Source organism: Medicago sativa, chromosome 8 (assembly GCF_051527215.1).
Source record: "Medicago sativa cultivar Bolivia chromosome 8, Bolivia_mono, whole genome shotgun sequence".
Lineage (NCBI taxonomy): Eukaryota > Viridiplantae > Streptophyta > Magnoliopsida > Fabales > Fabaceae > Medicago > Medicago sativa.
In genome coordinates, this window is record NC_140756.1 from 30,957,522 (window position 1) to 31,029,109 (window position 71,588).

The window sequence follows — 71,588 nt, forward strand, 5'->3', positions numbered from 1 at the left end:
TACTGAATACATCACACGCAACATCTTTACTCTTTATGAATTTCACCCAAGTCCATCTGCTGTAATCATCAACAATGACTAATCCATATTTACTTCCATATAAGGATGCAGTACTCACTGGTCCAAATAAATCAATATGGAGTAATTCTAAAGGTCTTGAGGTTGAAACAATGTCTTTGGTTTTAAAAGATGATTTCACAATTTTCCCTCTCTGACATGCACCACAGAGTGCATCTGAATGATAGTCAATGTCTGGTAGCCCTTTCACAAGTTGTAACTTACTAAGCTTAGAGATTAACCTCCAGTTAGCATGTCCCAACCTTCTGTGCCACATCCATTTCTTATCATTCACTAATAATAGGCAAATCACATTCTGATCAGCCAATTCAGAAAAATTGATTTTATAGACATTGTCAACTCTCTTTCCCTTGAACACAATGGATTTGTCTTCCTTGTTGATTACTGTACAGTTGGGTTTTTCAAAAAGCACATCATAACCATTATCACAAAATTGACTAATGCTCAAAAGATTATGTTCAAGACCATCTACCAACCATACATTATTAATTGAGGTAGAGGAATTACCAATAGTTCCTGTACCTATGATCTTGCCTGTCTGGTTTCCTCCAAACTTCACATTTCCTCCCTCTTTCATTGTTAGGCTGAGGAACATGGACTTGTCTCCTGTCATGTGTCTTGAGCAACCGCTGTCTAGGTACCATGATCTTTGCTTTGGAACTGCTCTTAGACATACCTGCATCATTGACATTTTTAGATTTAGGTACCCATTGTCCTATGGGTCCTGGAAGGTTAGTACTTAAGGCTTTACTCTTCACTTCTTGTACCTTGTGCTGTAAGTTGGGTTGCTTCTGATTAACCATCACCGTAGGTTTTGGTACTTCAGAAGCAGTAACTGACTTCTTCTGAAACTTAGACTTCAGAACCCCAGATTTTGGTTTCACCAGACTCTGAGGAATAGGTTCTGATCTTTTCAGGATCCTAACCTTTGAAATCTTGGAATCAGATTTGATCATAGCCTTTGACTTAGAGTTCTTTGGCTTTGAAGTAATCTTAGCCTTAGAACTAGAAGCTTCAGGTTCTGATTGAACAACAGTTTCCAACACAGCCCCTTCTGGTACAAAGAATGTTTTCAGACCTTCCTTGATGCATTCACAACAAGATTTTAGATTGGTTTTCTCAAGTTTCACTTCTGGAAAACCAATTCCTCTGCCATTGTTCTTGTAAATGCTATAAATCATAGAGGCTACTCTGCTTCTGTCAATGCCAGATATAATAAAATCTTCAAGAGCAATTTCATGGTTACTTAAAGGTTTTTCATTACACTTTTCTTGTAGCTTCTGACATAAGAACCTGAGCTGGTTTTCATATGTTTTACACATGAAGTCGAAGCCCCTAAGTCCTTGTTCAGAAGCTTTCAGATCCAATAGAGTTGATTTTTGCTATTGTACCAAATCAGCATATTTTTCTTTTAAATCCTTCAACTCATTGGTTCTTACTTCAAAATGTGTAAGAAGTTCTTTAAGTGACTCAACAAGTTCATCTCTGGGAATTTTGGAATATACCTCGTTTTCATCTTCTGAGTCTGAATCTGATCCAGCTTCTGAAGTTGCTGTTGCTACCAACCCAACAGCTACCTTTGCATCTTCATCAGCTTCCTCTTTATCAGATCCAGATTCACTACCCAAATCATCCCAGGTTGCCATTAAACTCTGCTTAATCTGCTTCTTGAATTTGCTTGGTTTGAATGTAGACCTCTTTGACTTGTCCTTTGACTTTTCTCTTTGAAGATCAGGGCATTCAACAATGAAGTGTCCCGGCTTCTTACAGTTGAAGCATCCCTTCTGATCTTCTTTCCTTGAGCTTCTGGAGTTACCCCTTTTGGCGAGAAACTTTCTGTTCTTCTTGGCCAGATATTGAAGTCTGTTTGAGAGCATGGCCATTTCAGCAGCATCTGGTTCAGAATCTGAACTTGACTGTTCTTCCTCTTCAAATTCAACCACTTTGAGAGCTTTTGATGACTTGCCTTTGGATGGAAGAGCTATTGATTTACTCTTCTTAGTAGACTCATGTTCATTAAGACTTAACTCATGAACTTTGAGAGAACTAACAAGATCTTCGACACTTAAAGTGTTTAAATCTTTAGCTTCCTCAATGGCAGTCACTTTTGGTCTCCATCTGGCAGGTAAGCTTCTGAGTATCTTGCTTACATGATCAGAAGCAACATAGCTCTTCTTTAGAATCTGTAGCCCAGAAACTAAGGTTTGAAACCTTGAGTACATCTCCTCAATAGTTTCATCATCCTTCATCTTGAATAACTCATACTGATGTACAAGCAGGAGAGCCTTTGCTTCTTTGACCTTCTTGCTCCCTTCATAATTTGAACAGAGAGAAGCAAACATAGCTTTAGCAGTGGATTTGTCACTCATCTTCATGTATTCTGCTTTGGGTATGGCAGTGACAAGGGCTCCTCTGATAATATGATGCTTCTTGTAGAGTTTCCTCAGTTCTGGAGTATGTTTCTTTCTATCCACAGCAGCTCCTTCTTCATCAAGGACTAAATCACCAACACCATCTTCCAGAATATCCCATAATTCTTCATCTAGGCTCATGATGTAACTGTAAAAGTTGGTCTTCCACCAAGAGAACTCTTCAGCATCTCCATTGAACTTTGGAACTTTTCCAACACTGGATTTCTTACTATCACTATAATCATGTGAGACATTTTTATAGCTAGTATCACCAGAACCAGTAGGAGGAGGAATAGACATGTTTTTCTCAGATCTTTGACTGTTGCACGGTTAAGTGTTACACAACAGACCAAGGCTCTAGATACCAATTGAAGGTGAGAAAAACACAAGAAGGGGGGTTGAATTGTGTTTTGAAAAATTCTTCGTTTCTCCTAAAAATTGAACATACTGATCAGAAGCTAAGTGAGACAGCTTCTGAAGTGATGATCAGAATCTAAATGCAGCGGAATAAAACAGAGAGGGAGAAGAAGAACAACACAAAGCAATTATACTGGTTCCTTCCACAATCCGGAAGTAGTCCAGTCCCCCTTGCACTTCCAAGGAGATTTCACTAAGAGTAATATCTGATTACAATTGCTCAAGCACACAAGCAAGAGACTTCCTTTGCTCAAGCACACAAGCTAGAGACTTCCTTTGCTCAAGAACACAATCAAGAGACTTCCTGCTCAAGCACAACTGCAAGAGACTTCCTAACTAAACAAAATTACACAGAAAATTGTTCAAGGTTGAACACTTGATATACAATCAGAGGTTCTCACAATATAAATCAGATACAGACTCAATGGACTTAAGAATTTCTAAGATATGACTTTGAAACACAGAAATTCTAAGTGAATGCAGAACAGTTTCAGCAGAGGTTTGGCACTTGTAAAAATGTTGTGAGTCTTTCGTTCAGCGTTCTTGCATTACCAAAACTCTAAGTCTTCACTCCTTTATATAGAGGTGTGAAAGAGACGTTGTGAAATTGCCAGCACACCAAAGAGTCGTTGTTGAAGCTTGATCTTTCACCAATGATATTTTGCCTGATTTGGTTGTTGTCCTATGAAGAACAAATTTGAAATCCATTCCTTATCCAAAGGAACATCTTTGCAGGCGAAGCCGTATTCTGAAGCTGTTTTCTTGTCTTGTAGCGTGGACACAAAACAGAGTAGTGGAGAACGTGGTTGTATAATTTGTACAAAGTACAATGTCAACGCTTTCATCCAAATTGCAAGCACATGCCTTCAAACACCTTTGAAATGACCGTTGCAAAGTTCCACTAATTTTCTGCTGTGTTTTCGAAACCAATAGACAGCTTTTGCAATGTAGATTCTTCAATCTTTGAATCTTCTGCAAATCCAGTTGATCTTCAGCTTCTGGTGAAATGACTTCTGATGAGGCAGCTTCTGATGATGCAGCTTCTGCAGCTTCTGATGGTGCAGCTTCTGCAGCTTCTGATGGTGCAGCTTCTGATGATGTGGCTTCTGGACCTCTTGTCTTCAGAAGCACTATTCTTCAGGAGCACTACTTCTTCAGGAGCACTATTCTTCAGGAGCAGCTTTACTTCAGGAGCGCTATTTCTTCAGGAGCAGCTTGACTTCAGGAGCGCTTTTACTTTCAGGAGCGTATTGCCTTCAGAATCATCTAAGCTTCATTTTCTTTTGCTCTTTATTTGCTCATTCAGAACCAATCAATGATGTAACTTTTTTTAACTGTGGTCCTGTACACTTGAACAAATATTAGCTAGTCCAATTTACAATTTTTAATACCTTGTTATCATCAAAACTTTTTAAGGTTCATTGTTAAACACATTTTGTTCCAACAGATAACACATACGTGTCATCAAATCTAGATTCTAATGAGTCTAGCTCGCTCTACGAGTGTCGTAGCAAACCGGTTCCTAGAAAATCTCGTGAATTTTCAAAATGTCAACTTCAATCACCCATACGCGTAAATCTTTCTAAAATTATTTAAACTTTATGATTCAACATCATATCGAGCCTTAGCAAGTCTATTAAGCAAAACATAGGTTTGAGAGATACGTCATAATTCCACATAATCCGTGAACCTTGTGATTTCTTATAACTTTGCACCACTTTAACTTCTTACTTCATACCTCATCCATAAACATCTGTGACTTTCCTTCTAAATGCCGGAACTTCTATACTCTTGATTTTGGCTCGTTCTTGACTCTTAACACATTAATTTCCAAAGCTACCTTAAACCATATCGATTTCGTTGATGGTTGACCATGCCTTTTTCCTTGGAAATCTTAGAGTATGATATGCATTCATTACTTGATGTCATAAAAGATTTTCATCACATAAAAGATTATTGTGAAGACATCTCCCCAATATTCATTGCAGACCATAGGAACGAACTGGTAGGTTTCATAAAAATGGAAAGTTTCGTCCCAGGTTCGCTATTGGTGAGCTTCTCCAACTCTATTTTTCAGAAAACATTCTTTGCATGAATTTTTTTTTTATTCTCAAGTATACAATGCACATCATTCATTCCTAGCATCATGAAATATTCTATAACATATGCACGGCAACATCAACCTTTTTCGTTAAAATTCTTGGCACGTCAGAAATCAATGCCTTGATCCTGATAACATAAAACTTCCTCTACTACGAATAGCTTACCTCTTTACGTTGCCACTTACATAAATTTCCGAACATATATGTCCTTAACTCCATTCATATAATGTTATTCCTGAGAGCCTGCTGACTCCGTCAACATATGTCGACTTCTCAATATCTTGTAGCATTGTTCTGGCATCCCAGAATATCATAAACTCGTTCCAACAACAACTCTTACCGAAACTTTCGGTCATGCTTATATATATCCATCTTCTGCACTTACGGGTACACGAAGTATCACTAACATCTTACCCGACATTGTCGGAACGTCCCTTCTTAACATGCCTTACATTCCTGGAGGATTCACACTTCTACTTGCTTAGTTCACCGGCCACCTTTTGGCACGATCAAACTTCTGAACTCGCACTTTCAGTGTTTCTTCATCACATACTTCGTTCCTCCTGGGTCCTATTCAGTTCTCAGGCATCTGTTCTAATCGTTGAATCTTAAATTGAGTTGATCAGGCTCAACTAACATCAACAAATAGAACATTTACCAGGAACCCAATGGTCCCACTACCTTTGTTGTAACTTAATGACCCAAGGCAGGGTCTGAATCGACCTGCTCTGATACCAAATGTAACACCCATACTAGACGTATCTAGAAAGTCTAGCACGTGCGTTAAGTTTAGTACTGGATACATTAAAATATACAACAATAAAACTTCGAATGAATATTATTTACAACAACATGCGTTCGTACAAAGATAAGCTACTCATCTTTTCTAAAGCATAATAAATACGTCCTTGAAATCCATAACATCCTCATGCGGGAACGAACGATCACTTGTTGAAACATCCATTTGGCTACTAGCTTGCCGTCCAACCCGTTTATCTGAAACAAATAAGGATTGGGATAAGACATAATGTCTCAGTGAGTTCCCCTAAATCCTAGGCTATAGGTAACCTCAGGGGAAACCTACGGTTACCACGTGTCTACAATTCAACCTGGCGGTTGATTATACGTGTGTGGTCATGTTTCCTAGACGGTAGTGCATGCTAGACCCGTCATAGGCTTATCTTACATGTTATAGGCTTCACTTCCTATACGTGTCATGGCGACCGAGGGGGAATCTAGGACCGCATTGCCAAGAATACGCTCTACGTATCGAGGCCTAAACATAACATGTCATGACACGAATCTAAACTGGGCGATTAGGGGAAACCTAAGATCGTCATCAGTATCATGTTCTTTACTTGTTCTATTCATGACTTGTACTTGTCTAATAGCATCTAGTGCTCTTGTTCTTAACATGATCATACATGAAAACATTCTTGAATAATCATAATCATAACATGCATGGTCGTACATAAGTTCATTTATTAGGTTAGCGTTGAACAAACAATCATTATCTTGATTCATTTTACGGAGAGCCCCGGGTGGAGTAACCCCGAGAACAATCCCATACATGACCGATGTACGTACATCGGACTTCCTCGATCGTCGTCCGGGTCCCTTACGACTTGAACCATTCCCCTTGAGTCAAGAACCTCCCGTATCCCCCTGATGTGGATAACAAGAGACAAGAGCACCTACGTCTTGTTTACTCGGTGACATGCGGGTCCCTTACGGCTTGAATCGTTCTCATTACAAGAACCGCTTGTATCCCCCTGGCGTGGATAGCAAGAGACATGCCACCTACATTACATTAATCATGGTCTTGTCGTTCGAGTAGGTTAAACCTATTCATGCTTACATATTTACCTCGGAACCTTGATCGATCCGATTAGCGGTAAATTCATACTTGTCATGCTAATACTTGATCATGGTGGAGAGATTAACTAATCAATCCATGGCTTAACATACTTGCTATCTTATTCTTGTTCATGTGCGAAGATAACATGCTTCGCGTCTTATCATTCTAGGGATTCTTGCTATCTTGCTAGTTCTCGACTACTATGTCGAGGCTCTAGTTTTTCCCTTGCTTAATGAGTTACTTGCCTACCCGATTCATGACATGATTCGCTCGTATGCCATGCCTTACTAACAAGCTTAATACTTGCCTCTTTATCATAAAAATTTTTCTTTCCTTGATTACCATTTAGGACCTTGGTTTGAGGGGTTTACTTTTATAAAAGACTACACAAAAGAATCCGGTACGAAAACACCGAATCTGCCTGAAACGAGCAAGCAGTACCAGAAGGCACCACTTGCTCGCCTAGGCGAGTAACTTCATGTGGGAGGCAAGCAGCTGCTCGCCATGGCGAGTAGGAGGCGAGCAAAACCTTTGGCTCTGCCCTTTCTGCTCGCTGTGGCAAGTAATAGCTCGCCCCGACGAGTTATGACAGTCCAGAACACTTAAGAATGGTATTTTTGACCCAAAAACCTCAATCCAAGTGTCTCTAAGCATGTCATGACTCTTAGAGGTCATAGGAAACTTGTAAAACATTTACATGGTAAGTATTAACATGTGTAGTATGCATGGCAAGAGAAGGGGCAACTATCATCTTACATAAACCCTAGAATTTCATAGTTTTCATATTAATCTAACATGGCATAATCATGGTCCCAAAGGGTGGGAAAACTATCTATGGAACTCACCTAAACAAGTTCTTGTAACAATTCCAAGCTCCAAGCTCAACCATGACAAAACCCTAGTTTGTGATCACTTGCTTCCTTTGCTCAAACCAAAACCATCTTGATATTTCTTGCAATATAAGACATCATTATCCTTGCTTGATCATTTTTATTCCAACCCAAAGATTTCTTCACCATAACCCTAATTCTTGATCACAAGATGTTCTCAAAGCTTCTATCCAAAACCAAGGTTGATTCTTGCTCACTAGTTGCTAGCAATCCATACTTAACTCACCACTTCCACAAACTTGGAGAAATTGCTACCTCAAAGAGAAAGAGATGAGATAAGTTTCTAGAGAGAAAAGGAGAGATTCAAGCAAAACCCCAAGCTTCTCAAACTTAGGACAACATGGGAGATCAAAGCATAAAATCTTGTTAGGGAAGAAGAAGATTTGAGAAGGTTTGATGGAGAGGAAGAGAGAAAGAGACGTGAGAGAGAAGAGAGAAGGGAGAGTGAAATGTTCTTCAACTTAGAGAGAGAAGATAAGGGAGAAAATGAGATATTTTTGGGATAAAACCAATTAAATATCCTTTCCATGTGAAATTACCATTTTGCCCTTGCCTCAAGCGTGTTTAAAACGACTTTGATACTTTTCCCGTAAAAACTGACATCTGATAAAATATTAACCATTAACTTACTTTTCATGAATTATTTCCTCTGGCACGATTAACGGATAATATACCGATACTGACAGGCGGGATATTACAATTTCAAATATATATTAGTGATGGATAATTTTCTAATTTAAAATTCCATATTTTTTATTAGACATTTTGTTGTATTCATGTCTGTCTCTCGGTTTTTTTTTTGCACTTGGTAATTCTGGTATTTCTTCATCTAATCTCTATGTAATACATGTGCAACCCTCGTTAATCTAGTTTTTATCTTTCAATTCCTAATATTGTAGGCACATTATGTTTTCTGAAATAATTAAGGTTTCGTGTTTTCTTGATATGACAAAGATATAGTTTCTCTTCCTCAGCAATTTTCGCAAGTGTTTGAAATCATGAAAGTAGTATAATTGAAATGGTAAAACTAAAAGTGAACTCCCGGATTGCGTTATACTGTCGAATAATAATTATATTTTAATTGAATAAAAAGTTATTGGATATGTTAGATATATAGAAATTATGAAAGGCAAATTAAGATTGGTTTGAATTTTATAATAATAAATGGTCAGAGATGAGAGTCAATAGATGACTGTCTTAAGTTATTAACTTTACTATGACTATCTCTCAAAAAAAAAAAAAAAACTTGGCTATGACAATTGAATCCATTTATCTAATTAATAACGAATTCTCTAAAATATTCTTGCTCTAATTCATTAGTGACATAGTCGTTAATTCTAAATTAGGGTCAAGGGTTTGCCTCTATTCCTATACTACAAATGTAATAATTGTTTATCTCAAAGTTTTAATAAACTCAATTTCCATTTTACAATATGAACTGTAAATCAATTTAAACAAGCCCAAGCGTTAAAATCTTTATGAATGGAGATAAGAAAAATAATTTCAATATTTTTCATCAATAATCAAAGATCAAATCACATAACAAAAAATTTCATAAAACATAGAGGCTATAGAGGAAACTTAGGCATAATTAAACTCCAAGTTAGAACATAAAACATTTCTGGTCCATGGTTCCTTTTCTAGGACTGTTTTCACAACATTTTGTACTAAATAGAGTATCATGGACAATATATCAATATGTCCAAACCCCCCGCTGCGACCATAGCTACTATTTAACAATTGGTTTTATGTTCAAAAAAGGTCAAATACCTCCCGCGATCCTTCAAGTTATTTTATAATGAATGGATCATTTAAGTTTCTTTTTGTTATAAATTGGTCTTTAAGTTGTAGAATATTTACACTGTCACCCATTTTTCAGGAAACTTAGTTAAAATGTGTTTATGAACCATTTATCATTGAGGAGCTAGGTCCAAAAGTTCTTAATAACGTCAAACATGATTACTTACACACATTTTCTTCTTGTTTTTTGAATTCAATCTTAATTTTACAAATAAACATTTCATCAACAATATTATAAATCAATTAATCGATCAATTCTATTTTAAATCAAAAAATAGAATAACACACCTATGTACCCTAGCTTTTGAGAGCGGTGAATTTTGACATACTAATTTAACATTAAATGTCCTTATAAACACTTTCTAAATGAGTTTGACGAAATAGGATAATATATATTATGAATTAAATGACTAATTTGTAACAAAATAACTTGTTCATTAGGTACTTAAATGACTATCTTGTTATAATCATATAAAAAAGGATTGCGGGTGGAATTTGGCCTTTAAAAAATTTCAAAATGGCAATTTTTTTTGTCCGGCCACACTATTCCTAATTCATTAGGTACTTTCCACTTAAACAAGAGGCAATCATACTTTTCAGCATTTAATTTGCGGACATGACATTTTCTAGCCAATTTCAAAAGCAAAACAAAATCAAGAGCATAATTGAATTCATAAAATGAAATAAACTGAACCATAAACTATTTAATTTTTTTTTTTTTAAGATGTCAAATTAGCCTCCGAAATTGACACCAATGAGAAACAAATCTGAGGCCATAAAAGAAGCACCCTCCAAGGTCCCAAGTCACCAATATCAAATAACAACAAAGGTAAAATCGATAACTTATGATAATGAGGTAAAGCTACCAAATCATCACACAATTCAAATAACAACAAAGGTAAAATCGATAACAATAAACAAGTCTGATTCCATAGTAACCACATTAAACCAATCATACTTTCAAGTAATCCAAACTGAAATTGAAATTAAAGCATCATATGAAACAATGTAAACAGCGTCGAAAGACCTTACAAAATCATTCATCTTATAAGTCAAATAACATGAAAAATCAAGCTTTGTTTAAGTCATCATCATCCAATTTGAGCTGATTGAAACATAAACCAAATCTTCTATCTGCTCAAAGAATACTATTCCGTTAAAATACATCACTGAATTTTACACTCATTTTTCTGTTATTTGACTAAATAAATTTGCTCAAATCTATCTATCTATTTGACTAATTTGCTCAAATTAGTTGATATCGCTACAAAATTAGTTAAATAAACTAAAATGAAATGTAACCAGATTAAGAATGTATTTTAGCTTGATATCATACATGCAAATTTATGTCTTAGCAGATAAGAAAATAGAGACAACGCAGGATCCTCTGTCATGGCCCTAATACTTGGCTACTAAAGTAATTGACCCCACAATAGTTAAAACAAGCAGACCAAATGAGTAATTGATTCTTATAGAACTCAACATATAGCAGGTTCAACACGGGTACGAAAATAGAACTCAATCAATGATGGATCTACACTTTTTTCCTTTTTCTGTAAATTATAAAAGAAGGTTTAGTACCACAATGCAAACAATGAGTAATTGATCAGCCGGAGTGAAGGAATCCATTGAACATAGAATTGTGATTTATTTTATTTGTTTCAGATGTTTTTCTTAAACTAGAGAACTCCCAATATACTGTCAATTGTTCCCACACGAAGTCTCCCATCCAACTGCGACATCTTAGTTGTATATGTGGCTGGAAGTTAAAGAAATGCAGAACCTGCAAAGTATAGGATAGTAATTTATTCTTGAACTTCAGTAGTTTTGTACAAAAAAGATACTCCCTTCTCTTATGTAGATGACTTTACACCTGTGGCAAACATGAATTTTTTCAATGCTTGGTAAAAATGTGTTGTAGCTCAGTCTGTCCAAAACTCCATATTCAAATATTTTATTAAAGTTTTATTTTTATTTATTGATGTAGTTAGGGAGACAACTACAAGTTTTCGCAGGAATAAATCACAACTGCGTTCAAACTTGATACGTCAGTATTTTATTTCATACAACAATTTGACTATCATTAAAGTAATATCGTAAATGAAATCCCTAAAACCTGAACTTTTGCCCACATACATAAAGAGGCACATTTACCCGAGTGCTCGGAGTTGGAGGTGTGACTTTTGCAACATTTTTCTACATATCACTAACCCTTTTAGTACTCTCTCTTAAGGCATCCTTTGCAGCGTTATAAGTCTCTACAGCTACTGCCCCTTCTTCTGCAAGCTTAATGGCTTCTCGACATAAATTATTAAAACGTGAAGTGATATTTTCAATGCCGAGTGGATCTGGTATTTCTTCATCTGTTCCAACACTGGATTTTACATTCTTTGTCCAGCGTTTCAAAATGTAGTGTGATGGAAGAGTAAGAATATTTGTAACAGTGAAGACAGTCAGTATATGTCGACATAGAATGCCCGAGTATTCAAACATTCGACAGCTACAATTTGCCTTTGCTCCAGAAATATCTAACGGAACACTGACCATGTATGCCTCGCGATTATCTTGAAAGTTTGCAACCCTGTATTTACGGACCACACCATCATCTTCAATTTTATTTGCAGTATAAGCAAAAGTTTTCACGAGTTCTTCCTGAAACTTTGCAAAAATATTCTTAGTGTACGAATTTGCAGCTTGTTTTTCCATTGGTGCCGGAGTCTTCGATAATTGTTCGGTACAAATGGTCTCGTAATCCTCTTCTATTTCTTTTTCCAATGAATGTTCGAGACATTTTTCATACTGCTTAAAGAATAAAGGAACGGTTGTCTGTTGGTTTATATAGCCATCGAAAAAGGAGCTTGCTCCATGTTTTGAAGTTAAAGCAGCAAAGAATGTGTCACGAAAGTAAGCATTGTTTGCGAGCATTATACACTGCTTCAAGCCAATCATTTCCTTCAAGACCATATTTATCTAGAAGAGACTTCCATGGTTAAGCATTCACAAAACATCTTAACCATTCAATGAGAAAGCATCAGCACACTCTTCATCACATTCTTTGTTTCTGTTTTTCTATGTTTTATGTGCTTCACTGCTTCATCTAAAGTTTGGCGAAAAGGACCATACGAGAAGCCATTGTTGTGTAACGCTCGTGGATTGCAATTCAAGTCTAAAGGAACCCTTGAAAACTATCTCCCGAAGATAGCCTAGCAAAATCTGTCAATGGTTGCAAAATCTACCTGCCAAAGAAATTAAAATCAAAGCATCTTAGTACTCCAAAAATAAAAAAATCAATGTGACACCTAGGTGATTGTATAAGTAATGCATAATATCAAGAGACTTTAATGTGATTGTATCAGTATCTATTGTTATGGATTAGGTATTTTTAATTGAGACGAGATGATTAGATTTTACAACATTTAATTAGCAGCAATGACATGCACCACTCAATTCGAAAAGCAAAACAAGATCAGCAGTTCAACACAATCCGAATTAAAAAAATGAAATAAAACTACTCATAACCATGTAAACGATAATTATATACTTGATCAGAATCAATAAATATCGAAATATTGAACGTCTGCACTACAATTAGATGAATTAACAATTCGAAACAAAAAATCTATAGTAAATTAAATTTATGAGTACCATTTTGATCGATCCGTCCTTCTGTCCTTCGGACTTGAATCCCATCCTGTCTTCTTTTTTAATCAGAGAAATTACACTCGTTGATGAAATAGAAAAATTGAACCATGTCACCAATAAACCACCAAAGAAAGGACATAGCAGGTGAAGACAAGAAATTAAAATCATATCAAGGAATAGCATCAGGTCACAATGAACCTGCAACAAGTTGTTCCAGTAAAAAATTAAAATAAGAACACGGAAGTAATAAAATGTTTTGTCAGAAATGACAATGAATAGATGCAATCAGATCCAAGCCGCATACCTGTGTGTATTTGGTTGAAATGATTGACTGCAGATAATAATGTGAAGAGCGGCCAATGGATGGGACAAAGTGGGTAGCAGCGGCTAGGGTCCCTATCCAAACCCTAACTATCTAATATATATATATATATATATATATATATATATATATATATATATATATATATATATATATATATATATATATATATAGCATTGAGAAACTTTTTGCTTTGGACCAAAAACACCTCCTTTTCTTTTAAAAAGATGGGAAGTTATGTAATTTAGAATTTAATATTTTTTATTAAATAATTTGTGTATTCATGTATGAGTCCTTTTTTCCTTCAAAAAAAAATGTACGAGTTCTTTTTTTTCTTTCTCAAAATAAATGTTTGTGTTCTTTTTTGCCTTCAAATGATGTGCAACTCTCATTTATGGCCTAAAAATATTACTACAAAATAAACATCTCTTTATAGCACAAGTAGTGTCGCAAAGGGACGAAAAATAGCATTAAAATCAAGACAAGCCAAAGGGTTGGACCAACACAACCCCCACCAAGAATGAAGTTTGATGCGGTCCAGTAACAAATCCAACGTTAACTCTTTGATTAAAAAAAATTCTTGCATTGCGCTCCTTCCAAACAATCTAATTAGTATCAAACCAAACAACTTAAACTCCTAGACGATTGTCTTTATTGAAACCATTTGAAACTCCAAATTGAACCGCGTGTTCCAAAACATCAGCTAGATTAATAGTTGAAATACCCAACCAATGAAGAACGAAATCTTAATTACCGCCAAAAGATTTACTCCCTTCAAACAAATGTATAATTGATTCTTCTTTCCCGTAACCTCTAGCGTAGGTCATTCAAACATGAATCACCATTCCACGACAAGATAAATTGTCTCTTCCAAATCCCCACATAGTAGACTGATTTATGTTTTTCTGCAATAAGGTTTCGAGTTTTATGCTTACTTTTATTCTATACGTACACTAGTAGTTTGCTATGCGTAATTCTATTTTATGCTTTCTGTAGTTGTGTGATTTGTCTTCTCACCAGGGACGAAGCTAGAAGGGGGACTTGCAATGGCCACGGTCCCCCAAACTTTTGAAAGAAAGAAACCATAGTAGTATGTTATTATATTTTTCGATCTCAATATTTATTTTGTGGACTTTTATACAATAATGTATAATGATATTCTTTCGATTCAATATGTTTGTCATTATACAAAAATCTTTAACACCGATAAAGAGAAGAGTTTTTTCTCTAAATTATAGAAGAATCTTAATATTTAACTAGAATTCCAATTTATGATACTTCATTGCAATTTCCCTTATAAATATAGAATTATTGTCTATAAATTTGTTTGTAAATTTGTTTTCACACTCTCAACCACTACCAAAGATTTCAAATATTTTCTTTGTTTCATATTTTCTTTCAATGCTATTCGTTGTTTTATATTTTCTTTCAATGTTATTCAAATACCATTTCAGTCTCGTCATTTTCTGACAAACCTTAAGATATTCAACTTTCTTATATCTTTAAATTTTCTTATAATTTTGGATATCTATTAATTTTGAATATACCTTATAATGCATTTGAAAATTTATTTTTTCTTCACTAAATTATACTTTCAACTCGGTCCCCCTTAAGCTAAATTTCTGGCACTTTCCTTGCTTCTCACTAAATTATGGTGACCCCCACATCTACTAGAGTGTGCATAAGCTAGGTAATAATCAATATTATATTATATAAGAAAATGAAGTTAGTGTTGAGTGAAATTTTTACGTTTCTAAACCATCTCTTTTGTTAACAACACAAATATTGAAACAGAAAGTCTCCTCCATACTATGTTAGCAAGATTTATGCAGAAGGAAATTGGTTGTTCATAGGAAAAAATAATAAATCTTGAAATCTAACAAGAGTCGAGAAACCACCATAAATGATCAAATATTCAAATTAGAAGCGTGTTCGAAATGAAAGCTATATTAATGCACATGCAATAACATTAATATCACATATATCTTGACAAAAAATTACAGTAACATTAATGTAGCATATGTATCTTGAAGCTTAATACATTTTGAAAAAACTCAAATCAAGTGTTGAAAATGAGAAGCCATTTAAGGCTTAAATAAGGCCTAACACATGGTGAAAAAGAAAAGGACAAAGCCATGAAATGTGAAAAAGAAAAACACATAAATATGAAATGGCGTTGATACATGACAGAAAGTACTTCATTGACATTTTCCTTCGAACAATTTCCATTTAAGATTGATCAAAATTTTCCTTGCAAATTGAAGCGAGTTTGTTGGGTTTGTTGTTGATGGATGGTTTGTCAAAAGTCTTGAAATTCGATTTTGATCCAATTGGTGTTAAGTTTCCATTTGGTAGTAACAACACGGTACTTTGGATTTCGGATGGTTTCAAGTATACATACTTTTTTATACATACAAGATTAATCGAATAAATCACATTCGGTAAAATGAAAAGAATATAATTGATGATGAAAGACCAAACAAAGAAAACAATAGTAGATGATGAAGAAATAAAGGCCATCTTCAACCAAGACTGCATCTTTGGTGTTCTGTAAAAGTGGAGATTGATTTAGCCAATATCAGGAAAAACAGAAAGAAATGAAATTAAATGGAATGAAATCTAGCGTTGAAGAATGGAAGATGCATACATACACCCATGGTTAAACAAAACTATTCATGGCAGCAGTGGCAGCTAGGGTTTTAGCATAAACGTTTCGGTCACTCACAAAGCTTCTCTAAGTAAAAAAGAAAAAAACCTATGTACACATAAAATTTATTATCTTTTAATTGTTACGATAGACTCTTTTTTTATGTCATATATATTTTGATAGGCTCTCTCGACGTTTTGTGTAATCATAAAAATTAGGAAAAATTACACTGACCTCCCCTAAGGTCTCTTCAAACGACACAAACATCCCCTCTAGTTTTAAACTTGACACTAACCTCCCCCAAGATATCTTAAAATGGATAGATAGACCCCTTACAACTTAACACCGTGATTATTCTGTCAAAACTAAAAACATCTTTATGCATCAATATGAATTTGGCTTCATATGATCATTTGATTCAATGACCGAACTCTAGCTTCTCTCTTTGCAACCATTTTCAGACTATCTTGCTCTACATGCGATGGAATGATACAAAATTTATAGAATTGATTGTAAAATGGTAATATAGAGAAGCCCTCGATCAATTTCTGGTAAACAATGTCAGTGAGATGAACTTGAAACAGAAACAAGGGTTGACAAGCTCATATACAAATATTTTTGAGTAAGGAATTCACACATATTTTTGTAATAATTTACTCCAATTATTTGTGGGTTATTTTTCCCATACAAATCAAGTGTAGCCCATGATTGTGTATAGAATTATCCAATTCATTTGTGAGAAACTTTAGATCCAATAAAACACGTACAGGTAAATCTAAGAGGTAACCAATTTGTTTGAGACATAAAAAATGCAACTAAATATAAATTATGATCCCTGGACTTGTTGTGGCCTCTTCCATGCCTCTATGATTTTCTGGGCTTTTAATTTACTAATTTTTTTTGTAGGAGCTGTGTATTATTGATGTTAAAAAGAGAAAACATGTAATTTTAACAGAAGGTGGATGGGAGTTTAACAGCAAGGGGTGTTGTTGTTAAGTGAACAAATAGAGGGGAGGTGGGGTATATTAACATAAACCTCAGGGGAGGTTAATGTAATTTCCTCTAAAAATTATGATGCACAAGTAAGATAAGTCTTGTATGCCGTAGTTAATTTTCACCATTTGATCAATAAATTTAACAATTAAATCAAATTAAATATTATCGAATTTATTATCAAATGTAATTTTGATTGTTTTATTTAGAATCTGTTGGTGACCAAAGAACCAAGTTTGGTTCCATTACTTGTTATAGATGTTTGGGAACAAGTATAACCCCACAATAGTTAAAAACAAGCAAACCAAATAACAACTGGATGATGCGTTTTTTTCTTTATTAAAGATGAACGATTAGAGGGAACATGTAGCCGTTATATTTCATAATAATAAAAACTTTAATGTCAGCATGATTTAACATGGCAATAGAAATGGTCAATTTTCAATTTCAGTTGAAATGGCATCCTCAAGTTTTGTGAGTGATAATGTTAGATACTGGTTTTTTGTATTTTAGATTTCTATCCCTAAAATAAGTTCAGGGATGCTGAGACACCATCTCTTCACCCTTAATAAGGATAGTGAGGAACAATAGAATTCAATTAAACAAAACCATAGCATAAGGACTTATAAAAGAAGGTTATTAATTTCAAATGCAAAATTATGAAATATAATAAAAACTTATAATATCATTCTATTCCAATGCAAACAATGAGTAATTGATCAGCCGGTGTGAAGGGATGCCTTGAACATAGATTTGTGATTTATTTTATTTGTTTCAGATGTTATTTTCTGAAACTAGATAACTCCCAATATACCGTCAACTGTTCCCACACATCGTCTCCCATCAAACTGCAACATCTTAGTTGTATATGTGGCTGGAAGTTAAAGAAATGCAGAACCTGCAAAGTATAGGATAGTAAGTTATTCTTGAACTTCAGTAATTTTGTACAAAAAGATACTCCCTTCTCTTATGTAGATGACTTTACACCTGTGGCGAACATGAATTTTCAATGCTGGTAAAAATGTGATGTGGCTCACTCAGTCTTACCAAAACTCCATATTCAAATATTTTATTAAAGTTTATTTTTATTTATTGTTGTAGTTAGGGAGACAACAACGAGTTTTCGCAGGAATAAATCACAACTGCGTTCAAATTTGATACCTCGATATCTTATTTCATACAACAATTTGACTATCAATAAAGTAATATCGTAAATGAAATCCCTAAAACCTGAACTTTTGCCCACTTACATAAAGAGGCACATTACCCAGAGTGCTCGGAGTTGGAGGTGCGACTTTTGCAACATTTTTCTTCATATCACTAACCCTTTTAGTACTCTCTCTTAAGGCATCCTTTGCAGCGTTATAAGTCTCTACAGCTACTGCCCCTTCTTCTGCAAGCTTAATGGCTTCTCGACATAAATTATTAAAACGTGAAATGATATTTTCAATGCCGAGTGGATCTGGTATTTCTTCATCTGTTCCAACACTGGATTTTACATTCTTTGTCCAGCGTTTCAAAATGTAGTGTGATGGAAGAGTAAGAATAATTGTAACAGTGAAGACAGTCAGTATATGTCGACATAGAATACTTGAGTATTCAAACATTCGACAGCTACAATTTGCCTTTGCTCCAGAAATATCTAACGGAACACTGACCATGTATGCCTCGCGATTATCTTGAAAGTTTGCAACCCTGTATTTACGGACCACACCATCATCTTCAATTTTATTTGCAGTATAAGCAAAAGTTTTCACGAGTTCTTCCTGAAACTTTGCAAAAATATTCTTAGTGTACGAATTTGCAGCCTGTTTTTCCATTGGTGCCGGAGACTTCAATAATTGTTCGGTACAAATGGTCTCGTAATCCGCTTCTATTTCTTTTTCCAATGAATGTTCGAGACATTTTTCATACTGCTTAAAGAATAAAGGCACGGTTGTCTGTTGGTTTATATAGCCATCGAAAAAGGAGCTTGCTCCATGTTTTGAAGTTAAAGCAGCAAAGAATGTTTCACGAAAGTAAGCATTGTTTGCGAGTATTATACACTGCTTCAAGCCAATCATTTCCTTCAAGACCATATTTATCTAGAAGAGACTTCCATGGTTAAGCATTCACAAAACATCTTAACCATTCAATGAGAAAGCATCAGCACACTCTTCATCACACTCTTTGTTTCTGTTTTTCTATCTTTTATGTGCTTCACTGCTTCATCTAAAGTTTGGCGAATAGGACCATACGAGAAGCCATTGTTGTGTAACGCTTGTGGATTGCAATTCAAGTCTAAAGGAACCCTTGAAAACTATCTCCTGAAGATAGCCTAGCAAAATCTGTCAATGGTTGCAGAATCTACCTGCCAAAGAAATTAAAATCAAAGCATCTTAGTACTTCAAAAGTAAAAAATCAATGTGACACCTAGGTGATTGTATAAGTACTGCATAATATCAAGAGACTTTAATGTGATTGTATTAGTATCTATTGTTATGGATTAGGTATTTTTAATTGAGACGAGATGATTAGATTTTACAACATTTAATTAGCAGCAATGACATGCACCACCCAATTTGAAAAGCAAAACAAGATCAGCAGTTCAACACAATCCGAATTAAAAAATTGAAATAAAAGGACTCATCCGATGACTATATACTTGGTCAGAATCAATAAATATCGAAATATTGAATGTCTGCACTACAATCAGATGAACTAACAATTCGAAACATAAGATATAACATAAATTAAATTTATGAGTACCATTTTTATCGATCCGTCCTTCTGACCTTTGGACTTGAATCCCATCCTGTCCGCTTTTTTAATCAGAGAAATTACACTCGTTGATGAAATAGAAAAATTGAACGATGTCACCAATAAACCACCAAAGAAAGGACATAGCAGGTGACGACAAGAAATTAAAATCATATCAAGGAATAGCATCAGGTCACAATGAACCTGCAACAAGTTGTTCCAGTAAAAAATTAAAATAAGAACACGGAAGTAATAAAATGATTTGGCAGAAATGACAATGAATAGATGCAATCAGATCCAATCTGCATACCTGTGTGTAGTTAAACCAAGAGAACGTTCTGTCTACATTTGGTTGAAATGATTGAATGCCTTCAAAAAATAATGTGAAGAGCGGCCAATGGATGGGACAAAGTGGGTAGCAGCTAAACCCTAACTATCTAATATATATATATATATATATATATATATATATATATATATATATATATATATATATATATATATATAGCACTGAGCAACTTTTTGCTTTCGACCAAAAACACCTCCTTTTCTTTTAAAAAGATGGGCAGTTATGTAATTTAGAATTTAATATTTTTTATTAAATAATTTGTGTGTTCATGTATGGGTCCTTTTTTCCTTCAAAAAAAATGTATGAGTTCTTTTTTTTTTCTTTCTCAAAATAAGTGTTTGTGTTCTTTTTTGCCTTCAAATGATGTGCAATTCTCATTTAAGGCCTAAAAATATTACAAAATAAACACCTTTTTATAGCAAAAGTAGTGTCGCAAAGGTACAAAAAAGAGCATTAAAATCAAGACAAGCCAAAGGGTTGGACCGCCGCAAATGAAAGTAGATGAAAGAATAAGAGTTATGCGATTTCAACCGCCACCAAGAATGAAGTTTGATGCGGTCTAGTAACCAATCCGATGTTAACTCTTTGATTAAAAAAAATCCTTGAATTGTGCTCCTTCCAAACAATCTAATTAGTATCCAACCAAACAACTTGAACTCCTACATGATTATCTTTATTGAAACCATTTGAAACTCCAAATTGAACCGCGTGTTCCAAAACATCAACTAGATTAATAGTTGAAATACCTAACCAATGAAGAACGAAATCCCAATTACCGCCAAAAGACTCACTCCCTACAAACAAATGTATAATTGATTCTTCTTTCCCATAACCTCTAGCGTAGGTCATTCAAACATGAATCACCATTCCACGACAAGATAAATTGTGTCTTCCAAATCCCCACATAGTAGACTGATTTATGTTTTTCTGCAATAATGTTTCAAGTTTTATGCTTACTTTTATTCTATACGTACACTAGTAGTTTGCTATGCGTAATTCTATTTTATGCTTTCTGCAGTTGTGTGATTTGTCTTCTCACCAGGGACGAAGCTAGAAGGGGGACTTGCAATGGCCATGGTCCCCCAAACTTTTGAAAGAAAGAAACCATAGTAGTATGTTATTATATTTTTCGATCTCAATATTTATTTTGTGGACTTTTATACAATACTGTATAATGATATTCTTTTGATTCCATATGTTTGTCATTATACAAAAATCTTTAACACCGATAAAGAGAAGAGTTTTTTCTCTAAATTATAGAAGAATCTTAATATTTAACTAGAATTCCAATTTATGTTACTTCATTGCAATTTCCCTTATAAATATAGAATTATTGTCTGTAAATTTGTTTTCACACTATCAACCACTACCAAAGATTTCAAATATTTTCTTTGTTTCATATTTTCTTTCAATGCTATTCGTTGTTTTATATTTTCTTTCAATGTTATTCAAATATCATTTTAGTCTCGTCATTTTCTGACAAACCTTAAGATATTCAACTTTCTTATATCTTTAAATTTTCTTATAATTTTGGATATCTATTAATTTTGAATATTCCTTATAATATATGAAATATCTTGTATAGATCATGCATTTGAAAATTTATTTTTTCTTCACTAAATTATACTTTCAACTCGGTCCCCCCTAAGCTAAATTTCTGGCACTTTCCCTGCTTCTCACTAAATTATGGTGACCCCCACATCTACTATAAGCTAAGTAATAATCAATATTATATTATATAAAAAAATGAAGTTAGTGTTGAGTGAAGTTTTTACGTTTCTGAACCATCTCTTTTGTTAACATGATATTGAAACAGAAAGTCTCCTCCATACTACGTTAGCAAGATTTATGCAGAAGGAAATTGGTTGTTCATAGGAAAAAATAATAAATCTTGAAAGCTAACAAGAGTCGAGAAACCACCATAAATGATCAAATATTCTAATTAGAAGCGTGTTCGAAATGAAAGCTATATTAATGCACATGCAATAACATTAATATCACATATATCTTGACCAAAAAATTATAGTAACATTAATGTAGCATGTATCTTGAAGCTCAATACATTTTGAAAACTCAAATCAAGTGTTGAAAATGATAAGCCATTTAAGGCTTAAATAAGGCCTAACACATGGTGAAAAAGAAAAAGACAAGTTTGGTTCCATTACTTGTTATAAATGTTTGGGAACAAGTCTACTACTTGGCTACTAAAGCAATTAACCCCACAATAGTTAAAACAAGCAGACCAAATAACAACTGGATGATGTTTTTTTTTATTAAAGATGAACGATTAGAGGGAACATGTATTTCATCATAAAAAAAAAAACCTTAATGGACAGCATGATTTAACATGGCAATATAAATGGTTAATTTTGAAATGCATCCTCAAGTTTGTTGTATTTTAGATTTCTATCCCTAAAATAAGTTCACGGATACTGAGACACCCATCTCTTCACCCTTAATAAGGATAGTGAGGAACAATAGAATTCAATTAAACAAAACCATAGCATAAGGACTTATAATATCATTCTATTCCAATGCAGATTGAACTCAATCAATGATGGATCTACACCTTTTTCCTTTTTCTGTAAATTATAAAAGAAGGTTTAGTGCCATTAATTTCAAATACAAAATTATGAAATATAATAAAAACTTATAAAATCGTTCTATTCCAATGCAAACTATGAGTAATTGATCAGCCGGTGTGAAGGGATGCGTTGAACATAAAATTGTGATTTATTTTTATTTGTTTCAGATGTTTTCCTGAAACTAGAAAACTCCCAATATACCGTCAATTGTTTCCACACGTCGTCTCCCATCCAATTGCGACATCTTAGTTGTATATGTGGATGGAAGTTAAAGAAATGCAGAACCCACAAAGTATAGGATAGTAATTTATTCTTGAACTTCAGTAATTTTGTACAAAAAGATACTCCCTTCTGTTATGTAGATGACTTTACACCTGAGGCAAACATGAATTTTTTCAATGCTTGGTAAAAATGTGTTGTGGCTCAATCTTACCAAAACACCATATTCAAATATTTTATTAAAGTTTATTTTTATTTATTGTTGTAGTTAGGGAGACAACAACGAGTTTTCGCAGGAATAAATCACAACTGCGTTCAAATTTGATACGTCGGTATCTTATTTTATACAACAATTTGACTATCAATAAAGTAATATCGTATATGAAATCCCTAAAACCTGAACTTTTGCCTACTTACATAAAGAGGCACATTACCCCGAGTGCTCAGAGTTGGAGGTGCGACTTTTGCAACATTTTTCTTCATATCACTAACCCTTTTAGTATTCTCTCTTAAGGCATCCTTTGCAGCGTTATAAGTCTCTACAGCTACTGCCCCTTCTTCTGCAAGCTTAATGCTTCTCGACATAAATTATTAAAACGTGAAGTGATATTTTCAATGCCGAGTGGATCTGGTATTTCTTCATCTGTTCCAACACTGGATTTTACATTCTTTGTCCAGCGTTTCAAAATGTAGTGTGATGGAAGAGTAAGAATAATTGTAACAGTGAAGACAGTCAGTATATGTCGACATAGAATACTTGAGTATTCAAACATTCGACAGCTACAATTTGCCTTTGCTCCAGAAATATCTAACGGAACACTGACCATGTATGCCTCGCGATTATCTTGAAAGTTTGCAACCCTGTATTTACGGACCACACCATCATCTTCAATTTTATTTGCAGTATAAGCAAAAGTTTTCACGAGTTCTTCCTGAAACTTTGCAAAAATATTCTTAGTGTATGAATTTGCAGCCTGTTTTTCCATTGGTGCCCGGAGTCTTCAATAATGGTTCGGTACAAATGGTCTCGTAATCCGCTTCAATTTCTTTTTCCAATGAATGTTCGAGACATTTTTCATACTGCTTAAAGAATAAAGGCACGGTTGTCTGTTGGTTTATATAGCCATCGAAAAAGGAGCTTGCTCCATGTTTTGAAGTTAAAGCAGCAAAGAATGTGTCACGAAAGTAAGCATTGTTTGCGAGCATTATACACTGCTTCAAGCCAATCATTTCCTTCAAGACCATGGTTTTCACCCAGCATCTTCTGAAAATATTTGAGAAGATTTTGAGCATCACTTCCAAGAGTCCTCTTCCGAAATGATCTTCCATTGGCACTAGTTGAACAAATTTTTCAACATTTAATTAGCTGAGGTAGCCAATTTGAAAAGCAAAACAAGATCAACATCATAATCTATACATGATACTTTCTATACATGATCAATATCAATATCAATAAATATCAATATCATGAATCAGTAACCATGTAAAAGATCATTCAATACATGATCAAAATCAATATCAATAAATATGAAAGTCTTGAATGCCATTACTAGAATTCAATCAATTAGCCCTAAACATAAAATCTAAGTGGATTTCTGAGTACCAATTTTGTGGATCCATCCTTTTGAACTTCTTACCTCAGATCCCATCCTGTCAGAATTTCTCGCTTTTTAATCAAAGAAATCACACTCGATATTGTACCACCAAAGAAAGGACATCATAGATAAGAAATTAAAATCACGAAGAAGGACTATCATCAGGTCACAATGAAGCTGCAACAATCTGTTACAGATAAGAAATTAAATTAGAACACGGAAGTAATAAGATCCAAAATGAATTGATGCAAAAAAGTGGATTCAGATCCAATGCAAACCTGTGTGAGTTGATGTATAGTGAAGAGCGGCCAGTGGAAAGAACAGGTGGGTAGCAGTGGCTAGGGTTCTGCAAACCCTATCTGCCTAATATATACAGCATTTTGCAACTTTTCACTTTGGACCATAAAACCCCACCTTTTCTTTTAAAGTGATGGCCAATTATGTAATTTCAAATATAATATTAGTGATGGGTAGTCTTGTAATTTAAAATTCCATATTTTTAATTAGATATTTTAATTAATGTTGTATTCATGTCTGTCTCTCTTTTTTTTTTTTTCACTTGGTAATTCTGGTATTTCTTCATCTAATCTCTATGTAATCCATGTGCAACCCTCGTTAATCTAGTTTTTATCTTCCAATTCATCGTATTGTAGTTTTTATTGAGGAATTAAGGTTTCGAGTTTTCTTGATATGATAGATATAGTTTATCTTCCTCATAGCAATTTTCGCAAGTGTTCAAAATCATGAAAGTAGTAAAATTAAAATGGTAAGACCGAGTGTGAACTCGAGGATTGCGTTATACTAATAATTATATTTTAATTGAACAAAAAGTTATTGGATTTGTTAGATAGCAATTATGAAAAGCAAATTAAGATTGGTTTGAACTTTATAATAATAAATGGTCAGAGATGAGATTCAATAGATGACTGTCTTAAGTTATCAACTTTACTATGAGTGTCTCTAAAAAAAAAAAAAAACTTTGCTATGACTATTGAATCCATTTCCCCTAGTTGTGCTTCTATTGAAATATTTTATTTTCTTTAAACAATAATGCTAACTTCTTCTCTTCAGGAAAGTTGACACTAACTGTACTATCATTTTTTACTCAAACTTACTTCAGCATTTCGTTCATAAAAATATTGTTAATACAAGCAGGACTGTCAATCAATATTTTTGAAATTAGCTAAAGATGTGGCTACTCTTACTAAAGCATGAGTGACCTCATTTGCTTGCATTCTAAGAAACTTAGACATAAATGTAATTCATGAACCTGTTGCAAACCTGATAAAAGATCGAGAGCTTCGCCAATATCCACATCACAAATTGGAGTAAATCATTTGGTTTTAGGAATCATGAATTGACCTTGATCATCCCGGATACAAATCCCAATAACAATCTTATTCAAATTGATTGAAAAAAGGCATTGATATTACACTTATAATTACCTGCAACCGGTTTTTTCAACTTCAATTTTGTCCCTGCATCAGAAAACATAGCAGCAGCATCAGCTGGGACTATATCGGCTGCAAGAAACTATCCCATCTGTGACAGCAAATGCAGACTGTGCTGCAGGGTGACAGCAGCAGCTCTGCTGCAGCGTGCAAGATTCCAATCATCTAATCAAACCTTTGCTTGATCAATTGCTTGATAACTCATATCCAAAATGTTGTTCCACAATTTATTGTTACTTTGGTTCCGAAGGATCCAAATCAAACAACAAAACAGTGCAATCTTCATCGAAGGTATTACACATAACACAGTTTTCTGAGCAAGCTGAAAAAAGATTTGCCACAGCGCTACTATTGATAATTAAAATAGAAACTAAATTTGGATAAAAAAATTTCCGACTCCAAATGATATTGCTACCTGACCGATGTGACAAAAGGAGTATGCAATTGTAACACCCGTACTAGACGTATCTAGAAAGTCTAGCACGTGCGTTTAATTTAGTATTGGATACATTAAAATATACAACATGAAAATTTCGAATGAATTTACATACAACAAAACGCGTTCGTGCAATAACAAATACAACATATCTTATCTATATAACTTAAGTACATCCTTGAAATCCATATTCTCCATGCTCCGGGTACGAACGAGCTCTTGCTGAAAGTCCATCCGGCTAATACCATGACGTCCACCTTGATATCTGAAACAAATAAGGATTGGGATGAGACATAATGTCTCAGTGAGTTCCCCTAAATCCTAGGCTATAGGCAACCTCGTGGGGAAACCTACGGTCACCACGTGTCTACATTACAACCTGACTGTTGATTATACGTGTGTGGGGACTTGCATACTTAGATGGTAGTGCATACTAGAGCCGTCATAGTTTTATCTTAACTTGTTATAGGCTTCACTTCCTATACGTGTCATGGCGGTCGAGGGGAAGTCTAAAACCGCATTGCCAAGAATACACTCTATGTACCAAGGCCTAAACATAACATAATCATGGCACGATTCTAAATCGGACGATTAGGGGAAACCTAAGATCGTCATCGGTATCATGTTCTTTACTTGTTCTATTCCATGCCTTGTACTTATCATGTAGCATCTAATGCTCTTATTCTTAAACATAAACTTGCATGGATTCACTCTTGCATAATCATGGGCATAACATAATCATAATCATATCATACATAAACGTATCTAAGTTCATTAATTATTATGTTAGCGTTGAACAAACAATTATCTTGGTTCATTTTACGGATAGTCCCGGGTGGAGTAACCCCGAGATCAATCCCATACATGACCGATGTACGTACATCGGACTCCCTCGGTGTCGTGCGGGTCCCTTGCGGCTTAAACCGTTCCCCTTAGGTCGAGAACCTCCTGTATCCCCCTAGCGTGGATAACAAGAGACACGAGCACCTACGTCTTGCTTATTTCAGTGACATGCGGGTCCCTTACGGCTTGAATCGTTCCCCTTAGATCGAGAACCTCTTGTATCCCCCTGATGTGGATAGCAAGAGACATGCCACCTAATTATTAGTCATGGTCTTATCGTATACATAAATTAAACATGTACATACTTGATCGTTTACCTCGGAACCTTAATCGAACCGATTAGTGGTAAACTCTTACTTGTTCATATACATACCTAATCATGGTGGAGTGATTGACTAATCAAACCACAACTTAACATGCTTACTATCTTATCCTTAATCATGTGCGAAGATAACATGCTTCGCGTCTTATCATCTAGGGATTCTTGCTAACTATCTAGTTCTCGACGACTAAGTCGAGGCTCTAGTTTCCCTTACTTCAAGTATATCTTGCTACCCCATTCATGACATATTTCTCTCATATGTTATGTTTTACTACCTTGTTAAATACTTGCCCTTACAAGAGATTTAATTGAAAAACCTATGCCTTGGGGTTTAGTTATGAAGGTTTTACATTTATAAAAGTTTATGTGAGAGAAAGCCGAACCGGAGCATGACAAACAGGCGAGACGAGCGAACAGGGCAGCAGCCACCATTCACTCGCCTCGCGAGCAAGCTTACTCGCAGTGGCGAGTAGCTACTCACAGTGGCGAGCTTGGGGCGAGCAACCACCCCCATTCGACTCTTCCTGCTCGCCTCGCGAGCTCTGTACTCGCAGTGGCGAGTTAGTGCAGTTCAGGACCTGCACAAAAGTAGTTTTAAGCCAAAAATCATCATCACTAAGTGTCCCAAGGCATATGACATCTCTAGTGGTCATAGGAAACCTGAAAAACAGTCTGGAAGCAAGCATTCACAAGCATAGCAAGCATAACAAAGAAAAGGGCAACATAACACTAGATAAAAACCCTAGAATTTCATAGTTTTCATAACATTCTAGCATGACATAAACATAATCCTAAAGGGTGGGAAATCTATCTATGGAACTCACCTAATCAAGTTCTTGAAGCATCACAAAGTTCCAAGTCCAAACAAGCCAAAACCTTAGCTTGAACACATGCTTCCTTGACTTAGACCAATCCATCTTATTGCTCTTTCTTGCAATCCAAGAACCATGATTCTTGATCTTGAAGGAAACCTAGCTTGAAACCTCCTCCTTCATACCATGAACCAACTCTAACTCTTGACTTCAAGACAAATCCAACTTCAAGGTTGTTTCTTGCTTTGTTCACCAATCCCATAAAACATATTCATTAAGAGCTCCCAAGACAACAACTTAAAGCTCTAGCCTCTTGATCAAAACCAAACCCTAAATCCTTGAACCACTTCTTGAGAAGAGAAGAATAGAGAGTAGAGACAACCAACAATTCCCAAGCTCATAGTGACAAAGATCTTGAAAGATCCTCAATTAACATGATTCTTTGGTGGAAAGAAACTTGAGAAAGTTTGGAGAAAGAAAGAGAGAAAGGGCGTGAGGGAGAAGAGAGGAGAGAGAGCAATCCCAACTTAGAGAGAGAAAGATAAGAAGGAAATGAGATATTTTGCCCCAAAATCAAATAAATATCCTTTCCATGTGAAATTACCATTTTGCCCCTGCCTTAAGCGTGTTAAAACAACTCTGATACTCTTCCCGTAAAAAGCTGACATCTCGTAAAAATATTTTCCATTAACTTACTTTCCATGAATTACATTCATCTGACACGGTCAACGGGTAATATTCCGATACTGTTAGGCGGGATATTACAGCAATCTTCATCAAAGGTATCACACATAACACAGTTTTGCAATTCAAGTATATCATTAGCAGGAGTATGTTATCTTAAGGTTGTGCAACTTTTAATCTGATAAAGAGCTCTGATAAAATCTTAAACATGATTAATAGTACAATATCGAGCTGGATTGGCTGAACTTTGAAATCACATGTATATCATGCGTTCTGTGTTTGCTTTTCTTTCGTATCTTTTGATCATTGAACCAGATTGATGTTCTAACACTAATTAAATTCTCTATTAGTTAAGATTTAGCAAAAAAAAAGGTCATAAAACCTTTGTAGAATACTTAAGAATTAAAAAGCAAAGGGAAAGAAACAGGCAGAGAGCGAGAGAGATTACGATAAGGATTTCCAATAAGGATCTTGATGGTTTCTACGCTTTCTCACTCAACACAATATTTCTTATTTTAAATGAGTCGTTTGATTTTCAAAATTTGTACAAGATGTTTGGAGTATGACATTACTTAGAAAAGCGTAATCTACTACCGATTGTCGTTTGATAACTCTGAAATTCCATAACAATGATTCAGTAAATAAATAATCACAACATAAAACATAATGCGCAGAAAGCACAAACAAGATGTACTAAAGTTCAAACTGATATACTATCATTAGAATACCAAAAACTCCCAGAATATGTTGTCTCAACACAAAATAGAGAACATATGCATAATACAATTAAAATAGAAACCAACACAATCAAAATGTTCCACAGAAATATTTACCTTACACTAAAGAGAACTTAAACCTTAAAAGTTGATAATAAAATGATAAATCATAGCAGCTATGCTCATGAATCTGGAGAGCGAAAACATTAAGCTTAGGCAACAAATACCTAATTCTTTATTCCTCTGATTGGAATGATATTTTTCTTGTAAATTACTGTTTGAGAAGAACAAAAGCTTTCTGTTTTAACACCAATGTTCTCAATTACTCCAGTAGTTAAATCAAGACAAGCAAGGTCACCATCATCTTTTCTCAAAAATATATCAACCTTCTTCCCTGCTCCAATAGGATGGTCGATGATGGATATGGGTCCAACATCGAAAAGTTTAGTCCATGATTCATTGACACCGGGTTCTCCCAAAACTGATATTCATATGTGGAAATAAGGAGTGTTCTTTGCAGAAGTTATGATCATAGCAACAAAACCATTTAACATTGTCAAGTGTCTATCGAACCATTTTAAACCGTGCGAATCAAAGGGAAAGAGAGTGGTAACAGGAACCTCATTGGCCAGATCAAAAGACACCACAAATGTTTCAATTGGTTGACGATATGTTTTTCCCCACCAATGGCAAACCCCATTTAAGTACACCACCGAACCTTCCGAAGTCAAATAACGTTGTCGCATATCAACATAAAGTTTTTTCCAACAGTTACTTCGTAGACTATATATATCCCAATAGCCGGGTGGTGCCACTTGATCACAATCATCTCCAATATAAATAACACGTTGAAGGATCTTATAATCATCTCTAACATGATCATAACAAAAATCCATGAATATTAAAATGAGGTTCATGTTCATATATCCGAGCCTTATTTTCGGGAATAATTTTTAATTCCTCTGTAGCTGGATTCCACAACACAGTAGTTGACTGATCGTAAGCATCATAGATGCAAAGAGTACCATTAATACCGGAACCTAAAATACATGGATAATAGCCAGGTTTTTGGTCAAAAGGATGTAGCCACTTCGTTTGAACTTTTCTCTCAAATCTCTCACTAGAAAGCAAATACAACTTGCATTGATTCTCAGTGCTAACAAAATAGTTTAGAAGAAGACTTTCTTCTTCATACAATGAACGATATTTGAAAACAATATTTTTGTGAAACATGCTCATAAAATAAGGGTTTTCAAATAAAAGAGTCCAAGACTTGCCTAAACAAGTAAACCGATTCAAAAATTTCAAAGGTAGTTTTGAAAAAATAGAGAAGACGATATCTTCAGGAACATGGTTACTAACCTTTTGGTTTGTTGGAGCCATAGGTTTCTCAATTCTCAATATCAAATGGAAGGAACAAGAAGGCTGTGATGTGAGGCAGATTACTTTTAGAAAAATCAGATGCAAGATTGATCGTATTTATATCATGTGTGTTATTGTGTTTTAATGAAGGTTTTACAACTCGAGCTTACCTAAACTCCTTTTAATCTTAACCTAATTTTCTAGACGAATGTTAACCTAACTAGACTATTGACCCGTGCTACCGCACGGGTCATACCACGTAGAAGTTAATCGAATCAATCGCAATATTGTAAACATATATAGTTGACAGAAATGAAATGGTAGCATACATAATAAAAAGGTTTGAACATTAACCATAAAGATACATTACGAAAGACTTCATGATAAACAACATTTGAGGTCGTATTAGTGCTCTATCCATCTCCATCAACGATTAGCAATAATGAGCAGTAAGTTTCTATTATTCACAATCAAATATCATTAATCAATTTTATAAATATTTGAAATTTGACTTGTTACATGGAGGACAGTTAATTCTCCTAAACGTTTTTTTGCAATAACTACGTGCTAATCTTTCTTTTCCTCTTTATGAAATGAAATGTCATTAAGTTCCATAAATATCATTACTTTTTTCTCTTATTCGATTAGCAGTACTAACCTTGTAAATAAAAACAATTCTCACACATTTCGTGGATTACTGCAGAGTGCATAAAAGCAATTAAATGCAATTAGTCATAAATGTTGGAGAGTCTTATGTTAATATCATCATTGCAGTCATAATTGCTTTTAATAGGTAGTAATTGGTAGAGCAATTAGTGCATACTGCATAAAACAATTAAAAGCAATTCCTATACGAAAATATGCACCTAAAGCGGTTCTGTAATCAAGTCCTATACGAAAAGCAATTAAAAGCAATTAGTTATAGCAATTAAAAGCAATTCCTATACATAAAGCAATTAAAAGCAATTAGTGCATACTGCATAAAAGCAATTAAAAGCAATTCCTATACAAAAATATGCACCTAAAACGGTTCTGCAATCAAGTCCTATACGAAAAGCAATTAAAAGTAATTAGTTATAGCAATTAAAAGCAATTCCTATACGAAAATATGCACCTAAAACGGTTCTGCAATCAAGTCCTATACGAAAAGCAATTAAAAGTAATTAGTTATAGCAATTAAAAGTAATTCCTATACGAAAAGCAATAAAAGCAATTAGTGCATACTACATAAAAGCAATTAACCTTGATACGTATTAATTTTTGAAATAAGTACGTGCTAATCTTTCTTTTCCTCTTCATGAAATGTAACGTTATTAAGTTCCATAAATATCATTACTTTTTTCTTTTATTCGATTAGCACTACTAACCTTTTCCATTTCGTATGAGCAATAAGTTTCTTTTATTCACAATGATGTTAACGATTAGCAATAATGAGCAATAAGTTTCTATTATTCACAATCAAATATCATTAATCAATTTCAAAAAAAAAATTAAATTTGAATTGTTACATGGATGACAGTCAAATAAGTAATTCAATTTCTGTAATAGCTACGTGCTAATCTCACTTTCACTCTTCCTGAAATGTCATTAAGTTCCATAAATATCATTATTGTTTTCTTTTATTTGATTAGCAATAGCTACGTGGTAATTTTCATTTTATCCTTGCACGTAAATGTGAGTATCAAAATAAAATTGACTACTTGTTAATAGAATTGCACATAGCCCTGCATTGCTTGATCTTAAATCACATCATAAAGACAAACGCAGAGCATCAAAAAAGTACCATTTCCGTAAATAATGGAAACAGAAAATTTAACAAAAAATATATTGCATCAATTTTTTGTCGCCCATAGAAGATTTTTCGTGATATCTATACAATATTTTTTGCTTAAGGCTAGTTAAAACTAAAAGTGATGTAGTAAATCTTATTACGGTATCAATAAAATGTTATGAAGTAATTTGTTGATTATGTTGTCTTTATGGAGTCTTTATGGCTCCTATTCTAGTTGTCTATCGATCATGAATTGCATTGTAATTCAAAAAGAGAGCACACTAAACTGGAATGACAATAAAATAAATTTCATTAAAATGAAAAGATAATTCAAAAACATCAAAATGGATCCATCTACGTAAACCCTAAAAACTGAACTCCGTCAATTGCATTGCAGACATCGAACTCTCACGACAGTTGGGCGCTTGACTTGAATGTAGATGGTGTCGTTCATGCCAGCATGTGGAAACCCAACTTTAACCATGACACTTTCCTCAAGTATGCGCGCCTGAACCATTCTTTTCCATCCTCCACCAAGCTTGATGTGGTGATGTGGCATGGTTCCAAATATAGTGATGCAATTCCACTTGTTTCCACAATCATCAATCATTGTCAATGAAGTGGTCTTTTTCCCGATAGTTAAATCACACAGGCCCTTGTAAATAAGCATCTGCAAAAAAAATTCGTATATAAAACCAAATTTTTATATGAGGTGATAGAAATGGACATGATAAAAAAACAATGTAATACAAAAACAAAATACCATAAACCAGAAGTGACATCAAAACCAGTTAAATACTTCTCCACCAAATTTGAAAATTTATGTCATCATGATGGAATGTGAGGATTTCACTTGTGACCGGAACGCCTTCAAATGCAAAGGCTGGCACGATAATTTTCTCAATTTCAAATTTCATAGAAGGAATAGAAAGAGGAGGATCCACAACACGTCCTGATCGATTAATCACATTAATCCCAAACTGTCCAGCACCGGTAAACACCATCAAAGATCAAAGAAAGAAGATCAAAGGAGCTGAAAAAGATCAAAGATTCAAAAAAATTAGCGCAAGCTGAAAAATATAAACGAAACAACACATAAGAGATCAAGAAAGAAGATGAAACATTGTACCCTTCAAGGAGTGCATTGCTAAGAGAGTTAGTGCATCACTTTCCATTGTTTTGAAGTCTAAATTGTTTTGAAGTAAAAATGATGGTAGGAGAGGATAATTGGTATGCAGTCGTTAATATTAAAAGTTTCTACAGTTAACATGAGGAGATGATATGGTTTAAAAGTTTGTAGGGGGTTGTTAATCGAATTGGCATTAACTACGTTTTCAATTGTCATTAATAGTGTGTTAATCGTTTTAAATTGCATTAAAAGTGTGTTATTTGTTTTCAATTAGCATTAACTATGTTATCCTTTATTATAAAAGCTAGAGTTGTTTGGCTACAATGTTTGCCCTAATTCACCATATTTTGCCCTAATGCCTAGCATTTTTTCCTTTATTATAAAAGCTAGAGTTGTTTGGCTACAATGTTTGCCCTAATTCACCATATTTTGCCCTAATGCCTAGCATTTTTCCCTCCTAAACAAGTATTAATTGCTACTCTAATCTCACCCGTTCAAACTCTATTTTCACATTTGATCACACCCGTTGATTCAAACTCTAAAAATGTTTCCTCATATAACTTCGTTAATGCAATTAAAGATGTATTAAATGCTAATCAATTCATTTAACAATCCCCTACACTAATTGCTAATAAAAAAAATCATAAACATCCATTAAAACGAACTTATATCAATTGGTCACGAAAAATAAAAGCTAGACTTGCTTGGCTACCATGTTTGCCCTAATTCACCCTATCCTTTCTTATAAAAGCTAGAGTTGCCAAGCTATCATGTTTGCCCTAATCGCCCCCTCTTTTTCCCTCCTAAGCAATTATATGATCTTAGCCGTTGATGTGAATTCCTTGCTAATCTAATCTCAGCCGTTGATTCAAATGATATGTTTCAAACTACTCATTTCCTATCTCATACAGATGCGTCATAATGTCGATTAAAATCGTAGTTAATGCCAATCAAATCACCCTAACTCCCAACGATTAGTAAACTTTTCTATTTAGGGAATCATATCGTATGTATTCATTTAGCGAATAAAATCGTAACTACTCATTTCCTATCTCATACAAATGTGTCATAATGTCCATTAAAATCGTAGTTAATGTCAATCAAATCACCAAAACTCCCAACGAGTAGTAAACTTTTCTATTTAGGGAATCATATCGTATGTATTCATTTAGCGAATAAAATCGTAGTTAATGCCAATTAGTGCCCTAATCACCCCCTTTTTCCCTCCAAATCAATTATATGATCGCTGCCTTTGATGTATTCATTGTTGGTTACCGTGGTTGATGGAAAACTATCTTGCAAAAGATGCAAGGAATGCAAAAGCGCTGTTCCGAGGTAAATATGCCGCTTTTTATATGAAACATATCAATGAAAATAATTAAATTGGATTATAACTGATATCATTAATCAATCCATTGTAGGTTCAAGCTACATGTCATTGTCATGGATGATTATGGCTCGACAACATTTGTTCTCTTTGATTGTATTGTCACCCAGTTCATAGGAAGGAATGTCCAAAACTTAATTGCAGAAATTAACAAGGTTGCTTTCTTATTCTTAGTTTTATATTTTATATGCAGATTCAAGTCAACACTAATCACTACAAACTCCCAATTGCTTGGTGCAGCCTGAGAACAAGTCAATTGGTTATCCTATTGATTTCAACTTTTTTGTGGACAAAAAAATGCTCTTTAAGGTGGAGGTTAGTGATGGTAATATCAATAGGAAGTGGAGGAACTATGGTGTCAAAAGGGCTACTGATGATGTTGAAGTCATCAATGAATTCATCAAGAAATACAATCTCAAGTTTTCTTTTGTTTATATTTTTTTTGTACTATCATATCGGTATGGATTCTTGCGCATGCCGTTATATATTAGAATTTTGACACGGAAGAAACTGTCTTTTTAACAGGATTCAACTGATGATGATGGTGTTGATACGGAATTAGAGTTGACTGCGTTGGGTAGTGATGCCAATAATTTGGTGATAAATTTATAAGCAGACTAATTGATCTTATGCTTTTATAGCATTCTGATGGCCGAATTATATCATCCTGATATGCCTTTATTCTCCTTTTAGGATTTGGCTGAGTTAGATGATTCTTGCAGCAACTCCAACAAACTGGGAACTCTGTCAACCACATCTGAAAGAAAGAGATCTTCTGATGGTAATACTTCAGCTGGAGGTGGTGTCATAGAAATTGGGGAGGAATCTATAACCAAACCAACTAAAATGGTTCATGTGAAAGTTGAGCCAAAAGAAAAATAATGAGTTTCTCTTCAGCGGTCTTTTCTGCTTTTCTCTGCGAAATAATGAGTTGAACCTTCAGACAAATATTGAGTTTCTATGAAAGTTGAACAATTTTAATCTGCTTTCTTTTCTGCGTTTTTCTACTTAGATTGAGTATTTATCTTTTTCGTTTATGGTTTTGTAATCCAAACAGCATCTATGGAGTATATTTACAATTCTGCATTTCTAGCAACCAAATTTATCTAGCAACAATTTTGTTTCAAGTTATATTTACCGAATTTATCAAGTAATATATATGATCTGTTAATAGGTCAAAAATGACATGGATCCAATTTGAAATTTACAGTTAGGCTATAACTATGAAAATATATATTATTCGAAGCATATTTCGACTCGACGACTAAGGATTTGTAGATGCTCACTTTTTAGTAGTAGTTTCTGAAGTCTAATATTTTTGAAATACATACAATATTAGCATGTCAAAACTTTTACAGATCCCTGAAACAATCACATCTATATAAAAATCAATTGTTTTTTCATAACGTAAACTTTTAAAAATTTCAGTCACTTTTGCGCAATCACAACTATATGAAAATTAATCGTTTTGCATATATCCTCTCTCAGGTGGGGTGTAGCATTACTACAGATACCTTTGTCAACATGCTGCAGGTTTCAAAGATGATTTCTGTAGTATTTCCTTCCCACGAACATATAACTGTCTACTACGTTTTAAATGTATAGTTTTTTTTCATATAATGTCACAAGAAATCCTAACCGTTTTCTTATGACTTTACAAAGCAATACGCGGTTAAAATTTTTAATCAATAGGAATTACTACCAATTGATTTACAGTGATCATTTACATTAAAAACTTTCTATAAAGCCATACGCGGTACAAGTGAGAATTTCCGTGAATTATTTCTTATGACTTTACAAAGCAATACGCGGTTAATGCTTTTAATTGCTGCAATTAATAGGAATTACTACCGTTTGATTTACAAGGGCCATTTACATTAAAAACTTTCTATAAATCAATGCGCGGTGCAAGCGAGAATGTCCATGAATTAACGTTGTGAGTATTTACAAAGCAATACGCGGTTAAGGCTATTAATTGCTGCAATTAATAGGAATTAATACCAATTGATTTACAATTGTCATTTACGTTAAAAACTTTCTATAAAGAGTTGTCTTCTCCCTTTAACTTTGTGCAGATTTTCGATTCAAAGGGTGCGATATTCGGCGATGTACGCGTAAGTGAGTTTCTATTTATATATTGAGGTCATATTTATACATCTAGCCATTATAAACTAACCTATTGGCGCTATATAATATATATTTTAATTTTTTTGTTGTTTTGCTTTTTTTCAATTCCAGTGATTTATACGATTGAGTTTCAAACCTTTTTGTTATGTATGCTACCATTTCATTTTGTTATGTATGATATAAAACTTCTATCGCCAATGTATGGTTACATTATTTTTATTGTTCCGATCAAGTTTTACGTGGTTGGACCCGTGCGGTAGCACGGGTCATTGGTCTAGTATGAGAGAAAATGAGGAGTTTGAGAATAGAGATCGAACCAACGGGTGAGATTAGATTAGCATGTTTAGGAGGGGAAAAATGCTAGGGATTAGGGCAAATTAGGGCAACATGTTTGCTAGCCAAGTCTAGCTTTTATAATAAAGGATCTTTTCGATAAACATCAAAACTTTCTGGATCATCTCAATACACAATTTTACTGAATTGACATATTCACAATTTGTCAAAACAAGAAATATTAACAAAAAAAATTATTTTTAACTAGCCTTCGACGGTCGTGTCTGCGCTAATGCCAATAAATTACAAACAATATCTTTTGTGAAATTTTGATTAAAATTATAGGAATAGATAAAAAATAGTTTTTCCTTCTAAATAAAAGATAATAGATATTTTATACTTTCGTATTGTCATAAAATATACTTATTGTCATGACCCAAAATACACAATCGTGACCGGCGCACGAACTAGAACATCCTAGTCCGGCAAGCCTATTGACGACACTTGACAAACTATAATTTAAACAATTCTGAATTTGACTTTCATTTCAAAATAATAGCTACGAAAATTTCGACAGAGTATCCTTTGTATTTTCAACATTTCCAAGATGTAAATCCTGTTCATAAACTATTATCATCAACCAGAATTCCAAAGTGACATTTTACATATTTGTACAACTCAAAGTGAGACATTTCTAAACTCCAAATAGCTGCAGATACTCTGATTCAACATATACATAAACAAAAGAGACATCCATCAAGGAAACCTACCACAGAGTGACACAGATGAACTTCAAGTCTACTAGTAGCTTTCTACTTTGCTGCTTGGGAATCTGAAAAAAAATAGAAAATGAAAGAGTAAGCCATAAGGACTTAGTGAGAGACAACAACCATCACCAACTAGAAGGGAAACACACATGGGCACGATTACTTACTTTATCAAATCAAATTTAATTTACAAAGTTATTAGCCGTATAAAAATGTAATAAACTCACAATCAAGTGTGCCATGAAGATTAAAAATCTTTGTAAATTTATTAAACCCAATAAGACTATATTACAATTTCAATGTTGTAAAGAAGTGAACCCAAATCCGCAACTTTAAAGAAAATATAGAAATCGCGTATAATGGAAAAGGAAATAGAAATAATCAAATCCAAATAGAATATAAAATCAAATTTCATTTAATAATACCAAAATAATCAACTTTAAAGAAAGTATCAAAATCTTACTTTAATGAAAATAATCAAATGGGTGAATCGAGAACTAGCTCCATCTCGTTAATAGCCCTCTCCTCCTATTGGTGGCCTTTCCATAGGGGCGGCTCCATCTAACGGATAGCTCTTTTCCCTCGACTCAAAAACAAAAATGTTTTTAAAGTATAGTAAACTCAATATAGTAAAATAATCAAAATGGGTGAATCGAGAACTAGCTCCATCTCGTTGATAGCCCTCTCCTCCTATTGGTGGCCTTTCCATAGGGGCGGCTCCATCTAACGGATAGCTCTTTTCTCTCGACTCAAAACAAAATGTAAAACATTTTGAATTAGGGAGATTACCTCTCATTGATAGCCCTCTCCTCCTAATGGTGGCCTTTCCATAGGGGCGGCTCCATCTAATGGGGTAACTCTAACTAATTGAAATTACGTACTAGGTGCACCTAGGTCGTCGTCATTTAAACCATAATTTTCAAAACAAATTCTCTAAACATCTCACAAACCATATTTTCAACATATCGGATCAAAATATGTACCATCAAAACTCAATTGAAAATCTACTACTTGTAGCCATAAGTAAATCTAAATCAAATCCACGTCGAGGACATATTAATACCAAAATCTTCGGAAAAAAAAACAATTCCAAAAACATATCAAAACTAGTTTTTAGAATCATATCGAAACTAGTGCCCAATATATATGCAATCAAATCTCCATTAATATATCCTAAATATATCCAAAACTTTGTAAATCACAAGTAGCGTCAGAGTGAGTATATATTAATATCGAAAATTCCCAAAAACATATATATCAAAACCATATTTCTCCATATCTCAAAACTCATGTCATAGTATATGCAATCAAACCTCTATTTCAAATCATTTGCTCAATAAGTTATAGATAAATTCAAATAGAGACCATAAAAATATCGATGACTTTAAACATAAGTATCAATGAGAAGAAATATGTTCGAAGGGTGTGTTCCCCATTTTTATAAACACTTTAACATAGAAAATTATCAAAATATCAATAATATTAATAGTGAAAATATGTGATAATGATCGTTATCAACTCACAGTTATGACGAATCAACTAAGTTTGCTCACTAGCCACTCCTGAAAAAGCATCTGAAGCGTCCGGCGTCATATCTGACCATCAATAATATTTTCTTATGAATTAGAAACTCATTCTACTACTTCACTAATTATAGTTAACCATAAAATCCCCATAGTATATATTCTAACCTCTAAATAATTTCTAAACAAACTAACCATGTCTAAATTAGCACTAATTGAATTGTAAATTGATAAATATACCTCAAAGAGTCTCAATAGACAAGTTTTATGAGATGGGTATTCTTCTCCTTCTTTGGAGCACTAACTCAAATCTCAAATTCTACCCAATAGCACTTGTAAGAGATGATAAAGCCTTTTTGTGGAGAGAATTGTGTTACAGGTGATAATTGATTGCTTAATTTGGAATATGGAGAAGAAAAAAAAATGGAGAGGATGAAGAAAAGGGTTGGAACAGAGAAGAAGAAAAAGGAAAGGGAGTTGGATACGTGGAAGAAGAAAGAAAAAAGAATGATGAGCCTGGATCCTTCTTAATATTTATTTATTATTATTTTTTATTCTAACTTTTTCTTTTTAAATGAAACGGTACGTTTCACTTATCTTTTTTAATGATATCAACAATATAAAAAAAATATAACGTATATTCTTATCTTTTTAAATGGCATCAACAAAACAACATTTTTATATTCAAATGGAGTAGCTTAAATGCTATTTTGATCCCCCTATTTTTAAAATTGTTAACTTTTGATACCCCTATTTTCAAAACCAACTTTCTCATCTCCCTAGTTAGAAAGTCAACAAAAAAATTTGGTCCCCCTCCCCTTTAGATGATGTGGTAAGCTCATTAATAACGTGAATTCTACATGACATTGTCTATGTTGCACATCATTTCCACTTCATTAAAATTTAAAAATAATCATAAAGCTAAACCACAAATTAATATTAAAATTTAAAAAGAAAAAAAATTGGGAATAAAATTAGAAACCCTAAACCGCTCTTTGTTTCCCACATTGAAGAGAAAAAAATCCCAAATTGAAGTATACAAGAACAGATCCTTCAATTTGCTTTCAGATTCAACATTGATAGCCATCGATTTCGTCTTCTTCTTTTTTGTTTATTCTTTCTATATTCGTTCCAGATTCGTCTTCTTCAATTTTTTCAGTTTCGTTTCCAGCAGCGTTCAACTACGTTTAGCTTTTGTGAAAACCCAAAATCTGAATAACATAATGGTGTGAAGGGAATTGAGAAACGGACAAAAACAATGAAGAATAGTAGATTGAAACCAGTGAAAGAAGGAAATCGCGTGAAGGAAATCGTGTGAAGGAAGGAAACAATTGAAGGATGAACAAATTACGACTTTGGAAATCGAGCTAGAGGAAGAAGATTGAAGGAAACTCAATCTCCATTTTCATTTTTGGTTCCATTTTTCAGTTTGGAAATTTGGGAATAAAAGAACAGTTTAGGGTTTCTAACTTTATAGCAAATACCTATTTTATAGTTTTCATAATAGTGTTTGCTTGAGAGATGACATTGGACATTTTGTTAAACCAATGACCAATATTGTGAATACATATCCATTAAGTATCAGATTTTTTTTATAAAATATGTCATCAAATATCTATAAAATACTTTACAAATACCTATTTAAAAAAAAAATTAAGGTGGTAAAAGTGAGACAATATTGTGAAACTTTCGTAAACTTGTATACCATTATATTAAATTTCTTAGTTGTCTTGATGAGACTTAAAATGTTTTTGTTTTTATTACAAACTATTTTTCTTTTGTGTAGATGAAAATAATATGAGAGAGATGATAAAACGATCATGCTAAATTTGTCTAAAATATTTAACGTAAGTGTTAAACTCAGTACTGAATGCATTAAAATTACGTTACAAACTTCGTTTGAATGAAAAACAGCGAATACGAGCCTTATGTTGTATTATAAACACATACTAGTTGATGAACATAAGATACATAACCATATGTTTGTGCATAACAAGTACTGGCTACAAGTACGAATACACATTACGTGTATAAATACATAACATATCCAGGGGCGAATGGTTGTATATGAATGGGGTAGCATTGGCTACCCAAAAGAAGGAAAAAAACTTCAATAATTAATATAGTTTTGTATATAGCTATCCTGTTAATGTATTATTTGATATTTTGACTACTTCAAACAATTTAGTTAGTTTAAAGAGGGATGATATTAATATACTATTGATCATCTATTTAATTTAGTGTCAAATATAGATAAATTTGATTTCATAAAACTTCATAAAGCTCAACTTTTATATATAACTAGCGAAACGACGGGCATTCATGTGCCCGTCTTTCCGCTCTTTTATTGGGCTAACTTATGAAAATTATGAAATGTGTTTCTTTTGTGAAATTTTGATTTTGATTAAAACTAAAAATATAAAAAATATGAAGGAAAAAATAAAAATATAATTGTTTGTTGCTTTCAAGTTATAACAAACCAAACTAACCATGATTATATATTTCAATGACATCAACAATATAACAAAAAAAATATAATCTAAATTCTTTTTTTTTAATGACACCAACAACAATCTTAATTATCAAAAAAGTTGTTTAAGGGTATAATTGAGATAGTGAAAAAATAAGTATGAATATAATCATTTAGTTTGTTACACTTTTTAAATGATAAAGGAAATAAACCATACATACATACATACATACATACATACATACATACATACATACATACATACATACATACATACATACATACATACATACATACATACATACATACATACATACATACATACATATATATATATATATATATATATATATATATATATCGTGTTTGCTACATTTTTTAATATTTAAATTTAAATTTATTCTTATCTATTTGTTACATATGTTATTTGTATTGAAAATTGAGGCCAATTTTGGAAAGAGAAAAATTCAGCTCAAAGGAACTGAAAGGGGTTGTTTTCTTTATATATAACTAGTGGAAAGATGGGCACTATCGTGCCCGTCTGTGCGCTCTTTCTACTGCTATAACGCATGTGATTATTTTATTATGTTTGTTTGTATAATTTTGATTAAAAATTTTAAATTTTAAAATATTAATGGAAATTATTGATCTATTGATTTATAAACAAAATATTGTCAAGGCATATAACAAAATTATTTTTGAACTCAACATATTTTAGTTTGTCTGCATATAAAATTAAGATATAATAATGATCATTTATTGTTTATTCTAATAGTAATTAGTAACATCATCATAAATGTATAAATGACATGTTATGTAAAAGAAACATTGTTATGATTACGATAAAAGAATATCTTTAAAAGCTACATTTTTCGTAAAGTCTCCATCTTCTCCTTCTATTTTCCCTTCTTTAATGAGAACTTTTGTTGAATTTTAAGAAACTCCTCTTGATAAAGCTACATATAATTGACAATGCCTGAAAATATGTCGTGGAAGATAGATTCTCACATTGGGAATGATCTGGCCTTATGACTTATTTATGGTAATAACAAAACTTAGTCTAACTCACATTTGTTTTTAATTTAATTCTGGGAAAGAATGCTCTTTTTCCAGCATTGCTTCTTGTTAGGATTTCCACATCCAACATATTCTTAAATAAACCACGACATAACAATCGTGTCCCATTACACAGGCCATATCTAGGGTCTATGTTTCGCAACAACATCAAAGGTGCACCTTTTTTTACCTTTAAAATATGTGGTGGCATATTTTCTTGAGCAATTGCGTTTACAAATTCCTGTTGATATAAGTTATGAGTATCCCCTTCAACCTCGTCAAATGACAACAAATTATGTTCTTCTCTCAGAAACTGGTTGATAATTAATATTTAATATAGTGCTAACAATTTTTTTTCTAAAATACTTTGAGTCCTAATCTTTTTTTAGAGGATTTGAACTCCAATCTTTGACATTACTTTTTGCTCACATCTGTTACTAATTTTTTTTTAGAGGATTTAAAGTTCAATCTTTAACATTATATTTTGCTCACATTTGTTACTAATCATTTTTTCAGAAGATTTAAAGTCCAATCTTTAACATTATTTTTTGCTCACGTTTGTTACTAATCTTTTTTTTAGAGTATTTAAAGTTCAATCTTTAACATTATTATTTTTTGCTCACGTTTGTTACTAATCTTTTTTTAGAGGATTTAAAGTCCAATCTTTAACATTATTTTTTGCTTATGTTTGTTACTAATTTTTTTTAGAGGATTTAAAGTCCAATCTTTAACAATATATTTTTGCTCACGTTTGTTACTAATCTTTTTTTAGAGGATTTAAAGTCCAATCTTTAACATTATTTTTTGCTCACGTTTGTTACTAATCTTTTTTTAGAGGATTTACAGTCTAATATTTACCATTATTTTTTGCTGACGTTTGTTACAATTGATCAAAGGTTAAGGAAGAGTAACTTATATTAATAAAATCATATGGAAATACTGTTTTTTGTGCAAGTAATAAAATAATATGGAAATACTGTTTTTTGTGGAAGGGATATGAAAATACTTGGCAATCTTTGTCGGTTGTATTGAGGGGAACAATACAGATGTACAACATAAAATCGGCTGATAAAAAAGTAACATGAAATTTTGTTTTGTGCTAGTTTTCTGTGAGTTTGATATGTGGTTAACGAAGGTAAAAGAGGGTTAACGGGCACAATTAGTGACGTGGATTAGTAATCCACGTGTTATTTTATAATTGGCTAATAAGAACAGCTCATAAGGAATTGTGTATAAGTTTTCTCCTTAAATTAAATTTATTATTATCTATTTGTTACATGTGTTATTTGTATTTAAAATTAAAAGTTAAGGGTATTTTTGGAAAGAAAAGTCCAACCTAAAAGTGATTAAGTTTAATATATTATTTTTGAAAATATATTTTATTTCTTCTTTATATTTGGCCCTCTTGTAAAAAATTTGCTAGCTTCATCATTGAACATATCCACTAGTACATATTAATAATATATGAAACGTCCACAACATGATTTAAACAGCTTCCATCTGCTTATACCCTTTCTCACAAGTCACCTATATATCTGAAAAATAATAAAAGGATTGGGATGAGACATATTGTCTCAGTGATCTCCACCTTTCCTTTGGGGCTAGTGATTTGAGGAAATCTAGGATCACTAACTGTCTAGAAATTGCCTAGATTACAAGTTTTGACATAGTTTTAATATTCAAGACTTATTTATTAAGTTAGCGTGTAACGACCAATTAACCTGAGTTGATTTTACGGGATGGCCGGGTGGTGTAACCCCAGAACACCCCATGATTGTCCAGTAAAAATTCCTATCGTATCAAGCTAACAACGGAACTCCTCTTGTTGTCGGGAAGGTTTCCTTCCAAACTGACCTATCTAGAATAATCTAAAGCTTGCTAAGCCACGACTTATGTGAATATAATTTTTGTAACATATATCTGATATGTTTTTCTAATCATATGTATATCTGATACATTCCGTTGAATATGTTTTCATATTCTATATAACCTATTTAACCAGATTCCGATCACATTATGACTTTCAACTGAATTATCACCCCGGGAAAGCTAATGTGGTAGCAGATGCTTTGAATAGAAATTCCTTGCATATGTTGGCGCTTATGGTTAGAGAAATGGAATTGATCGAACAATTCAGAGATATTAGTTTGGTATGTGAGGTGACGCCTAGTTGTGTGAAGTTGGGTATGCTGAAGCTGAGAAGCCATGTGTTAGAAGAAATTAAAAAGGGCAAAAAATGGTTTTGAGGTTGATTGACCGTTTAGTGCTAATCAATCATGGTAAAAAGGTGGATTTTAGAATAGATGAGAATGGGATTGTGAGATTTCAAGATGGGTTATGTGCCAAATTCGATAGAGCTAAAGCAGAGCATCCAAGAAGAAGGTCACAGAAGTGATTTGAGCATACACCCGGGGGCTAATAAAATGTATCAGGACCTTAAGAAAATATTTTGGTGGCCAGCTATGAAGAAATATTCTGGATTTATGAAACCGTTAAGTATTCATAAGTGGAAATATGACAGTATTTTGATGGATTTTGTGGAGGTTTACCAAAGACCGCGAAGGAAAGTGATTCGATTTGGGTCGTTGTGGATAGATTGACTAAATCGGCTAATTTCATTCTTATATGAATCAATCACCCGTTGCAGAAGATAGCTGAGATTTATATTGAACAAATAGTTAAGCTGCATAGTGTTCCTTCGAGTATTGTTTCAGATAGAGACTCGAGGTTTACATCGAGATTCTGGGAAAGTTTGCAAGGAGCTTTGATATGATAGTATGTAGTGAACTAATTTAGAGAATAACAAATATGGTAATTGGCTCCTGAATCTAATATCCAAGAGTTTGATTTAATACAAGTCAAGCAATGTGATATAGGTAAAGAATAATGAATATTACATGATCCATAAGTTTCAACTAGTTTAGGATCAGTTGAAACTGAAGTGCTGACATGATTCACTATCGATTGAGGTGATGCAATCTTAGAAGATTTATCATATTTTTCTTTAGTAAAGAACCAAGTTTGGTTCCATTAATTGTTATAGATATTTTAGAACAAGTCTACTACTTGGCTACTAAAGCAATTAACCCCACAATAGTTCAAACAAGCAGAGACCAAATAACAACTGGCTGATGTTTTTTTTTTTTGGTGGAAAACTGGATGATGATTTTTTTATTAAAGATGAACGATTAGAGGGAACATGTAGCCGTTATATTTCATCATAAAAAAAACCTTAATGGACCATTTATGTCAGCATGATTTAACATGGCAATAGAAATGGTTAATTTTCAATTTTAGTTGAAATGGCATCCTCAAGGTTTGTTGTATTTTAGATTTCTATCCCTAAAATAAGTTCAGGGATGCTGAGACACCCATCTCTTAATCACCATTAATAAGGATAGTGACGAACAATAGAATTCAATTAAACAAAAACATCATCCAAAATAGAACTCAATCAATGATGGATCTACACCTTTTTCTGTAAATTATAAGAGAAGGTTTAGTACCATTAATTTTAAATACGAAATTATGAAATATAATAAAAACTTATAATATCACTCTATTCCAATGCAAACAATGAGTAATTGATCAGCCGGTGTGAAGAGATGCCTTGAACATAGAATTGTAATTTCTTTTATTTGTTTCAAATGTTTTCCTGAAACTAGAGAACTCCCAATATACCATGAATTGTGTTAAGAGTCCCACATTGGTTAGGAGTTGGCCTGACAATTTGTTTATAAGTGGGGGCAATCCTCACCTCACAAGCCGGTTTTGTGGGGTTGTGTTAGGCCCAACCACCATTTCTAATATGGTATCAGAGCCTCTTCACGATTATGGGCCACCTGTTGTCAGGTTTCCGTTATCGGGCCACCCGTCATTTATGTTCACGCTTCAGATGTGTAATCCTGAGCGTGAGGGGGTGTGTTAAGAGTCCCACATCGGTTAGGAGTTGGCCTGACAATTTGTTTATAAGTGGGGGCAATCCTCACCTCACAAGCCGGTTTTGTGGGGTTGTGTTAGGCCCAACCACCATTTCTAATAAATTGTTCCCACACGTCGTCTCCCATCCAACTGCGACATTTTAGTTGTATACGTGGCTGGAAGTTAAAGAAATGCTGAACCTGCAAAGTATAGGATAGTAATTTATTCTTGAACTTCAGTAGTTTTGTACAAAAAGATACTCCCTTCCAATGTTCCGCAAATCGAGTGTTAACACTCCGAGTTTACCGAATTTACGTTTTTAGGTACCAAAATCGTGTTAACTCTGAGGTAAACTCGGTTTCTGGTAAACTCGGAAGGTTTGACGAGTTTGACCGAGTTAACACTCGGTAAACTCGTGTAAACTCGACCGAGTTTACCGAGATTTACGAATTTACATCTAAAAAAAATAAAATAAAAATTGGCGCTTTTTTTGGGCCCATTTTTTTTAAAACCTAATTCCTTTTCTACAAATCCAAATACTGAAACTTTTACCGAACAGTTACCTTTACAGTAACACGTTCCTAGTTCTCAAACCATGAACAGGGGAGCACATACCAGTTAGGGTTGCAATTCCGACGGTGGAAATTCAGATTTCGACGCTGGTGATTGCGACGCTGGTTAGGGTTGCGGTGGTGGTGTTTGTTGACCTTTTGAAGAAATTAACTAGGTTATTTTTTAGATAGTTTTATTAACAACGTTAGAAACTTGTGAAACTTGCTTTTTTGGATGGTTTTATGGATGCAAGACTTGTGAAACTTATGATTTTGTGCGTTAATTTTTGTATTTTGATGCTAAGTTTAACATGACGTTTTATTATGGTAGTTTGATATAATTTGCCTTTGTAATTAAGTCATATTTTGCATTATTGACCTATTTACAATATTATATTAGCTTATATATGTCTTGCATATAATAAATGTTATATAATTTTAATTTTAGGTAAACTCGTACGAGTTCTCGAGTCGAGTTTACCTAGGTAAAACGAGTTGAGGTAAACTCTCGAGTTGCAAAACCTTGCTCCCTTCTCTTAAGTAGATGACTTTACACCTGAGGCAAACATGAATTTTTCAATACTTGGTAAAAATGTGTTGTGGCTCAGTCTCACCAAAACTCCATATTCAAATATTTTATTAAAGTTCATTTTTATTTATTGTTGTAATTAGGGAGACAACAACGAATTTTCACAGGAATAAATCACAACTGCGTTCAAATTTGATACATCGGTGTCATATTTCATAAGACAATTTGACTATCATTAAAGTAATATCGTAAATGAAATCCCTAAAACCTGAACTTTTTCCCACATACATTAAAAGGCTTCGGTATCTTATTTCATACAACAATTTGACTATGATTAAAGTGATATCGTAAATGAAATCCCTAAAACTTGAATTTTTGCCCACATACATAAAGAGGCAACATGTTACAGACAACAAAATGTTCAACGACATAATGTAAAATTTAACAACTTATGGGTTTTTCGAAATGCCAGTCAGTTTAGAGAGTGCCTGCAATTTTTTGAATGGCGCAGGAACATGGAATTTTCTTTTCTTCTGGCTAAATTGGTAATCACGAGTAATTTCTTCACCAGCTAATATGTCCCTCTTTGCAAAGAATCCAAAGGGTGGCAGCACCAGCAACAACCATGTCAGTTTGGCGTAAAGGACCATATGAGAAGTCATTGTTGTGTGTGGATCCCTTGAAAACTATCTCCCAAAGATAGCGCAGCAAAATCTGTCAATGGTTAAAGAAACTAACTGCAGAAAAAATAAAAATGAAAGCATTTTAGTAATCCCAAAAAAAAAAAAAATCAATGTGACACCTAGGTGATTGTATCAGTAAGACATAATATCAAGAGACTTTAATGTGATGGTATGGTATCTAGTGTTATCGATTAGGTATTTTCAATTGAAACTTGTTGAACAGATTTTTCAACATTTAATTATCAGACATAGCCAATTTGAAAAGCAAAACAAGATCAACATCATAATCTATACATGATACTTCTATACATATCAATATCAATAAATATCAATATCGTGAATCAGTAAACATGTAAAAGATAATTCAATACATGATCAAAATCAATATCTATAAATATCAAAGTCTTGAATGTCATTACCATAATTCAATGAACTAGCCCTAAACATAAAATCTAAAGTGGATTTCTGAGTACCAATTTTTGTGGACACATTCTTTTGAATTTCTTACCTCAGATCCCATCATGTACGAATTTCTCGCTTCTTAATCAAAGAAATCACACTCGAAATTGAACCACCAAAGAAAGGATATAATAGATGATGACAAGAAATTAAAATCACGAAGGACTCTCATCATCAGGTCGCAGTGAACCTGCAACAAGTTGTTCCGGTAAAAAAAAAAAATTAAAATAAGAAGACGGAAGTAGCAGAAATGACAATGAATAGATGCAATCAGATCCAATGCGCATACCTGTGTGTAGTTAAACCAATGGAACGTTTTCTCTACATTTGGTTGAAATGATTGACGGCAGACAATAATGTGAAGAGCAGCCAGGGTTCCTTTCCACAAACCCTACCTATCTAATATATAGCATTGAGCAACTTTTTGCTTTGGACCAAAAACACCTCATTTTCTTTTAAAAAGATGGGCAATTATGTAATTTAGAATTTAATATTTTTTTATTAAATAATTTGTTGTACTCATATATGAGTTCTTTTTTGCCTACAAATGATGTGCAACTCTCATTTAAGGCCAAACAATATTACAAAATAAACATTTCTTTATAGCACAAGTAGTGTCGCAAAGGGACAAAAAATAGTATTAAAATCAAGACAAGCAAAAGGGTTGGACCACCACAAATGAAAGTAGATGAAAGAATGAGAGTTTTGCGATCTCAACAGCCACCAAGAAAGATGTTTGATGCGGTCCAGTAACCGATCCAATGTTAATTCTTTTATTAAAAAAAAAAAAACCTTGCATTGCGGTCCTTTCAAACAATATAATTAGTATCCAACCATACAACTTGAAGTCCAACACAATTATCTTTCTTGAAACCATTTGAAACTCCAAATTGACCCGCATGTTCCAAAACATCAGCTGGATTAATAGTTGAAATACCCAACCAATGAAGAATGAAATCTCAATTACCGCTAAAAGATTCACTCCTTACAAAAAAAAATGTACAATTGATTCTTCTTTCCCGTAACCTCTTACGTAGGTCATTCAGACATGAATCATCATTCCACGACAGGTTAAATTGTTTCTTCCTAATCCCCACATATTGATTCTTCTTTCCCGTAACCTCTTACGTAGGTCATTCAGACATGAATCATCATTCCACGACAGGTTAAATTGTTTCTTCCTAATCCCCACATAGTAGACTCATTTATGTTTTTCTGCAATAAGTTCTCGAGTTTTATGCTTACTTTTATTCTATACGTACACCAGTAGTTTGCTAAGCGTAATTCTATTTTATGCTTTCTGTAATTGTATGATTTGTCTTCTCACCATGGACAGAGCTAGAAAGGGGACTTGCAATGGCCACGGTCCCCCAAACTTTTGAAAGAAAAAAACTATAGTAGTATGTTATTATATTTTTCGGTCTCGATATTTATTTTTTGTGGACTTTTATACAATATTGTATAATGATATTCTTTTGACTCAATATGTTTGCCATTATACAAAAATCTTTAACACCGATAAAGAGAAGAGTTTTTTTTCTCTAATTTAAAGAAGAATCTTAATATTTAACTAGAATTCCAATTTCCCTTAGAAATATAGAATCATTGCCTGCAACTTTGTTTTCACACTCTCAACCACTACCAAAGATTCACTGGTCACGATTGCATCCTCCTACGTTTGCATTTTCGTTGTTTCATATTTTCTTTCAATGCTATTCAAATATCATTTTAGTCTCGTCATTTCCTAACAAACTAAGATATTCAACTTTCTTATATCTTTAAAATTTCTTATAATTTTATGTTTCTAAACCATCTCTTTTGTTAACAACACAAATATTGAAACAGAAAATCTCCTCCAGACTACGTAAGATTTATGCAGAAGGAAATTGGTTGTTCATAGGAAAAAATAATAAACCTCGAAATCTAACAAGAGTCGAGAAACCAGCATAAATGATTAAATATTTCATTTAGAAGGGTGTTCAAATTGAAAGCTATATTAATGCACATGCAATAACATTAATATCACATATATCTTGACCATAAAATTATGGTAACATTAATGTAACATGTATCTTGAAGCTCAATACATTTTGAAAACTCAAATCAAGTGTTGAAAATGATAGGCCATTTAAGGCTTAAATAAGGCCTAACACAATTACTTGAAAATTTAACAAGTCTAGTTCTATTTGGCATCTCAACCCCTGGTGAAAAAGAAAAGGACAGAAATGTGAAATGGTGCTGATACATGATAGAAAATAGCTTCATTGTAATTTTCCTTCGAGCTATTTCCATTTAAGATTGATCAAAATTACTAAGTTGCCAATATTTAACAACTTTAGATGATATACTGTACCAACACACCATATTTGTTTTTGTGTTGTACCTATTGTTCGTGTATATTTTTGGTTGGTTGCTTTGAGTTGAGAGCGGCGGAGCTAGCGGAACCTTCTGTTGTTGTTTGGTTGATACTTATGTTCCTGAGTTAGTTTTTGGTAGTTTGGCTGTGTTGCTTGTTTTGTTTTCTTTTGCTTGTTTTTGGCAGTTTTTGGTCCTTTTCTGTTAGTTGATGCGGATGTTTAGGGGCGCACGCTTCTGTTGTGTTCTGTTTCTCTACTTTTTTGTGTTGATTTTTTTGTTGGGGCATGGCTGTTTTTTAAGGTTTTGTTCCTACTAGGTTGTTGTTGCTGCTGTGTTCTCTTTGGGTTGTTAGCTGTCTTTTTGCTCAGCTTTGTATGTTGCCTCCTGCACACCTCCTACACACCGTGCACGTCTTTGAGGCAAACAATATCTATCTATAGGGGTAGAAAATAAAGAGTAATGATAGGTATACCACCATAGGTGGCAATACCACTCTACACCCTTCCTGTTGGCAACTTTTTATTAATAAAAAATTTGGCCAAATCCATGTCATTAAAAAAAATGAGTAATGATAAATAAAAAAAGCAAACAACTGTAGCAAGAATCGGCTCATCTCTCTCTCTCTCACTCATGCCATTTCCTTTTCTCCCTTTTCTCATTCTTCTTCTATCTTCTTCAATCTTCATCCTTCATTATGGCTTCAAGAAAACAACAACATCAACAACAATGGAGGAGAGAAAAAAGAAGAAAACAACAACAGTGGAGGAGATAAGAACAACAATGGAGGAGAGAAGATTAAGAAGAAAGTTGAACTCATTTCACCACTTCCCAAGAAGGATAACAGCAAGAAGGAAAATGAACCAAACAAAAAATCTGATGAGAAGAAAAATGAAGACAAAAAAGAGGTTATGTTTTTTTCTCTTTTTTTGTTCTTGTATTTTTCTAATTTGTTTCATTTTTATTTTAATTTTTTGGTTTTTAATATAATTTTTGTTTAATGTAACAGTCAATTACTACTTCTGTTTTGAAATTGGTACTACACTGTCAATGATGTATTAATAAGATTGGGAAAATTGTTATGAAAACCAAAGGTGGGTTTTTATTTTTCAATATTTAAAATAAAAATGATTTTATTTATTTTTCTATGATTTTGATATGAAGAATATGATTTTGATGTGTGTAGGAGTGCTTGAAATGAAAGTTGATAAAGAGAAAGATAATGTGATTGTGAAGGGTACAATGGATGTGAAAAAGCTAGTTGAGAATTTATCACAGAAGCTTAAGAGGAAGGTTGAGGTAGTTCAACCAAAGAAAGACAAGGAAGGTGGTGGTGGTGGTGGTGAGAAGGAAGGAAATGAAGGAGGAGGTGGGGGACCCTTTTCTGCTTGAAGGGTGTGTTGTATGTGACCCTTGCCGTGCTGGTTATGGGTGTGGAATAGAGAACATGATAACCACTCTTTTTGAGATAATGGAGTATCAGATCTGATCTGGTTTCACAAATTACTGTAATCTATGTGGATCAGGATCGCGCAAATGAAGTGTGTGATGTGAAGCTAATAAACAGTCCTGAGCGTAGTTGTAGCGAAAGAGCACCTGGGCGTGACCAAGCACTACACGCGTTATTCTCACCCGTTACAACGGCATTGCCTCCAATGACAGGTTTGCCAATGCTATGTTGTACATGACAGATGAGGTTGCTTCTGGCTGTGCTGAGGTCCTCAAGCAAATGCAGGAATTGGATGAAGAGAATTAATTAATTAATTCCTAGTTTATTTACTTTGGATTTGAGTTTCCTATTGTCTATTTGATTCAATCTTGATGATGGAGTGTTAACTCAACTGTCAGTTTATATATATGCTTATATATGTTATTGGACCATATGCTTAATTATATTGTTTATTGAGGATCATGTGTCTTGGAGTAGAAGATTAGTCTCAGTTCTGTTGCTGTGGTATAAGTACTATGTTTTTATATCAATGAATTAGCCTAAAACGAAATTATTTACATCTGGGAAATATAAACTAGCCAAATATATGGTCTGTAAGACCACATTTTTACAAATATGTGACCACTATTTTTTCATAAATTAGAATTTGTCCGTCCTTAGGCGTGATAAACTTGCCGATTGTAAAACAGGTTATTTATGGTTGGAAATGCTTTTAGTGCAGTGATCAAATGAGGTCATGCGTTCGATTCGCCTAAAACGATATTATTTACACCTGGTAAATATAAACTAGCCAAATATATGGTATGTGTGACCAAATTTTTTAATATGCGTGACCACTATTTTTTCAGAAATTAGAACTTGTCCGTCCTTAGGCGTGATAAACTTGCCGATTGTAAAACAGGTTATTTATGGTTGGAAATGCTTTTAGTGCAGTGATCAAATGAAATTATGCGTTTGATTCGCCTAAAACGAAATTATTTACATCTGGGAAATATAAACTAGCCAAATATATGGTCTGTATGACCACATTTTTACAAATACGTGACCACTATTTTTTCATAAATTAGAACTTGTCCGTCCTTAGGCGTGATAAACTTGCCGATTGTAAAACATGTTATTTATGGTTGGAAATGCTTTTAGTGCAGTGATCAAATGAGATCATGCGTTCGATTCGCCTAAAACGATATTATTTACACATGGGAAAGAAAAACTAACCAAATATATGGTCTGTATGACCACATTTTTACATATGCGTGACCACTATTTTTTCGTAAATTAGAATGTCTCACTGACAATTGGCTTGAATTGGTTTTTTTTTTTTTTACACGTGTAAGTTACAGATAACCAAATAAACGAACAATATAACCATAATTTGTCAAAGGCGTAACCATTTTTTCGTAAATTAGAATGTCTCACGACTAGTTTTAAACACATGAAAGAAAAAAAAAACATGGTTACGCCTTTGTAAAATTGTGGTTACACACTTCAAATATTTGGTTGTACATAATTTTCCTGTGAAAACAATATTATTTTAAGGCGAGTTATCACTGAAATATCAAAAGTGATAAAATGTAGTGAAAACAATATCATTTTAAGGCATTTTAAAGCGATATATGTATTCGAGTTTAAACTATTTACTCATATCATTTACATGGTGGAATAAGTGCTTCAAACAATAAAACTAAATAAGTTAGCCATATCATATACATGGCCGAATTAGTACATCACATAATAAAATAAAATTCAAAAAATATTTGACACTTACATTAATGTTGGTGATATGTTTATGGAGCATTCAACAAATATTTGACACTTACATTAACTAAAACAAAGAATTACATGTCAAAGAATATTTTGAGCCTAGTATCAAAGCTTTGGTCTGAAATACAGTCCCAGAACTCCCTAAACTGGATCTTGTTAATCGAACCTCCTTGAATCCCTCTCTGCCGAGCAAGAGTATCAAAAAGCATCTCAGCATAGGCCTTTGACTCTTCATTCAATCCTACAATTGAATCCAAAGAAACACTTAGAAATTACTACAATTATAATCAAAGTTTCAATTATTAACATTATTCAATGTAATTTTTCAAAACCATTTTCAAAACACAAAATCCCTAAATTACAACCCTCAAACCCACAAATTGAAGGAAAAATTTGAGATAAGAGCTAGGGAGAGACCACATTTAGCACAAGAGATGGAGCCAAATTGTACATGCAAATAAGCCGAGACCAATCACATTTGAGACAGAAGTAAGGGTTGTAACTACAGCTTAGATAGGAGAAGCCAAACTACATCTACCGCAGCTGGGACAAAATGCATCAAAGATCAGGGTCAAAACCCAACAGAGGCTATAAAAGCTAAGCAGATGACCAAAAGGAGGACAGAATAGACAGTCAGACAAATTGATCTAAAGATCAGAGACAAGTTGAGGAAGCAGTCCATAGGAAAAAATCCACTAATGAAGAGAGAACTTGGGAGAAACAGTGCAACTGATTCTGACAGCCCTTACTCTAAAAACCTCAGACATACTCCAAACCAAAAATATAGTCATAAATAAGTTTGCAGAACAGTGCCTTGTATGTGCTTTCATCAGAAAAAATAAATGCATGCAAATGTCGGTAGAAGTTGAGAATCCAAATCGATGCAACGATGACACAATAATTTTACATGCAAGAATTACATATATCAACACTTAAGTTAAAAACTTTTGTTACCTGGTAGCATAATGTAGGAGCAACCATGAAGTATGCTAAACTCTTGAAGTTCACATTGTGTGGGTACTCCATATTCAAAGTATCAGGCACTGTTTCTCCCTATACCACAGGTAACATGATTGAATAAGGGGAAAAAGCATAACTTTTATCACACACTCATTTGAACAGATTATAGCATAATATCACCATCCAGCAAGAAGCCAAGAACAGAGGATTGGAAGTGGAAGCAGAATGGATTTTACTATAACAATTAGAATACTAGAACCACATACTACAGTGTAATCACGCAGGAATTTGTTGTTCAAAAACTAAAAACCACATAGAACATATAGCATAACCTCTTATATTTATCGAAATACTAATCACTACCTTGTCATTTGAAACAGCAAGCGCTCTCATATCATAGGTTGTATGTGCATATGACACCAATTTTAACCACACTATGCAAGTCAATAGCATCAACGTGGAACCAGATAAAAAAGCAGAATCGCACCTGCACAGTAAGGCCACGGATCCATAAGATATCTTCACAATACCAATGCCCATGAAATGACCAAGAAGAACCTTTTATTATAGATATTATTCATATCCATCATAAGCCAAATCAATGTTTAAAATAAATGCCACAGATGTGCTCAACTTTTATGCTCAAGAAACACAGCGATTTACTTTGATCAAATAGTCAGTTAAGAGCTTGCAAGTGTTACATGAATGTCTGTCAAAGGCCTTTATCACATGACATGAATATCTATGAAGAAGCCACAAAGTTGTTCCCAATTGTTTGTTCCCTTGAAATTACCTTATGTGTTTCTAATTATATTAATTTTAAATATAATTTAACTTCTACTTTATACGAACCAAACACTAAAATGAGGTTCCTCAAACAGCTTTGAAACTTTTTTAATATGATGCAAAAATAATGTTCAAACATCCCTTCCTAGATATTGACATAATTTCATGACTATAACACATTCATCAAATGAAGCTTATATATTTAAATCTTCAAAATTGATATATGATACATGAATGATAACAATTGTCTGAATTAGTTTAGATAGAAGTCGAGGAGTCAACTTTTAAGTCTATACTGACCTGAGGATGACTAAAACTGGATAGATAATTGCAACAGTTGTAATTACAATATGAAGTAGAACAACAACCTGCAACATTCAAATCAACTTTTAAGTCTATTCTTAAAGAGGATCATCAAACCCATTACCAACACATGAAGAGGGGCCAATCTCTCAGCGATTTTGAACTAAACCAAAAGCCAGATCGAATCAACCATCCATACTGCAAAACATATAATTACATATAAAAATGAAAATTTTAGAAAATTAAAACTGATTAAACAGATAAAAAGCATTTTTTTTACAAGTTGGAAATTCAAATTTTGCGGATAGATAGACAAACCTTCATCAGATTTTCAATAATAAGCCTACTATTCACCGCAACAAGCACCACAATACAGAGATTGAACAGTCCTGCATGACTCTGACGGCCGACGACTGTGAGAGTGGGAGGAGAAGGCCAGGTTGAGTTTTCACTGTTTAAGGGAGAGAGTGGGAACGACCGGAAGTGAGTGAGAGGCAGAGTGAGAGGGAGAAGAAAGGGAGATCTAAGAGAGAGAAGAGGGTGAGAAAGAGAAAGTTGTGTGAAATTTCAAAAATACCCATGCCACATAAGGGGTGTATGGAAGAGTGGTATGGAGAAGGGTGTTCACCAATCTTTTTCCAAAATAAAAGACTATAACACATTCACTATAGAAGAAACTTAGTCAGAATCAAACAGCAAGTTAGATTTTAAGGCATTTCTGATCCATAGTACCTGTATATAGGGGAGATTTTTACAACATTTTGTACTAAAGAGTGTATCATCGGTCAATATCAATATGTGCAAACCCCACTACCACCGTAGCCACTATTTAACAACGCTTGACATCACAAAATTCAAAATAGGAAATTTAGGGTTAATAAGTCTTTACCCCCCCCCCCCCCCCCCCCGTAATGTAGGTCATTTCTGGTTTTTCCCCATTTAATTTTTTTTTTTTGATTTACCCTCCTGTAATTTTTTTTTTGTTTTGATTTACCCCCCAATAGGCCAAACAAAAACGAAAATTTCTTGAAAAAAAAATAAAATTGGTTTTTGTTTGGCCTGTTAGGGGGTAAATCAAAACAAATTTTTTTACAGGGGTAAATCAAAAAAATAATTTTACAGTGGGAAAAACCGGAAAAGACCTATATTACATGGGGGTAAAAACCTATAAACCCGCAAATTAATTCACCCAGCCTAGGGGCGGATGCATGTTGGAGCTATGTGGGACTATAGCTCCACATGCTTTTCCCTATTTTTTTTATTTTTAGTAAGATAAAACACATATAGCACACACGCACAGTAGCAACTGCAAGTGTTGAACATGTTTTTTCAGCTATGAAAGTTGTGAAGAATAACCTATGTAATAAAATGAGTAATCAGTGGTTAAGAGATGCTCTATTAACAATTAGCAATCATTTTATCTCATTTTCAACAAATGGATATGAGATGATTTTCATTGTAATGTATTGTATCAAACAATGAGGTAATAATATTTGTCGATTAAAAAAAATTGTTTGTATTATTATTTATTTGAAATCTTAGCTCCACATGTACCTAAAGTCTGGATCCGCCCCTGACCCAACCACACAAATCCTTATGCATCAGGTACTTTCTGTTGACAAGATTCGATCATACTTTTTCTGTTGAAACAAGATTTGATCATACTTTTCAGCATTTTAGTAGCAGATATGACATCTACAAGCCAATTCGAAAAGCGAACAAAATCAACAGCATAATCTGAATTCATAAAATGAAATAAACTGAATCAGAAACTATGTTGAAGATATTACAAGAATTCGATAATTTCAAACTAAACGTAAACATAAAATCTAAATTACATTTTTGAGCAATCCTTTTGAACTTTTGAATTAACATATCATATATCAAAATCTAGAATGTCATTCTAGAATTCCATGATTTCACTCTACAAATAAACATAAAATCTAAATTAAATTTTTTGAGCAATTCTTTTGAACTTCTGACTTAACATGTCAACTTTCTTCTTCTCCCTTAGGTGGACTTTCTTCTCCCTCAGAAATTTAAATTCAACTCACCCATCGATATACGCTAATTCGTTTTTTCTTAGCACATGCATATTCCACGTAGCATGCCTTTGAAGTTATCATCTGAAAGTTATTACTCAAACATTTGCGACTTGCTCTGAATGCTTCCCAAACAGATTTAAGCTTTTCAAAAGACTGATAAACTAGCTAGTGAACCTTAAATCTTTGTGTAGGATCAGTGAGGAACTTAAGCACTTTCTCAGCTGATAGAGGAATCCAAATAGTGGCAGGACCAGCAACAACCAAGCCAGTTGGCTTGCTTTCACTAGTGTTTTTCTCAATAGAGACCATACCAGAATCCATTGTTGTGTAACACTTGTGGATTACATTTCAAGGCTAATGGAACCCTTGAAAACTATCTCCCAAAGAAAGCGCAGCAAAATCTATCAATGGTTGTGGAAACCACCTGCCAAAGAAATAAAAATGAAAGCATCTTAGTAATCCAAAAAAAAAAAATTTAAAACATCAATGTGAGACCTAGGTGATTGTATCAGTAAGGCAAATATCAAGAGACAATAATGTGATTGTATCGGTATTTTTCAACATTTAATTAGCAGATATAGCCAATTTGAAAAGCAAAACAAGATCAACATCATAATCTATACATGATACTTCTATACATGATCAATATCAATATCAATAAAGATAATTCTATACATTAATCAGTAACCATGTAAAACATAATTCTATACATGATCAAAATCAATATCCATAAAAATCAAAGTCTTGAATGTCATTACTAAAATTTAATGAACTTCTTACCTAAGATCCCATCCTGTCCTAATTTCTTGCTTTTTAATCAAAGAAATCACACTCGATGTTGAAATAGACAAAAATAGAATGATGTCACCAATGAACAATCAAAAAAGGACATCGTATATGATGATAAAAAATTAAAATCATTAACAAGGACCATCATCAGGTCACAATGAAGCAGCAACAAATTGTTACATATGAGAAATTAAAATTAGAACACGGAAATAATAAGTTGATTTTGCATAAATCAAAATGAATAGATGAAAAAAAGTGGAATCAAATCCAATGCAAACCTGTGTGTAGTTAAACCAAATCAGTAATAAGTTGAGTTAGGGATAACGGCAGATAATAGTGTGAGTTGATGTAAAGAACAAGCTGGGTCTGCGGCTAGGGTTCAGAAACACTTGTGTGGACAAGGACCAAGAATTTTGGATTTGGTCACACACACATGTTTTTTCCTTCTCTCTCTTCTCTTCTCTCTTCTCCATTTTCTCTCTCTCTTCTCTCTTCTCCCTCTTCTCTTTTTTCTCTTTGTGTGACCAAAGACCACTTGTGTGGACCAGGACCACACAAGATTTTCTCCATTTCCAAGCCCTATCTATCTAATATATATCAATTTGCAACTTTTCATTTTGGACCAAAAACCCCCAGTTTTTCTTTTAAAGTGATGGGCAATTATGTAATTTAAAATATAATATTTGTGATGGGTAAATTTGTAATTAAAAGTTCAATATTTATAATTAGATATTTTGTTATTCATGTCTGTCTCTCGGTGGTCTATTTTGCGCTTTGTAATTCTGGTATATCTTCATCTAGTCTCTCTCTAAACCATGTGCCACCCTCGTTGATCTAGTTTTTCTCTTTTCAATAGCCACATTTATGTTTTCTGAAATATGGTTTCGAGTTTTCTTGATATGCATAAAGATATAGTGTCTCTTCCTGCTTGTGATTTTCGTAAGTGTGGGAAATCTTGAAAATAGTAAAATTAAAATGGTAAGATCGAGTGTCAACTCGAGGACCGCGTTATACTGTCAAATAATATTTACATTTTAATTGAAGAAAAAGTTACTTGATTTGTTGGATAACAATTATGAAAATTAAGCAAATTAAGATTCATTTGAACTTTATAATAATAAATGGTCAGAGATGAGATTCACTAGATGACTATCATAAGTTGTCAAATTAACTATGTCTATTGAATCCCTTTATCTAATTACTACCGATTTCTCTAAAATAATATTCCCCCTATACCTTAGTAACATAATCATTAATTCTAAAATAACTCATGATTCCTTAGTGAATTCAACATTAAATTAAGCATGAAAGTACAAGAATTCTGAATTGGTTTCAATGGTTTGCATCTATTCGTATACTATAAAGGCAATAATTGCTTATCTCAAAGTGTTCATAAACTCAACTTCTATTTTACAATAAGAACTATAACTCATTTTAAACAAGCCCAATCGTTAAAATCATTAAGCATGGAGATAAGAAAAATAATTTCAATAAATTTCATCGATAATCAAATATCAAATCGCATATAACAAAAAATTTCATCTAGTTCTTCTCATTCCCAACAACCGGGGATTTAGTTACTCATGATAAATATACAAGAGATAGAGATTAAATAAGAATTAATTATGAGAAAAATCCATGAACGATTCTTGAGAAAGCTCCTTCAATGATGTTAAGGATAGCCTCCTAACTGTTTTTCTGCTTTGGTCACGAGTTTTTAAACTAAAATATGATCAAAAGTTGCCTCCAATATGATAAATAAACAAAAAATTATTTATAAAGTAGCATGCCCGACACGGGTTGCTGCGCTGCTTTTGGGGCGCCTTGCACCCAGTTACAGAGAGCTAGCGCTTCAGAGTTGTGATTCTAGCGCCTAGCTCCATAAAATGTGTCTTTTTCACCCATTTATGTTCTGAATTTGGATTAAATATCTTTATGAAAGTTTTAGATATTGATGCTCACTTTCCTTTGACTCTATTTGGACATCTACAACACGATATATCATCAGATTAGTACACATGGGTTATGTGTTGTTCTGCTTTCACGAAAAAAATGTGATTGATACTTTGTAAACAAAAAAGTATGATTGATACTAAGCCGTTGGGAACTATAATATTTGCCAACTACTTTTAAGATTGGGGTATAAAACTACAACAGCAAATTGTATTGTTGACGTAAACAACTTGTTACAAAGACTTTAATTGTTGACAAAAATACATTTTCCTAACAATTATAGTCATTGTGTTATGTCAAATAAGACAACAATAATTGTTGTTGTAAAAACATTAGTCAGGATAGAGACATTAAATAGTGTTTCAAAACTTTTTGCAATAGCACTTATACCAACGACATGCAACGACATTTTTTCGCTACAAAAAAATACATTTCGCAGCAACTTTATGAAATACATACCGGTAGGTCGAACCAATTGATTTTGTTGAGGGAAAATAGCTTATTGCTTTTCATTATTAATCAAAGACAAAATACAAAGAGGTACATCATTAAAGACATGGGGACCAGCTAAGAACAAGGCCTCTCTAGCTAGAGTATGAGCGACCTCATTCGCTTGTCTCCGACTAAACTCCACCTTAGAGTTTTCGAAATTATCATTACAACATCTTCTACATTCGTCGACTATAACTCCAAACTCGGAAACATCGTTGCTGCCCTTGTTAAAATAATCAACAACTTTCTTTGCATCCATTTCAAAATCCACATTTGAAAGTTGTAACTCATGTACCCAATGAATTGCTTGTAGCAGGCCCAACGCTTCCCCTAACTCCGGTGTGCATATAGAATTAGTCCATAACGTCTTTGCCTTAATGAAATTTCCAGCAGAATCCCGAATGCATAAACCAACACCAACGCGGTTTAGATGTTCCTAAAATGCGGCATCTATGTTACACTTGAGCCTCCCATGTTGCGGTTTTGCCCACTGCCCAACTGAAGACAGCACTCGCGACCCTCCTGCAGTCTGCAGACTGTTGGCAACATTCTGGTCTGCTATAACACCTGCTACACCCGCAGTCATTTTCCTATTATTAGCTTCTCTCCAATCATCCAGTACCTATCTTGCTCGAGCTGTAATAGTCTGAGTTGTCTCTGAAGTATTCTGCCAAATTCTTAAGTTCCGAGTCTTCCATAAACTCCATAAATTCATGGCAACCTGTTCAGCTTTTTCCTTTGGCAACTCTTGTAATAGCGCAAAGATAATTTCAGCCGCTGTATTATTATTGTGCATCACTGAATTCACTTTGTCTACTAAAGAGCAATTCAACCAAACATTTCTCGCTTTTGGACAATCGAACAGCACATGAGTCACATCCTCAGAGCTCTCTTCACACATAGCACACGTAGAAGGACAGTTCACCCCCTTATCCAACAGTCGTGCAGTGTCGGTAAACACTCGCGACAAATTCGCCATAACATATTTCTCACCTTTGGAGGAACCTTCAATTTCCAAATACTAGACCAACTATCAGGCCGGTGTAAAAATGAATTATCTGCAATAACTTCCATACACAGCCAATAGGCACTTCTGACAGAATAATGACCACTTTTCTCTAAATTCCATATTAACTGATCTTCCGGCACTTGACTAAACAGGGGCGTTTTGAGAATATCTTGAACCACCGCATCATCAAAATAATAAGAAATCAATTGATGATTCCAAGTATTGCTCTCCTGATCAATAAGAGAATGAATTTTGGCTTGTTGGATCACTTCGCTTGACTGACTCAAACCTGGGATTCGCCCTCCATTATGCATCTAAGGAGCCTCAAAAATTGGAATGTTCATACCATTACCTATTTTCCATCTAGCACCATCTCGAATAATCCTCTTTGAACTAAAGATACTACGCCACACAACGCTTGGATTATGGCCAATTTTAGCACCAAGAAAATCAGACCGAGGGAAATAACGAGCTTTAAATAATTTTGTCACCAAACAGTCAGTGTGGGTTTGAAACTTCCAACCCTGTTTACCTAGCATAGCCAAATTAAAAGCTGTTAAGTCTTAAAACCCCATTCCTCCATGTTTTTTATGCACAGTGAGTTTATCCCACGCTAGCCAATGAATGCCTCTTGCATTATTACCTCCATTTCCCCACCAAAACGCATTCAAAATTTTCTCAATAGAATCAATAAGAGTAGAGGGCAGCAAGAAAAGACACATGACATATGAGGGTATAGATTGCAAGATAGACTTGATCATAACCTCTCTTCCAGCCTTAGACAGACATTTGCTGCTCCAAGAGCTTAATTTTTGCCAGACTCTATCCTTAATGAAACTGAAAGTTGCTTGCTTATTTCGTCCTATCATAAAGGGTAAGCCAAAGTATTTACCTGTTCCTAGCACCGCCTGAACCCCAAGAATAGAAGTAAGCGTATGCTGAATACTTCCATCCACATTTCTGCTATAATATATTTCAGATTTAGGTAGACTGACTGCTTGTCCCGAAGCCGCCTCATAGGTTGACAGAATGCTTTTCATTTTGTGCGCTTCCTCCTCCGTGGCCCTGAAAAACAGAAAACAATCATCGGCAAACAAAAAATGAGATATGATAGGTGCATTCCGACATATTTTAGCTCCATGCAATTCACCACTAGCTTCAGCTTGTCTAATAAGAGCGGACAACCCCTCAGCACATAATATAAACAAATACGGTGACAAAGGGTCCCCTTGACGGAGACCCCTTCCTGGGATTATAGGGCCAACAGACTTCTGATTCACTAACACCGAGTAATCAACTGACTCTATGCACATCATAATCCACTTCACCCATTGTTCACAAAAGCCGATCTTAAGCATTACTTCTTTTAGATACGTCCAATCAATTCGGTCATATGTTTTGCTAATATCCAATTTTAGAGCCACATCTCCTTTCTTACCAGAGGTTTTCAACTTCATATAATGGACCACCTCAATAGCCACCATCACATTATCCAAAATAGACCTCCCTGGAACAAATGCAGATTGATTGTTAGAGATGCATTTGTGAAGAACTACCTTTTGTCTATTTGCAAGCACCTTAGATAGCACTTTGTACAAGACATTGCAAAGTGATATTGGTCTCCGATCCTTCATTGTCCGCTGCTCGGAGCCTTTTGGAATGAGTGCAATATTAGTTGCATTTAACGAAGCCAGCAATTGACCGTTTGCTAACCAAGTCACACAGTCTTTAAAAATATCCGGACTGCAAATTCTCCAAAAATGTTGATAGAATCCTGGATTGAATTCATCTGGTCCTGGGCATTTGTCCGATTTCATTGAGAACTTCGCTTCCTTAAACTCCTCCATCTGAAAAGGCGACGTGAGCTGAATGTTGTCTTCTGTCGTTACCACTTGCTTTAGTGCATCCAAAATCGGTGTTCTCACGCTATCTTTAGCTAAAAACAATTCTTGAAAATAATTCTTAGCCACTTCAGCCATACCAGCTTCATCTGTAACTCTCATACCATCCTCTAAATCCAGAAAAGGAATTTTATTCACCTTTTTTCTTGCCGTAGCGGACGCATGTAAGAACTTGGTATTAAGATCACCTTCCTTATACCAATGGACCTTCGCTCTTTGCCTCCAATATAAATCTTCCTGCACTAGCAAATGTGTCATGCGTCGCTGCAATCCTTCATAAACATTAACATCACTCGACCCCCGAAATCTAACAAGATCTCGTCTACACTCTTCAATATCAACTTTCAGCTTATTACAATGAGATTTACTCCAATGCTTTAGCTCATCAGCGCACATCTCCAATTTATAAACTATATCACCTTCATTGGTTTGCTGCCAACAAGAGTGAACTACATCACCTAAGCTTGGTTCGACTCTCCATGGATTCTCAAAGCGGAAATTTTTCGGAGCATAGCCAATGAAATAACACAATAAATCAATAGAAACTAGAGAATAGTGGTGAATATTATTAAGTAGATAGAATAAAGAAAATAGTTACAGGTTCCAGAGCAAAGCTCCTCAGCAAAGTCTCTTGATGCCGGTCCTAAAAGAGTACTAACAAATAATCTGATTGCTTACCTAGAACTCCCTCTACAGACTTATTTATATAGAATACTACCAAGGAGATATATCCGGAGAACGTCTTTACTAAGAAGATATCTTCATAGAATATCTCTATTGTATATTACTAATAAAATATTGCTACTAAAAAGATATTTCGAGAGAATATCTTCATAGAATATATTTATTATATATTACTAATAATCTTATTACTTAGACACCCTACTAATTTCTTAAATACCTTCTTACCCCAAATCCAATATCCTATCATTACCGACCGCTAGAAAAATAACCTTGTCCTCAAAGTTGGAAACAGTTTCTATCGTCCATCTTGTTGTCGGGAGAGCCTTCAATTTGCTTGAGAAAAAAAGTAGGAACCAGTTTTTTCCGGACACTAAAGCTGGACAGCAACCATAACAACCGAAACAGTAGATTTTAGGAGAATTTCCCACCAGAGTCTATAAGCAACCACAACCATAACAACCATGTGTTTCCCTCGGTCCCATGGTATGGCCAAAAGTGATGAATGCCATGAAATCATTTTCACAATGGTTAAAGCAAATAACTCCTCTCGACAAGCATTGACACTCCATTCCTCACTAAATCCTTCCACAGTGTGCTTTAAAAGCCCAAGAACATACCAAAGATCATATGCAAATGAAGTATCGGGTGCACACCGAGTTATCACATATCCACTTCCAAAAATATGTTCCTTCTTAGTGCCACACTGTAGGAAACATACAACAATAATTTTCTTTTTTAACTCAATGGCAGCAATGATCTTTATTTGAGCTATAATCTCCTCGTCTGCTAGTTTAGCCTTGGATTGAACAAGTTGCAAATCATCAAAGAGATGGAACACTAATATTAATATTTTCAGAAAAACAATAGCTACCACACCAACCAAGATGTCAAGGAGAAACACTTGATCCCAATGCAAAGCCTTGAAGCTTAATAACGGCCTAAGCATTATAATAGTGCTCCTAAAATAGTCACCATGTAAAATATAAGAATTAACCATGGAAAGCCACTCAAAATACTTCACCAACAATTCAACAGTTATGAGTATAGTCCTTGATTTTGATCTTGAATTTTCGGTCATTGTCCAATGTCCGGCGGTTTCAGCAAAGGTGGTGGTGTGTATTGATGATGCACCACCAGAGTCATGTAGATTTTCTCTTCCAATTTCAGCAAGGTTGGACATCTCAATACAAGCTTCCTTGGTACTTCGTTCATAGTCTTCTCTAACAGTGACCTTAGGGCGGTCACAGAACCTAATACGCACCAAGGAAGAACCGCCTCAAATATAGGATCTGGCTCAAACGAAATCATCTTCGGTGGAGCGGATATCGGTAGCTCTGGCGAAGGTTGTAGCTCTTCCCCTAGATCCAAAATGTTGGTTGATTTCATCACTTGTTTCTTCTACTTTACCGCTTCTTCCTTTGTTGGTGTCACCTCTGTTCACAACTCTGTTTTCTGATGGTTCGTTGTTGCATCTGTTACCGGCAACTTGCTCCAACCAGAACTGAGATTCCCAACGGAAACATGCCCCAACTGCTTTGCCAACTCTGTCCTCAGAATTTGACGAAATTCTGATGCAAACCATTTGACAGATTCCTCCAGTCTGTCCATCCTCGCTTCTATCGCATCGATTCTTTCCTCAGTTTCTCCATCCAACACTTCTTTTTCCTACGTCATTTTGAATGGATGAATGCTGGCTCCTAATTATCCGGTTGGTCGGACCAATTGATAGAGCAAAGCCAATGAAATAACAGAATAAATCAATAGAAACGAGAGAATAGTGCTGAATATTATTAAGTAGATGAAATAAAGAAAAGAGTTACAAGTTCCAAAGCAAAGCTCCTCAGCAAAGTCTCTTGCTGGCGCCCCTAAAAGGGTACTAACAAATAATCTGATTGCTTGCCTAGAACTCCCTCTACAGACTTATTTATATAGAATACTACCAAGGAGATATATCCGGAGAACATCTTTACTAAGAAGATATCTTCATATATAGAATATCTCTATTGTATATTACTAATAAAATATTGCTACTAAAAAAAATATTTCGAGAGAATAATAATCTTATTACTTAGACACCCTAAAATATCCTATCATTTATATATTACTAATAATCTTATTACTTAGACACCCTACTAATTACTTAAATACCTTGTTACCCCAAATCCAATATCCTATCACATTCCAATGAAGAATAATGCTCCAACACATTGCAATGAAGTCCCTATAAAGTTCAAACCAGACTTTGCAAGATGGCAGCAACTTGTTAGAATTAAGATATGGACTTGATTAACAATCAAAAATTTTAATCCACATTCCAAATTAGAAGTTAGAACAGTGGCATGGATTTTGGTACATGTGTAAAAAAAATGCATGCAGGGAATATAGGCAATCCAATTAAAGTTCATTTTATGTGACTGTCAACCATTTGAACAACCAACGCATATCATTAAAGGTGCTGAAAAGATCTTGTCTGGCAGCAAGGAAGTATTACATTTATTCAATGTATTGCCAATTTGGGAAAACTGGAAAAGGTTGGGTTCGGTTTACAATATAGATTCACAGAGTAAGATGAACTTGCACTTGCACTTTTTCTGCTAATTACTAAGTTGATATAAAACTTAAAAATATTTAAAGGGTTCCATTCAAATGTATGCGAGGTATGTTACCTGTTCAGCGCGACAAGATGAAGATAGGGAGGAGGAGCAGAGGCTGGCAAAGCGGCAGAAGCAGGCGCAACAGAGGAGGAGGCAGGCATGGAGAATTGCGAACGGTAGCTGGTGTTCTTCGTGCCCTTTTCAGATTCTTCAACCTACTTAGTAACTGCCAATAACAAACTCTTATTAGATGTATAAATGAACCTTGACAATGATAAATTTTATTTATAAGATATATTAATTCACTAAACACACAAGACACAATATAACCGATACAAAGATACAAATAATGAGCCATTATTAAATATTTCAAACCGTATGTAATGGAGGTAAACATTGTTCTTTATATGATCGAATTAAGTAACTATTCTATCTTTTTCCAATATGTCACTGATTAGTGGCCTAGCAAAGTTAATATAAAAAAGTTCAATTAATTAGGAAACATTCAACCACACCAATTAATTTACGAAAATAATATAATTCAGTGATCATAGGTGTCGTGTCCGTGTCGGACACCGACGTCAGGTATCACCATCACTATTCTCATTGGGTCTGCTACATATATGTACTTGGAATTCATAAATTTATTCCTTCTATGTCATTATCTCGGTTGACGGTGATCAGAACTTTGATGAATAAATGTGTCATATATTATATATGCACAATACGGTGTGTGTCTGTCACACTCGTACATAAATGTAATTCATGAGCGACTTCATTTGCTTGCCTTCTAACAAACTCTACCTAAGAGTTTCTATAAAGAGAACTATGAAGGTGTTTATATTGTCGAATAATTTGACCAAACTCAGACATAAATGTGATTCATGAACCAGTTGCAGAGCCGATAAAAGACCGAGAGCTTCGCCAATATCCACATCTTAAATTGGAGTAAAACATTTGGTTTTAGGAAGCATGAATTGACCTTGATCATCCCGGATACAAATCCCAATAACAATCTTATTCAAATTGATTGAAAAAGAGGCACCGATATTACACTTATACTTGCCGGCAACCGGTTTTTTCAACTTTAATTTTGTCCCTGCATCAGAAAACATAGCAATAGCATCAGCTGGGACTGCATCGGCTGCAAGAAACTATCCCATTTGTGACAGCAAATGCAGACCGTGCTGCTGGGTGACAGGTGCAGCAGCTCAGCTGCTACCAATTATCTAATCGAACCTTTGCTTGATCAATTGCTTGATAACTCGTATCCAAAATGTTGTTCCACAATTTATTGTTATTTTGGTTCCAAAGTCTCCAAATCAAACAACAAAACAATGCAATCTTCATCAAAGGTATCACACATAACACAGTTTTCCGAGCATGTCGAAAAAAAAGATTTGCCACATCGCTACTATCACTAATTAATACATAAACTAAATTTGGATAAAAGTTTTGCCGACTCCAGACGATATTACTACCTGACCAATGTGACAAAAGGAGTATGCAATCTTCATCAAAGGTATCACACATAACAGTTACATGGACTGTTTACGGCAAGATCACGCAACGGGCAAACATTTACGACATATCTGCCAAGATTTTTGACTTTAGCTGGTGCCCGTAACTTTCAAATGAGAATCCATCGACCATAAACTCTAAGATGAGTTTGATCAATTAGTTCATCAATACAGTCTCGATGAGCACGTCTAAGTTCTAACCGTATATCCTCCAGTCACCAAATACACTTATCATCCGTGACAACTGAAAACAACAATTCCTTTATTTTTATTTTTTTAATACCATCGGTGTATGTTGTATATGGTTACATAGGTTTTTAGTTTTATGGAATGGAGATGCAAGTTGTTGGTTTTAAATTTCTGGTGGGGTCATAGTGGAATATAGTTGCTGAAATATTCATAGAATCCAATTCAAGTATATCATTAGCAGCAGTTATGCAAAGCATTTGTAAGGAGCAACCTATATATTTGTACAAATTTTAATCCGATGGAGAGTTCTGATAAAATCCTAGCCCTCTAAAAAACTATAGAATAACTAAAACTATTTAAACTAGACATAATATATGATATGTGTGATCAAATATCATTGTAGAAAACGAAAACTGTCTCCTATGTATCCACTGAACATTTCAATTTTGGTTTTCAATATAAAACTCTAATCCATGACACACATGACTCCTATCCTTCAAATCATGCAATTTCACCATTGAGTTCATACTATCTAAAAACAAGTCGTACACTGTAAATCTTAAACTTGATTAATAGTACAATATTGAGCTGCATTGGCTGAACTCTGTAATCACATGTATATCGTGTGTTATGTGTTCGCTTTCCTTTCGTATCTTTTTATCTTTGAACCAGATTGATGTCCTAACACTAATTAAATTCTCTATTAGTTAAAATTAAGCAAAAAAGGTCATAAAACCATTGTAGAATACTTAAGAATTAAAAAACAAAGGGAAAGAAACAGACGGAGCGCGAGAGGGATTACGATAAGGATTTCCAATAAGGATCTTGATGGATTCTTTTAACAAATATTTTATGCCTTCTCACTCAACATAATATTT

At 34.0% G+C, this 71,588-nt stretch overlaps 2 protein-coding genes, 3 long non-coding RNA genes and 3 pseudogenes across 6 annotated transcripts; 1 reads left to right on the forward strand and 7 right to left on the reverse strand.

Annotated features, from left to right (window-relative positions):
* Window positions 1-11,498: 11,498 nt before the first annotated feature.
* Window positions 11,499-13,585, reverse strand: LOC146898351 (protein FAR1-RELATED SEQUENCE 3 pseudogene; annotated as a pseudogene). Its single transcript, XR_015022310.1, has 3 exons — window positions 13,503-13,585; window positions 13,202-13,396; window positions 11,499-12,792 (listed from the first exon to the last, which is right to left on the reverse strand). The product of XR_015022310.1 is annotated as a protein FAR1-RELATED SEQUENCE 3 pseudogene (transcript).
* A 4,798-nt stretch (window positions 13,586-18,383) lies between these two features.
* LOC146898352 (protein FAR1-RELATED SEQUENCE 3 pseudogene) lies at window positions 18,384-19,238 on the reverse strand (annotated as a pseudogene).
* A 10,900-nt stretch (window positions 19,239-30,138) lies between these two features.
* Window positions 30,139-31,391, reverse strand: LOC146898353 (F-box only protein 8-like; annotated as a pseudogene).
* Window positions 31,392-33,426: 2,035 nt separating this feature from the next.
* Window positions 33,427-34,048, reverse strand: LOC146898354 (uncharacterized). Its single transcript, XM_085736544.1, has 2 exons — window positions 33,905-34,048; window positions 33,427-33,714 (listed from the first exon to the last, which is right to left on the reverse strand). The coding sequence occupies exons 1-2, from the start codon at window positions 34,046-34,048 to the stop codon at window positions 33,427-33,429; spliced, it is 432 nt and encodes a 143-aa protein (XP_085592670.1).
* Window positions 34,049-38,516: 4,468 nt separating this feature from the next.
* LOC146898355 (uncharacterized) lies at window positions 38,517-40,759 on the reverse strand. Its single transcript, XR_015021953.1, has 3 exons — window positions 40,491-40,759; window positions 40,251-40,322; window positions 38,517-38,792 (listed from the first exon to the last, which is right to left on the reverse strand). It is a non-coding gene; the product is annotated as an uncharacterized LOC146898355 (long non-coding RNA).
* Window positions 40,760-49,030: 8,271 nt separating this feature from the next.
* LOC146898356 (uncharacterized) lies at window positions 49,031-50,952 on the reverse strand. The gene is made up of 3 exons (XR_015021861.1): window positions 50,209-50,952; window positions 49,969-50,109; window positions 49,031-49,514 (listed from the first exon to the last, which is right to left on the reverse strand). It is a non-coding gene; the product is annotated as an uncharacterized LOC146898356 (long non-coding RNA).
* A 1,926-nt stretch (window positions 50,953-52,878) lies between these two features.
* Window positions 52,879-54,254, forward strand: LOC146898357 (uncharacterized). The gene is made up of 3 exons (XR_015023060.1): window positions 52,879-53,182; window positions 53,284-53,368; window positions 53,461-54,254. It is a non-coding gene; the product is annotated as an uncharacterized LOC146898357 (long non-coding RNA).
* A 1,086-nt stretch (window positions 54,255-55,340) lies between these two features.
* Window positions 55,341-58,329, reverse strand: LOC146898358 (diacylglycerol O-acyltransferase 1C-like). Its single transcript, XM_085734163.1, has 5 exons — window positions 57,853-58,329; window positions 57,532-57,732; window positions 56,809-56,932; window positions 56,440-56,538; window positions 55,341-55,726 (listed from the first exon to the last, which is right to left on the reverse strand). The coding sequence occupies exons 2-5, from the start codon at window positions 57,606-57,608 to the stop codon at window positions 55,721-55,723; spliced, it is 306 nt and encodes a 101-aa protein (XP_085590289.1). The 5' UTR covers window positions 57,609-57,732; window positions 57,853-58,329; the 3' UTR covers window positions 55,341-55,720.
* Window positions 58,330-71,588: the final 13,259 nt, after the last annotated feature.

Excerpts from the sequence above, each read along its gene's own strand:
- LOC146898354 (XM_085736544.1), bottom strand. The coding sequence starts at position 34,048 with ATGGTGTTTACCGGTGCTGGACAGTTTGGGATTAATGTGATTAATCGA. Across the intron at positions 33,715-33,904 it reads TTGCATTTGAAGGCGTTCCG|ATGCTTATTTACAAGGGCCT; the intron begins GTCACAAGTGAA and ends TTTTTTTTGCAG.
- LOC146898358 (XM_085734163.1), bottom strand. The coding sequence starts at position 57,608 with ATGTTGCAGGTTGTTGTTCTACTTCATATTGTAATTACAACTGTTGCA. Across the intron at positions 56,933-57,531 it reads CCAGTTTTAGTCATCCTCAG|GTGCGATTCTGCTTTTTTAT; the intron begins GTCAGTATAGAC and ends CTTACTGTGCAG. Across the intron at positions 56,539-56,808 it reads TTGCTGTTTCAAATGACAAG|GGAGAAACAGTGCCTGATAC; the intron begins GTAGTGATTAGT and ends CCTGTGGTATAG.